At 34.7% G+C, this 72089-nt stretch overlaps 2 pseudogenes; one reads left to right on the top strand and one right to left on the bottom strand.

The window, feature by feature from the left end:
- The first annotated feature begins 19009 nt into the window (after positions 1–19009).
- On the top strand, positions 19010–34411 carry LOC120208922 (annotated as a pseudogene).
- Positions 34412–56338: 21927 nt separating this feature from the next.
- On the bottom strand, positions 56339–59940 carry LOC120208906 (annotated as a pseudogene).
- Positions 59941–72089: the final 12149 nt, after the last annotated feature.

The following is a 72089-nucleotide window of genomic DNA, read 5'->3' as shown; positions in this document are numbered from 1 at the left end:
TCACATTATTAATGATATGATCTTGATTATGAGTTTCAAATCATATATATGATTGCCCAATCGTGATTCTAGCAAGAAATTGAATTGCTTGCTTTGAACGGAAGATGATGGAAGTTGTAGTTTTGATGTAATGAGAGTATGGTGAAGGTATGGGTTGGTAATGGCGTGGAATATGAAAGATGTATTGAAAAGAAAATGGATTGTGACCCTCTAACTATATGGAGTTAGGAACCAACAATATAAATCGATGGAATTGAAGTGGAAGTAGATGGAACGTGACCCACTAGCTATAAATGAGCTAGAAACCAATGCTATAACAAAATGAAAATGAGGAAGGCTTCAAGACTGCCAAGAAAATGATAGAGTTCTAATCCAAGAACTAAAATGAAAGCAACATTTCAAAGAGTTTATTATGAAAAAAGTTCTTGCAATTATGTTTCTTTGGCAAAATTATCAAAAAAACACTTGAAGACTAGCTAGAATTTCTAGATTGAAAGATGCAAAATTCCTTGGCTCACTTCGTGTTGAAGTTTTGACATTGCTTCTTGTTAGAAAATTGGGGTACTCCTTGTAAGATCTTCTGCTGCAATTGGGTGTAGAACTAGAAAAAGATCGATTGTTGTCTCTCCTTTTTAGTTGTATTTTGATCTTCGATGTATGCATTTGTGAACAAGAAGGTCATTCGATCATTCACTCCAATTTCTTTGAGATTGGGTGAGAAGCTTTTAAAACAAACTCCTTATCTCTCGTGTCATGGCTTGCATTTGCAAGTTTGGTGCACCTCCATCATTTCGGTCGTCACATCCTGAAATATGAGAATTGTCTCTCGAAGTACGAGACATTATTAGTAATAAAAAAATGAAAAATAGACCTCACCAATACAAAACCTCATCAATACACTCCAAAGAAAAAATTAATGTCACTCCACTCGTGTTTCACTCGGGATAACTTTTACCCTTGATGTTCACTCTTGCCTTTTACTGCTCTTGTTTTCCTTTAAAGTTCTTGTGGAACTCCCTCAAGGTTTACAAGGCATCTTGTAGACTTCGGCTGAAATAATTTGGGATTGGGTTGAAAAATGATGTGAGTAATGAAAGAATTAGTTACAAGAAAGAACGAAGAAGAGAATAGGAAATGAAATCGTAAAGATAATGAAAGAAACAATGAAACGAATACGAAACATTCTTAATTATTTTTTTTCAAAGATGAAAAGAATTGCTCCCGCCCTCTTTAATTTTTTCTTTTCTTTTTTTCAAATGTTTTTCGAATTTTTTTATTTTTTACTAATCCGGGAGAGAAAAAATGATACGATACGCTTACTGAATCAACTAGCTTTGATACCAAATGATATGATCTCGATTATGTGTTCCGAATCATATATGATGTTGCCCAATCGTGATTCTAGTAAGAACTTCAAAGTGCTTTGATTGAAGACTGCAAATGCACAAACAACATTACAAGAAAGAAATTGATATAAGTAAATTGAAAATGAAAGGTTGTAGGTTATGATAAAGTGGTTTGAAGGTGATGGAAGAGTGATGGTTGTTAGTGTTTAATGAAATGAAGGAAAGTGGAGAAAGTGGAGAAAGTGTAGTGGTAATAATAATTTATAGTATGAAAAGAATGAAAGTATGGTGAAGGTAAAATATGTTATGGTATGGGAGATGAATGATGAAATAAAAAGTATGGATTGTAACCCACTAGCTATATGGAGCTAGGAACGAACAATATACAAAGATGGAATCGAAGTGATAGAGGGTAGAACGTGACCCACTAGCTATAGGTGAGCTAGGAACCAACGTTATAAAAAAATGAAATGGAGGAAGGCTTCAAGACTAACAAGAAACCGATAGAGTTCTAATCCAAGAACTAAAATGAAAGAAACCTTTCAAAGACTTTATTATGCTAAAAGTTCTAAGTACAAATGCCATGGAGGTGCCTATTTATAGTGTTGATAGGTACCATATGAAGAGTTTTTACAATTAAAATAAAACAATAACCTAAATGCAATTGAATTCAATTAAATGACTTGTCATTCTTCTTATCCTTTGATAGTTGGCCATGTAGATTGAAAATGGATGAATTAAGCTTTAATTTGAGATAATTCTAGCCTTAAATTGGTTCAAAAAGGAGGGTTGACTCTAGGACTTCCTTGCTTTGCTTGCAAATGGAAGAAAAGAGGATAAATGAAGTCATAGGATGAATGTGGACATCCTACATGTCCAAATCAGCTTGTCTCTTCAAATTCCTTGTCGATTTTATCACTTAATTTGGCGATTAAATGAAATAAAATCAGCCTTCATTGCTTGTTCCTTTTGTAGAATATGATCAGCCTTCAAAAGATGATAAAGGCCTTGAATGCTAAGTTTTGAATCCTGGTTATTGCATGTCCCCTTGCTTGAACATGAATGGCCTTCAATGGGTGATAACATCAACCTTGAATGCCTTGAATTGGTGAATTAAGATGACCATCAATTGCTTGTCTCTTGGTAGAAGATGAAAGGACTCTTCCTTGCCTCAAACACATCCAAATCATCCTTGTATAAAATTCTCGTAATGAAAATTTCAGTCTGCACTGTCTTCAATAAATCAATCATATCTCAAGCTCCCGATATCGGATTGAGGTGATTCAAAATCCATGGGAAAGATAAGAGATATAGGAATAATTTCCAATTGATTTTTGGACCCAAACACGTCTGTATAGAATACATAAATAGAAGATATTATGACTGATATTCTTACATCTGTTGAGACTGTTCAGCTTCCCTCTTTCACCTAGACACAAAAGTAATAAATGTTTAAGCTTGAATAAAATAAAATAAGAACATGTTATGAAAACATATAAAGAGTTAGTTTAATTAATGAACCAGTATAAATGAATGAACTAGTTTAATTAGTGAACTAGCTTTATTGAATGAAAGAGGATACTTAAATGAAGTAACTTCATAAAAACCTACATGCTTTGATGAACTCATGCTTAAATGAAGTAGAATGATTATTTATTTATGCAACTTAATGTCATGTAAATTTATTAACACTCATGAAAATTCATAAACAAATAAAAGATAAAATCCCCCCTTAAACTTGGTTGTTCCTTCTTCACGTCCCATCCTTGAGTATGATGGTGGAGATTTTTCTTTTGGGTTGTAAAAGGATTCCAAAAATCTAAAATTGGTTTGAAATTTCCAGATTACGCTTGAATAAGCTTTTAGAAGCTTCTCGAATGTAAATAACTTGCCTCGATCAAACGGTCTCAAGGAGATTGCAGAAAATGATGTAAGGAACATAGCCAGGATCACATCATTCCCTCCCTCTTTAAAGTGATTCGTCCTTGAATCAAAAATATAAATAAAAGAACAAATCTCAATGGAAAGTAAGAAAAAATCTTTATCGTAGGTAGAATAATCGAATTGAGTTCCTCTCTCCTAAGAAAGGCTCATCCTCGAATTATAAACATCTTTGGGAAAATGTTCTTCATCACTAAGCAAAAATAAGTCTTTTCCATAGATGGAGAAGTCCTTTTGAACTCCTCGTAGTGGCTTGCCAATTATTTCTTCTATGACTTCTTTTCTCGAATCGACCTTGGTGACAACTATTTTTATTTGAATCATCCCACTGAAAAATGAATCAATATTAAAAGTAGCGAAATTGATAACAAATGAAATGGGAATATCCAACCATGGAGGATGCTTGATGATCTTGATTGGTGGTTGTTGCTTGATGTCTTTGATGATGACAAACTTCATTGTATCTTCTCTTGAAATATAATTTAGGGATGGTTAATGTTTGAATATCCCCATTACTGGTGATGAGTTCGGAATGTCCTTTGAAATGTTCTCAGATTCTGCAATGATGAACCAAGACTATGAGGAAAAGAAAGGTTAATGTAAGATGAAATTTCCTCCTCTTATTTTTGACATTCTTTCTTTTCGCTTCCAAGATTTTAAACTACATTTTCTATCTTTTTAACTCAAATTTCTTTTTCTTCGCTCTCAATGTCATTTTCAACTCTCATTTTTTTTGCAAACACTTTCTTTTTGTAGTTGTTCTTGCAATTGTGTTTCTTTGACAAAATTATCAAAACACACTTGAAGATGAGCTAGACTTTCTGGATTGAAAGATGCAAAATTCCTTGGGTCACTTCGCTTTGAACTTTTTACATTGCTTCTTGTTAGAAAATTGGGGTCCTCTTTGTAAGATCTGTTGCAATTGGGTGTAGAACAAGAAAAAAATCAATTGTCGTCTCTCATTTTTTAGTTGTGTTTTGATCTTCGATGTATGCATTTGTGAACAAGAAGGTCGTTCAATAATTCGCTCCAATTTCTTTGAAATTGGGTCGAGATACTTTTGAAACAATCTCCTTACCTCTCGTGTCATGGCTTGCATTTGTAATTTTGGTGCACTGCTATCATTTTAGTCGTCACCTCCTGAAATATGAGAATTGTCTCTAGAAGTACGAGACATTATTAGTAATAAAAAAATGAAAAATAAACCTCACTAATACACTCCAAAGAACAAAATTAATGTCACTCCACTTGTGTTTCACTAGGGATGGCTTTTACCCTTGATGTTCACTCTTACCTGCTCTTGCTTTCTTTTAAAGTTCTTGTGGAACTCCCTCGAGGCTTACAAGGTGTCTTCTAGACTTCAGTTGAAATAATTGTGGCATGGTTTAAGAATAATGTGAGTAAAGAAAGAAATGGCTACAATAAATAACGAAGATGAGAATATATAATGAAATGGTAAAGATAATGAAATACATTATGAAAAGAATATGAAACCTTCTTAATTATTTTTTTTAAATATAAAAAAGATTGTTCTCGCCCTCTTTAAATTTTTCTTTTTTTTCTTTTCTTTTTTCCAATTTTTCTTCTTTTTTTCTGCTTTTTTACTAACCGTGAGAGAAAAAATGAAACACTTACTGAATATGTTCGCTCTGATACAAAATGATATGATCTCGATTATGAGTTTCGAATCATATATATGATTGCCCGGTCGTGATTCTAGTAAGAAATTGAATTGCTTGCTTTAAACAGAAGATGACAGAAGTTCTAGTTTGGAGTAATAAAAGTATGGCGAAGGTATAGGTTGATAATAGTGTGGAATATGAATGTTGGATTGAAAAGAAAATGGATTGTGACCCTCTAATAATATGGAGTTAGTAACCAGAAATATAATAGATGGAATCGAAGTGGAAGTAGATGAAACGTGACCTACTAGTTATAGATGAGCTTGGAACCAACGCTATAACAAAATGAAATGGAGGAAGGCTTCAAGACTGACAAGAAACCGATAATTTTCTAATCCAGTAACTAAAATGAAAGCAACCTTTCAAAGAGTTTATTATGCAAAAAGTTCTAACTACAAATGCCATAGAGGTGCCTATTTATAGTGTTGATTTGCACCATATGAAGAGTTTTTACAATTAAAATAAAACAATCGTCTAAATGCAATTGAATTCAATTAAATGACTTGTCATTCTTCTTATCCTTTGATGGTTGGCCATGTAGATTGAAAATGAATGGATTAAGCTTTAATTTGAGATAATTCTAGCCTTAAATTTGTCCAAAAAGGAGGAGTGACTCTTGGGTTGCCTTTCTTTACTTGCAAATGGAAGAAAAGAGGATAAATGAAGTCATAGGATGAATGTGGACATCTACATGTCCAAATCAGCTTGTCTCTTCAATTTCCTTGCTTATTTTATCACTTTATTTGGTGGTTAAATGAAATAAAATCAGCCTTCGTTGCTTGTTCCCTTGTAGAATATGATCAGTCTTTAAAAGATGATAAAGACCTTGAATGCTAAGTTTTGAATGTTTGTTATTGCATGCCCCCTTGCTTGAACAAAATAAAATAAGAACATGTTATGAAAACATATAAAGAGCTAGTTTAATTAATGAACTAGTTTAATTAAGGAACTAGCTTTATTGAATGAAAGATGGTACTTACATGAAGTAGCTTCATAAAATCCTACATGCTTTGATGAACTCATGCTTAAATGAAGTAGAATGCTTATTTATTTATGCAGCTTAATATCATGCAAATTCATGAACACTCATGTAAATTCATGAACAAGTAAAAGATAAAATCCCCCCTTAAACTTGGTTGTTCCTTATTCACGTCCCAGCCTTGAGTATGATGGTGGAGGTTCTTCTTTTGGGTTGAAAAAGGATTCCAAAAATATAAACATGGTTTGTGTTGAAAACATTTTGATATTTCGATATAACAAATTAAGATAAATGAATTTTAAGATTTTCCAATAAGGTTTTCTAAGTATATTCGATACAATTATTCGAATAACAAAATAATATTACTCCAAATCTTTTAAAAGTCATTTTTAATCCTTACTCAAGTGTAAAATTAAGTTTTAATCTTAAAATAATTTCAAAACAATTTTACAAAGTATTTCGAACCGTTTCAAAGCCAAAAATTCCAGAATGTCCAGAGGGAACCGATTTCCCCTAAATGGTTTGGCTCCGAGAATTCCAGTTTGCTCGGAGGGAACCGATTCCCCCCAGGGGGTACCGATTCCCTCCACTGTTCAACGGTCAAAATATTTGAATTTTACACTTAGGGAACCGATTCCCCATGAGGGGTACCGATTCCCCCACGCTCCAAGCTGTTGTATTAATGGTTTTCACACTTAAACGGCTCCATTGACTCCACTAATCATCCCCAACATTCAGAATCAATTGAGGGAGTATTTAAACAAGTTCTGAAGCCTTTGATCAACAAGAAATTATAGATAAACAAGAGAGAAAGCATCAAACACCAAGTTTGTGCAAATCAAGCCAATTTTCCTTTCAATATTCATTTTGCTTTCAAGAACTCCATTTGTGCTCATTTGTAATTATTTTGGAGTGTTCTTTTCTTGTTATAGAATTGTGCAAACAATGTACCTTGTGAGGATTTCCTTGTAAGTTTGCAAATTTGTAATCTTCTCTTTGGGAAAGAGTGTTCTCAAGAATTGGGGTATATGGTGTTTTAAGGTTATCTCTTTGGCCTCAAAAGAAAGAACAAAATTAGTGAATTTGTTGAAAAATCCTTAGTGTGGATAGCTAAGGTAGTGGACGTAGACTTTGTTGAGAAAGTCGAACCACTCTAAATCGATGTGCAATTACTTTTAATTTTCTGCAAAAGCTTCCACCAAATTTTTAATTGCCAATTCACCCCCCTATTGGCCAATTCCGTCAATCGATTAACTCAACAATTGGTACCATAGCCTAACTCATTTGAAGGTTTAATCGCCTCTTGAGTCGATCCGGGAAGAGTTAAATCGATAAAGATGGCGTCTACTTCCGGTTCATTCTCCATGGAAGAATCCAGACCTATTGACATGACTCCACACATCAATGGAACAAATTATCGTCATTGGAAGAGGTGTATGATGATATTCATCAAAGCATTTGATATGGAAGCTTAGATGATAATCAAGAAAGGATATTCCTCTCCTATTAAGAAGGCAAAGAAGTGGAGTGTTCAAGAACGGAAGGAAGCTCAACAAAACTCAAAGGCTATGCACATAATGTGTTGTGCAATTGATCCTATTGTATATAAAGGAGTTTCTTCTTGTTCAGGTGCCAAGGAAATGTGGGATAAGCTTGAGGAGATCCATAGAGACAAGTAAGAAGAAGAACCAATAAAAGTGATGTCTCTATTAGCTATCACAGAGCCAAAGGTATCTTCTAACTCAAATATATCAAATTCAAAATCTTTTAATAAGTTACAAGAAGATGCTTATGATAAATTATTTTCGGAGTTTGAGAACATGAACTCCAAATACAATAAATTGATTTCTAAATTTATTTCTAAAAATGATCTTCTTTTGAAAGCTAAAACAGACTTGGAAATGTTGAGAAAGAAGTTAGAGCTTTCAAAAATAAAATCTGAAAACTTTGAAAAAGAAATTTTCAAATTAAACAAACTTGTTATAGAAATGAAAGTGGATTTTGAAAATCAAAATGAAATCTTGAAGAAGGATTTAGAACTCTCAAAAATGAAATTTGAAAGTATTGAAAAAGAAAATTTCAATTTGAAAGATAAGCTTGAATGTTTAACAAGAGAAAAAGAGATCATTCTAAATAATTCATCTAGTTCAATAATGACAATATGTTCACATTGTCATTATCATGGTCATAAGGAACATACTTGTCCTTTAAAGAAAGGAAAATGATTTAAAATTAGAAAAGTATGGGTTCCAAAAGAAACAAGAGGGATTAAAACTAATTTTCAAGGATCCAAAGCAATTTGGATACCAAAATCTACTTAAATGTCTCTTGTAGGTGTGTGAGAGCAATGGTGATAAAGATGCTCTAGCCACACATAAAAAGGGAATGGGTAACCTCTAAACTTAATGATTTTATTATTTGGTTCTCATTTAGTTTATGCATGCATGAGGTTTTAAAATGTTGAATTATGTTTTATCTCATGTATGTTGAAAAATATTGTATGATGAACATGGTAATTTTTGGTAATGTTTTATAAACTCTAGTTCATCATATTAATATTTGGTCAAAATTGTTTTTAAAATGTAATTCATATCTCTTTAACAATTGATATCGATTTTTTTTTCAAGAACTTTGGTTTTGCAAAATTTTGACCTGAAATTTTTCTTAATGTTTATGCATAGATTTTTTGTTTAAATATTATAAAGTTTTAATGCATAACATTTTAAAAAACTTTATGCGTGTGCTCTTAATCTCTATAATCAACATTGCATAATGTTTTATATGTGAATGGGTTAAAAGCATAATCTTTTGAAAAATAAATTTGATAAAAGATACAATGTTTTATTTTAAATGATTGCAAAATTGATTGACATTGCAACTATTTTTTATTATGTTTATTGGTCATAAAATAGGGATATATGCATGATGCATTTAGATTTTATTAATATGACTATTTTGTGCCTAGTTGCTAAGGATGAACATGATAGTTGGTTATGGCATAGGAGACTAGGACATGCTAGTATGAGTGTTTTGCAACGGCTAATTCAAGGTGATTTAGTTCGAGGGTTGCCTAAGCTTAAATTTATAATGATAAAATCTGTGATGCTTGTGCTAAAGGAAACCAAAAGCGAGTTTCTTTTAAATTCATTAATGACGTATCAACTAGTAGAGTATTACAATTGATCCATATATATCTTTTTGGGCCAACTAGGACTACTAGCTTAGGTGGAAAACAATATGCATTTGTCTTGGTAGATGACTATTCTAGATATACTTAGGGTCTATTCTAGATATACTTGGGGTCTATTCTTAAGTACTAAAGATGAAGCATTAGAAAAATTCATCACATTTTCAAAAGTAATCCAAAACGATAAAGGTTACTCTATAACTAGTGTTAAGAGTGATCATGGCACTGAATTTAAAAATCTTGGATTTACTGAATTTTGTAATTCTAATGGTATTAGTCACAAATTTTCAGCACCTAGAACATTTTTCAGCACCTATAACCCCTCAACAAGAAATGGCTAGAACCATGCTTTGTGAAACTAATTTGCCAAAATATTTTAAGGGGAAGCCACAAATACGCTTGTTATGTTGTAATCGAGTAATGATTAGGCCTATTTTAAAGAAAACTCCATATGAAATTTTCAAAAAAAAAGCCTAACATTAGCTATTTCATCCTTTTGGATGTAAATGTTTTGTTTTAAACAACTATAAAGAAAACTTTGGCAAATTTGATGCTAAAAATGATGAAGGAATTGTTCTGGGTTATTTCTTAAATTCTAAAGCTTATCAAGTATTTAATAAAAGAACTTTAGTTGTAGAAGAGTCTATACATGTTGTTTTCGATGATAATACCTTTCCGAGGAAGGATTCTTGTGTGAATAATGATGTAGGTATTATAAATACAAATGAAGTTAAACACGACGTTGAAGAACCATCATCAAAGGAAGAAACAAAAGATGAGGTAACTCATGATCCTCTTGAGAATCCAACCATTGAAGAAAGGGAAGTATCTTATCCAAGAGAGTCACTATGTCAAGGATGGTGAGATTATAGGTGATCCATCCAAAGGGATAACAACTCGATCTTCTCTTAGAAATATTTGTAATTATGTTGCATTTATTTAATGCATAGAGCCTAAGAATATTAAAGAAACATTAAAAGATGAACATTGGATTATGGCTATGCAAGAAGAATTAAATCAATTTGAGAGAAGTAAGTATGGACATTATTGAAAGGCCTAGTAATAATCTACTGTAGGTACTAGATGAGTATTTAGGAATAAGCTTGATGAGAGTGGTAATATAGTGAGAAACAAGGCTATACTTGTTGCTCAAGGGTATACTCAAGAATAGGGCATATACTATGATGAAACATATGCTCCCGTAGGTAGGATGGAAGCAATTAGAATGTTACTAGCATTTGCATGTTTTCATGAATTTAAATTATATCAAATGGATGTTAAAGTGCATTTTTTAAATGGTTTTATAAAAGAAGAAGTGTATGTGGAACAACCCCCAGGTTTTGAAGATTCAAAATTTTTGGATCATGTTCTTAAATTGACAAAAGCACTTTATGGTTGAAAACAAGCTCCAAGAGCTTGGTATGAAAGATTGTCAAATTTTTTAATTGAAAAAGAGTTTTCAAAAGGGAAGGTTGACACTACATTGTTTTTAAAGCATAAAGGTAAATATTTATTAGTAGTTCAAATTTATGTTGATGATATAATATTTGGTTCTACTAATGATGTTCTTTGCCAAGAATTTTCCAAGCTAATGCAAAGTGAATTTGAAATGAGCATGATAGGGGAGCTCTCATTTTTCTTGGGACTCCAAATCAAGCAAAGAAAAGATGGCATCTTCATCAATCAAGCTAAGTACGACAAAGATATGCTCAAGAAGTTTGGACTGGAAAATGGCAAACCTCATGACACTCCAATGAGCTCTTCAACAAAGCTTGACTTAGATGAAGGAGGTAAATGTGTAGATGTTAAATTATATAGGTCAATGATTGGATCTCTACTTTATCTAACTGCAAGTAGACCGGACATTATGTTTAGTGTTTGCTTATGTGCTAGATTTCAATCATGCCCTAAGGAATCACATTTACTAGTTGTTAAGAGAATCTTTAGATACCTTAAAGACACTCCTAGTTTAGGACTTTGGTATCCTAGAGACTTTAGCTTTAGCTTGCATGCTTTTTCTGATGCAGATTATGGAGGATGCAAATTAGATAGGAAAAGCACCTCCGGTACTTGCCAATTCCTTGGAAATATATTGATTTCTTGGTTTTCAAAGAAACAAAATTGTGTTGCATTATCTACCACTGAAGCCAAATACATTTCAGCTAGTAGTTGTTGTGCACAAGTTTTATGGATGAAACAAAAACTTTTTGATTATGGAATTGAAGTTGGTACCATTCCTATCAAGTGTTACAATACTAGTGCTATTTGTCTCACTAAAAATCCCATCCAACACTCTAGAACTAAGCACATTGAAATAAGACATCACTTCATTAGAGACCATGTCACTAAGGAAGATGTAGTTCAATTTGTTGATACTTTGCACCAATTAGCGGATATCTTTACAAAACCTTTAGACAAGGAAAGATTTTGGAACTTAGGAGGAGAATTAGGTTTAACCAACCTATCTTCACTTAGTGTTTAAAATAATTTTAGCACTTTTAAGACTAAATGAAAAATGCTAATTTTTAATTGCATTCATTGCTATTAGTTAGGGGGAGTTTATGATTCTTGATGAAAAATTAACTTTATGTTCAAATGTAGTTTAAGGATTAATTTGATTGATTGAACATAATTAATTTTTGATATATAAGTTGCCAATACCACTAGAGAAGATTAATTTAGCATTTTGAGTGTTTAAAATACAGATTCTTAAATTATAGGGCAGAGGGAATCAATACCCTTAAAGGGGAACCGATTCTCCCTTTGAATGGGAACCGATTCCCTCCTTGAGGGAATCGATACCCCCAATGGGTTCTGGATACATCGCGACCAGAAAACTCATTCTCTCAAAACCTCTCTTCTTTCTTAAACGTCGTTCATCCTCTCTCTAAATCTCCATTTTTGCCAAAATCGTCAAATACAAGTCGGAATTAGATCGTTCTTCAACTTCTAATCCTTGCAAACAACATCACATTCTCATAAAATCCAAATTTTCAAGGTAATATTTCAAAATCCTCTATTTCATTGATTTTTGAACTTAGGACTAGTTTTGATTAGTTCTAAGATGAACTTTACATCGGGCATTGGTTATATGATGATCTTACAACCAATTTCGTCAAAAACACTCAATTTTTTAAAATAATCTTTTAATTTCGAAATAAAAAAATCGAGAATTGTTGTTTTAATTGATGTTTTTGATTCAATTATATTGTTTTCATAAAAACTAGAGAACCTTGAAATATTGAGGACTCATTTGAGTTTTGGGTTTTGATTATATTGCATACATGTGTTTAAATTTGCAGGTTGCATATTCTATTTCGATTCTTAAACCATGTTAAATCCTAAACGACCTAGGACATTGTCTAATCGCTCAACTCAAAACCGACCTCTTATTCCTCCACCCAATCCAAATAACCCAAATATGACCATTCTGAACTCTTGTTTCACCTACCTGGTCGTAGAAAAAATCTATATCATAGGTACCATACTTGTTTTGAGTCATACAAAATGGTGGTTTATTATTTGATCTCTTGGTGGTTTAGACCATCCGGAGGTAGGTACTCCTCCCTTAGGAACATAGATAAATGGTGGATATACTGTATCCAACATAAAAAGAAGATTAATCTGCCACAGATCATCTTCAGTGAGTTTCCATAAACACTATTTCTTCCAAGAATATAGAAACCTTGGTTTATGGTTGTCTCCTTAGTAATTTATTTATCAAACGTGATCTTAGGGTCTCTTCTGATATTCCTATTCCTCTTCAAAACCAAATCAATCTTACTTCCTTGAAGAAAGCAAGATGGAAAAAGGATAAGGAAACGGGCCAATGGATTTATCATCCTGAACTCAAAACTTTGAATTGTGAAACATTTTGATGTTCATGGATTGTTTTATTTTGGATGTTTGAATTTGATGGATAATTGGATATTTGAACTTACGTGCTTATATATTTGGTTTGGTTTTAACTTTCATTTTGAGCTTAATGTTTATTTTTGCATCATTTACATATTAGTTGCATTATGACCAATTTTGACATGTCACATTGTTTATGAATATTGATTATGAAACTAATGGCTAATATTTCTCTTGATTGTGATCTTAGCAGCTTAAACTATATATAATCAATTGGCTAAATGATTTGAAAACCTTGTTTAACTTCTTTTAAAATGTCTTTTTTATTTAAAAAAAAGGGGAAGAAGTGTTAAATGTTTTAAAGAGGAGAAGTGTTAAAGTAAGGGGGAGTAATTTTTCAAAATCTTAAAATTACTAAAATGTTTTGTTATATCAAAAAGGGGGAGATTGTTGAAAACATTTTGATATTTCGATATAACAAATTAAGATAAATGAATTTTAAGATTTTCCAATAAGGTTTTCAAAGTATATTCGATACAATTATTCGAATAACAAAATATTGCTCCAAATCTTTTAAAAGTCAATTTTAATCCTTACTCAAGTGTAAAATTAAGTTTTAATCTTAAAATAATTTCAAAACAATTTTACAAAGTATTTCGAACCGTTTCAAAGCAAAAAATTCCATAATGTCCAGAGGGAACCGATTCCCCCCCAAGGGGGTACCGATTCCCCCTGAATAGTTTGGCTCAGAGAATTCCAGTTTGCTCGGAGGGAACCGATTCCCCCCACTGTTCAACGGTCGAAATATTTGAATTTTACACTTAGGGAACCAATTCCCCATGAGGGGTACCGATTCCCCCCACGCTCCAAGCTGTTGTATTAATGGTTTTCACACTTAAACGGCTCCATTGACTCCACTAATCATCCCCAACGTTCAGAATCAATTGAGGGAGTATTTAAACAAGTTCTAAAGCCTTTGATCAACAAGAAATTATAGAGAAACAAGCGAGAAAGCATCAAGCACCAAGTTTGTGCAAATCAAGCCAATTTTCCTTTCAATATTCATTTTGCTTTAAAGAACACCATTTGTGCTCATTTGTAATTATTTTGAAGTGTTATTTTCTTGTTCTAAAATTGTGCAAATAATCTACCTTGTGAGGATTTCCTTTTAAGTTTGCAAATTTGTAATCTTCTCTTTGGGAAAGAGTGTTCTCAGGAATTGGGGTATATTCTTGAGGGTGTTGTAAGGTTATCTCTTTGGCCTCAAAAGAAAGAACAAATTAGTGAATTTGTTGGAAAATCCTTAGTGTGGATAGCTAAGGTAGTGGACGTAGACTTTGATTGAGAAAGTCAAACCACTCTAAATCGCTATGCAATTACTTTCAATTTTCTGCAAAAGCTTCCACCAAATTTTTAATTGCCAATTCACCCCCCTCTTGGCCAATTCCGTCAATCGATTAACTCAACAGTTTGAAATTCCCAGATTAAGCTCGAATAAGCTTCTAAAAGCTTCTCGAATGTAAACAACTTACCTCAATCAAACAGTCTCAAGGAGATTACAGAAAATGATGTAAGGCACATAGCCAGGATCACATCATTCCCTCCCTCTTTAAAGCGATTCATCCTCGAATCAAAAATATCATTAAAAGAACGAATATCAATGGCAAGTAAGTAAAAATCTTTATCGTAGGTAGAATAATCGAATTGAGTTCCTCTCCCTTTAGAAAGGCTCATACCCGAATTACAAACATCTTTGGGAAAATGATCTTCACTACCAAGCAAAAAGAAGTCTTTTCCATAGATGGAGAAGTCCTTTTGAACTCCTCGTAGTGGCTTGCCAATTATTTCTTCTATGATGTCTTTTCTTGAATCGGCCTTGGTGACAAGTCTTTGTATTTGAATCATCCTACTGAAAAATGAATCAATATTAGAAGTACCGAAATTGATAACAAATGAAATGGGAATATCAAACCATAGAGGATGCTTGATGATCTTGATCGGGGGTTACTTCTTGATGTCTTTGATGATGAAAAACTTCATTGTATCTTCTTTTGAAATATAATCTAGGGAGGTTGATGTTTGATTATCTCCTTAACTGGTGATTAGTTCGGAATGTCATTTGAAGTGTTCTCATGATTCTGTAATGATAAACCAACAGTATAAGGAAAATAAAGGTTAGTGTATGATGAAATTTCCTTCTCCTATTCTTTTCGACATTCTTTCTTTTCGCTTCCAAGATTTTCAACTACATTTTCAATCTTTTTAGCTCTAATTTCTTTTTCTTTGCTCTCAATGTCATTTTCAACTATTGTTTTTTTTTGCAAACACCTTCATTTTTTAGTTGTTCTTTAAATTGTGTTTTGTTGACAAAATTATCAAAACTCACTTGAAAATGAGCTAGACTTTCTGGATTGAAAGATGCAAAATTCCTTGGCTAACTTCTCGTTGAACTTTTGACATTGCTTCTTGTTAGAAGATTAGGGTCCTCCTTGTAAGATCTTTTGTTGCAATTGGGTGTAGAACTAGAAAAAGATCTATTGTCATCTCTCCTTTTTAGTGTTGTTTTTATCTTCAATTTATGCATTTGTGAACAAGAAGGTCGTTCGATCATTCGCTCCAATTTCTTTGAGATTGGGTCGAGATTCTTTTGAAACAAACTCCTTATCTCTCATGTCATGACTTGCATTTTCAAGTTTGGTGTACCACCATCATTTTGGTCATCACCTCCTGAAATATACGAATTGTCTCTAGAAGTACGAGACATTATTAGTAATAAAAAATTAAAAATATACATCACCAACACAAAACCTCACCAATACACTCCAAAGAAAAAAATTAATGTCACTCTACTTGTGTTTCACTCGGGATGGCTTTTACCCTTGATGTTCACTACTGCCTTTTACCTCTCTTGCTTTCCTTTGAAGTTCTTGTGAAACTCCCTCGAGGTTTACAAGGCGTCTTGTACACTTCAGCTGAAACAATTTAGGCTTGGTTGGAAAAATGATGTGAGTTAAGAAAGAATTGGCTACAATAAAGAACGAATATGAGAATAGGCAATGAAATCGTAAAGATAATGAGAGAAACAATGAAAAAAATATGAAACCTTATTATTTAATTTTTTCAAAGATGAAAATAATTGCTCTCACCCTCTTTAAATTTTTCTTTTCTTTTTTTTTTATTTTTTCTGATTTTATTAATTTTTTACTAACCCGGGAGAGAAAAAATGATACGATACGCTTACTGAATTGGCTAGTTCTAACACCAAATGATATGATCTCGATTATGAGTTTCAAATCATATATATGATTTCTCGATCATGATTCTAGTAAGAAATTGAATTACTTGCTTTGAACAGAAGATGACAGAAGTTGTAGTTTGGGTGTAATGAAAGTATGGCGAATGTATGGGTTGCTAATGGCGTGGAATATGAAAGATGTATTGAAAAGAAAATGGATTGTGACCCTCTAACTATATGGATTTAGGAACCAACAATATAAATAGATTGAATCGAAGTGGATGTAGATGGAATGTGGCCCATTAGATATAGATGAGTTAGGAACCAACGCAATAATAAAATTAAATGGAGGAAGGCTTCAAGACGGACAAGAAACCGATAGAGTTCTAATCCAATAACTAAAATGAAAGAAACCTTCCAAAGAGTTTATTATGCAAAAAGTATTAAGTACAAATACAATGGAGTTACCTATTTATAGTGTTGATAGGCACCATATGAAGAGTTTTTACAATTAAAATAAAACAATCACCTAAATGCAATTGAATTCAATTAAATGACTTGTCATTCTTCTTATCCTTTGATGGCTGGCCATGTATATCGAAAATGGATGAATTAAGCTTTAATTTGAGATAATTCTAGCCTTAAATTCTTCTAAAAAGGAGGGTGACTCTTGGGTGTCCTTGCTTTACTTGCAAATGGAAGAAAAAAGGATAAACGAAGTCGTAGGATGAATGTGGACATCCTACATGTCCAAATCAGCTTGCCTTTTGAAATTCCTTGCTGATTTTATCACTTAATTTGGTGGTTAATTGAAATAAAATCATCCTTCATTGCTTGTTCCCTTGCAGAATATGACCAGCCTTCAAAAGATGATGAATGCTAAGTTTTGAAAGTTGGTTATTGCATGCCCCCTTGCTTGAACAAAATAAAATAAGAACATGTTATGAAAACATATAAAGAGATAGTTTAATTAATGAACTAATTTAATTAGTGAACTAGCTTTAATGAATGAAAGAGGATACTTAAATGAAGTAGCTTTATAAAAAGCTACATGTTTTGATGAACTCATGCTTAAATGAAGTACCATTCTTATTTATTTATTCAACTTAATGTCATGCAAATTTATTAACACTCATGCAAATTCATGAACAAGTAAAAGATAAAATCCTCCCTTAAACTTGGTTGTTCCTTCTTCACGTCCCAGCATTGAATATGATGGTGGAGGTTTTCTTTTGGTTTGAAAAAGGATTTCGAAAATCTAAACTTGGTTTGAAATTCCCAGATTAAGCTCGAATAAGCTTCTAGAAGCTTCTCGAATGTAAACAACTTGCCTCGATCAAACGATCTCATGGAGATTACAGAAAATGATGTAAGGCACATAGCCAATATCACATCATAATGTGTCAATTTAATATCAATACTGTGAAAGAATCTCGATACCCTGTAGAGAGTATCAATATTCTTGAAAAACTATTGATACTAAAGAGTATCGATTGACTAATAATTTAAAATGATTAACTTGTTTAGACATGTTATACCCTGATTAAGTGAGCACAAATTGAGAATAAAACTTTAATGAATAATGTAAATAATGATGAGTTGATTATTGATAATTTTTAATCGATCTCGAGAGATTTTATTATCGATTTGTAACCATGAATGCTAATCGAGATACCTTATAAAGGTCTAATTTTGCATATTACCTTGAATTTTGATCATGAGTGGTGTTGAATGATAATCACAACAATGTGTGACAAATGGTGAGTATATACTAATTTTATGTGCACTATAACAAAAATGTTCTGCAGCGCCATTTTTATCTACGTTTTGAGAGTAAACGCCACTAACTTTAAACATATAGCAGCATTTACATTTTAAACGCCACAAAATGGTAACTTTAGCATCATTTTTTAAACAAAACGCTACGACATAGTAGTACTTTAGCAGCGTTTTTATACAAACATCGCAATACACTACAACAAAATGGGTTTATAGCGGCATTTTTATCAGTTTTTTTTTAAACACTGTAAAATACTCTTACTTTAGTGGCGATTGTATACAAAGCCGCTATAGAATCAGACTTTCGTGGCAATTGTATACAAAAGCCGCTAAAAATCATGTTGTAGTGGCATTTTTATATAAGCGCCGCTATAAACTAGTACTTTAGTGGCGTTTTTATACAAATGTCACTATATACTCGTACTTTTGTGGTGTTTTTATACAAACGCTTCTATAGACTCGTACTTTAGTGGTAATTTTACACAAACGTCGCTATAGACTCATACTTTTGTGGTGTTTTTACACAAACACCGCTATAGACTCGTACTTTAGTGGTGTTTTGTTACAAACGCCGATATAGACTCATACTTTAGTGGAATTTTAATAACAAACATCGTTATAGAAGTGTACTTTATTGGAAATTTAATACCAAACACCGCAATTGCATTATAACCTAGTGGCCTTTAAGTAAAAAATGCCGCTACTGAACACTACTTTAACATATCGAAACAAAACCCTAATTCCATATATTCAGTTTGGGCCTCGAAATACATCTTACCTCCCTTTTATCTCTTCGCATCCAACTTTCTCATCCTTTGATCATTCGACCTCCATTGTTCGATCCATCTTCCCCTTCCATTCAACCCAGGTATCTCCATTCTTCTCATTCCCCTCTTTCATTTCTGCCTTTTCGTTCTGTCTTTTTCAAAACTTTTTTTTATTTCAGTAATTCTTTTTAGGATTTTTTTTGTGTGATTGATCATTTCATTGGATCCTTATCTTTGTATGTTTAAATTTCTATCGAATCTGCATTGTTCCATCGAAAGAATCGTGTTTTTCTTCCGCCCCAAAATTGATCTTTCCAAGGTTGAATCAGGTTCGGATTTCAGCCCCAAAATTGAATGAAAAACTCATGCTCCTGTTATTTTTCAATTTTAAACTCTGAATGTTAATTTCTTATAGCTGATTTGAAGTTGAATAGAGTAATAGTATCATACATATCAACAAGTACAAGAGATCTGCTCTTAAAATGATCTCGTAATGCATGTCTAGAAAGTTGTATTTCTGTTTTAGATTCACAATTGCGTCATACTTATTTTTCTCTGAAAATTTGATGCTCTCACTCATGACAGGTTATCATTATCAGATGTCAAATTTTCTAAATTCATCTTCTTTTCTTTGTTTCATTAGGCGTCATGAAGTTGGAATCTACAAAATTCCGACCAAGAGAGGTGGTAAAGCATGTTCTCCAAATAGCTGAAGCATCATTCAAAAGATTCTTACCTTGGAAGGAAATGTTGCAGATGATGTTCCGATTGAGGTGAGTGTCTTGTTTCGCATTTCCATTGATCATTATATTTAAAAATTGAAGTCCCTTTTTTCATCATCCTCATATTTTGGAGCTAAATGCACCGATCAGGTCATAGGAGATGTTCTAAGAATTCGACAAATTCTCGCCAACTTGATCAGGTATTAAACAGCTGGTCAGTGCCAATCATGCCCGAAAGTATGGTGGGTCAGGACTGGGCCTCGCAATATGTAAACAGCTGGTGAATCTTTCCTTCCATAAACAATAATGTTTTGTTTGGTTTCGTTTTTCTCCCCTACAATTTCTATAGTTTCCTCCCCTATATAGCTTAGGCTTAAAGAACCATTTTAGCAGATCAGATAATTATGTTATAAGTCTCAGTAGGTCTTGTTCAAACCAAGGACTTAGTGGACAGAAAAGTATACAATTTGATATTAGAATCTAAACAGTTTGTTTCAGAGCTTTTAGTATCTCCCAGTTCCTTTTTAATACATTGTTGCCTTGCGCATGCCAAATTATCTGAAGTATTGATGCAGGGGGATCCGAGACAGATGATGCTGAGCTGTCAGATTGCACGTTGATGGCGCTGAGATACCATGAGTTGGCAGATCAGCGCAAAGGCGGGAATTGATTGTGACATGTTCCTCATTGGGGTCGTTTTGAGTATGTTTCAGTCTTTTGGCCATAACTTTGGCTACAGGTGTCAGAATCGCGCATAAGACCCCAATCCGGAAAGCTCTTTTCGACGCGCACGCTCTCCACATAGAGCGCATGTGGCCTTTTTTCAACCTCAAATTCTGCCGTTTTCCCCTCCGAATCACTAGATTTAGTTATTTTTTTTCTATTTATGCTAATATTTCGATTGTTAATTAGGAAGTCAATTTAAATCCGATTTAGGCCGGATTTTTGGGAGATTGCTTATTTTATTTCGAATTTCAATTTAGAGTAATTTTCGGGATTTTGCTATTTTTGGCAAAATTCGAACAAAGACGATTTTTTTGCTATAACAGTCCGGCTTGTGGACTGCTTTTTGGAGTTTATTGATTTTATAATATTTTATTAAACCCTAGAGACTTTTTTTCTCTGGTTTTTGGGCGAATTTTCTCTTGTGAATCGTCTGTCGGAGCTAGCCTACAGGATAATCACTATTCTGTCTGGCGTCAGTTGGTATCAGAGCTTCAACATCTTCTTGGGAAATTTCACCAGTTTCAATGGCTGGAGGTCGTGGTCGTGGTCGTCGTGAGCAGGTTCCGAATGAGGAAGCCCAACGCCGTGATCGCAGCGTTCAGGATGTGATGATTGCGGATTTGCAGAGGCAAGTCGCAGAATTAACCCAGCGCCTGGCGGCGCAGGATTTCGAGGATCGTGAGGCCTCTGATCACGATACCAATTCCACTTTCGAAAACCCATATCACAATCGCGCAGGATTCCAGGGCGCAGAATTCCGGGAGCACCGTGGTCGGGAGGAGCGTCATGGAGACCTCGGCTTTCGGGTCGATCTCCCTGAGTTTTCTGGTACGTTACAGGCCGAGGGATTCGTGGATTGGATTAATGAAGTGGAGCGTATTTTTGAATATAAGGAAGTCCCCGATCGTGTGAAAGTGAAACTGATCGACATCAAACTCCAGGGCAGAGCATCTGCGTGGTGGGAACAGTTACGACGTTCACGAGAAAGACAGGGCAAAGCCAAGATCACTGATTGGGAGAAGATGAAAAAGAAGATGAAGGGCCACTTCCTTCCCTTCGGCTACACGCAAACCTTATTTCAGCGACTTCATGCGTTGAGGCAGGGCGCGCGATCAGTCGATGATTACACGGAGGAGTTTTACCAATTGGTCGCCCGGAACGATTTATCTGAGACGGAGGAGCAGATGGTGGCGCGATATTTGGGGGGTTTACGCCAGCCCTTGCAAGATTTCCTCAGCCTTCATTCATTGTGGAGTGTTTCGGAAGCATACCAGCGTGCACTTGCTGTTGAAAAACAGCAAAACAGGAGACCAGTGATCAGGAGCGATCACAACAGTCGACCAGTTCGCCCTCAAGAGTCCCGTCCTGCTCAGCAGCCACCGCAGGGTAATTCTAACCCTACTATTAGATGTTTTCGTTGTGGTGAACAAGGGCATAGGGCGACTGATTGCAGGAAGCCTGTTAGTCAAAAGGGCAAAAATTTGTTGATTGAGGAAAACGTGGAAGATGAGACTGAGGAGATTGGCGAACCCGTGTATGACGATGATGAGACCGATGATGTGCTGTATGGAGATGGTCATGAGACTCTGGTCGTTCGCAAGAGTCTACTTACCCCCAAGGGCGATTCAGGGGACGATTGGTTGAGAACCAATATTTTCTACACGACTTGCACAGTTGCAGATAAAGTCTGCAAAATGATCATTGACAGCGGCAGTTGTGAGAATGTAGTGTCCGAGGAGGTTATCCAGAAATTGCAGTTGAAGACGGACCGTCATCCTAAGCCATACAAGTTGTCATGGCTAAATAAAGATAGTGAGGTAACAGTTGATAGGCGATGCCTCGTGTCTTTTTCAATTGGTAGAAAATATTTTGATAATGCCTGGTGTGATGTTGTGTATATGGATGCGTGTCATATATTGTTGGGTCGACCTTGGCAGTATGATCGCAGTGTCATTTATGATGGACGGAAGAATAGATATTCCCTTAGCATCAAGGGAAAAAAGATTGTGTTGGCACCCCGGCGGGAAGGACTTACTCCTACCCCAGTAACCCATAATACTAATCTGCTTTCTATGTCCAGGTTTTTAGATGAGATTGAGCATGGCGGCGTGGTCTATGCCTTGCTACCTTGCGAGAACAATGCAGTAGACGTGGATACATATTTACCAGTAGAGGTGCAGCGGCTGCTAGCAGAATTCTCTAACTTGATGCCAGAGGATCTTCCTCCTGGACTACCACCTATGAGGGATATTCAGCATCAAATTGACCTTGTTCCTGGGTCAAGTTTGCCAAATCGACGAGTATATCGCCTCAGTCCCAAGGAGGCCGAAGAGTTGCAGCGACAGGTGGAAGAGTTATTGGAGAGGGGCTATATCCGAGAGAGTATGAGCCCATGTGCAGTCCCTGCTCTGTTAGTGCCAAAGAAAGATGGTTCTTGGCGTATGTCTGTTGACAGTCGAGCGATCAACAGAATTACAGTGAAGTACCGGTTTCCAATTCCCCGTCTAGATGATATGTTGGATCAGCTATCTGGTTCTAAGATCTTCTCAAAAATTGACCTTAAGAGCGGTTACCACCAAATCAGAATAAGGCCTGGAGATGAGTGGAAGACGGCGTTTAAAACGCCACAAGGTTTGTATGAGTGGATGGTCATGCCTTTTGGGTTATCCAATGCGCCCAGTACATTCATGAGATTTATGCATCAGGTCTTGCGGCCTTTTATGGGGAAATTTGTTGTAGTTTACTTCGATGATATCCTCGTTTATAGTCCGACATGGACTTCACACTTCGATCACCTCCGTGCTGTTTTTGAGATGCTGAAAACGGAGTGCTTGTTTGTCAATCAAAAGAAGTGTTCTTTCTTCACTACTTCTGTGACTTTTCTTGGTTTTGTTGTGTCTACTGATGGTGTTCATGCAGATCAGTCAAAGATAGATGCAGTCTTGGAGTGGCCCAGACCAAGAACCTTACATGACATCCGAAGTTTCCATGGCTTGGCGTCTTTTTACCGTCGATTCATTAGAAATTTCAGTACCTTGATCGCCCCTATCACAGAGTGCCTCAAGGGGCGTGATTTCCAGTGGTCTGAGGAGGCAGAGGCCAATTTTCAACTGGTCAAGCAGAAGATGACCGAGGCTCCAGTTTTGGCACTTCCAGATTTTGACAAAGTGTTCGAGGTAAATTGTGATGCATCTGGCGTTGGCATTGGTGGTGTTCTGAGTCAGGCAGGTCGTCCGGTTGCTTTTTTCAGTGAGAAGCTATCGGGATCAAAGAAAAATTATTCCACTTATGATCTGGAGTTCTATGCCATATTTCAGTCCCTGAAGCATTGGCGTCACTACCTAGTACAGAAGGAGTTTATTCTGTTTACCGATCATGAGGCCTTGAAGTACATCAATGGCCAACACAAACTGAGTAGACGTCATGCCAAGTGGGTAGCATACTTGCAAGAATTCACTTTTACGCTGAGGCACCAAGCAGGGAGTTTGAACCGCGTCGCAGATGCCCTGAGCCGTCGTACCTTACTTCTCACCACCATGAGTACTAAAGTTGCAGGATTTGAGACGTTCACAGATATGTATGCAGCTGATCCTTCCTTTGGAAGGATATTTCAGGAGGTAACTGAGGGTCACCGTCATGATTTTGTTTTGCATAATGGGTATCTGTTTCGTGGATTACAATTATGCATTCCAGATTGTTCATTGAGGCAGCAAATTATAAGTGAACTCTATAATGAGGGACACTTTGGCCGAGATAAGACATTGGCCCTTATCTCTTCTGAATTTTATTGGCCCAAGTTGACTAGTGATGTGGCCCATTATGTGGACCGTTGTTATGTGTGCCAGCGGTCTAAGGGAGTTCTCACCAATGCGAGATTGTACACTCCCTTACCTGTTCCTGAAGCTCCTTGGTTCGATGTCAGCATGGATTTTGTACTAGGCTTACCCCGCACCCAAAGGGCCTCTGATTCTATCTTTGTTGTGGTTGACAGGTTTTCCAAGATGGCTCATTTTGTAGCTTGCATAAAGACTATGGATGCTGACCGGATTGCCCATCTCTATTTCAAGGAGATTGTGCGTTTACATGGTGTTCCTCGATCCATCACTTCAGATCGTGATACTAAGTTCATCAGTCATTTCTGGAAGAGCCTGTGGGGGAAACTGGGAACACAGTTGAATTTCAGTAGCGCCTACCACCCCCAGACGGATGGCCAGACTGAGGTGGTGAACCAAAGTTTGGGAAACCTTTTAAGGTGTTTGGCAGGAACGAAGCCGAAGCAGTGGGATTTGGCATTGCCTCAGGCAGAATTTGCCTACAACAGATCAAAAAACAGGACCACAGGTTTAAGCCCATTTGAGATTGTCTATGGTCAGAACCCATCCGGGGTGTTGACTTAGCCCCTATTCCACGTATAGGACGTTTCAGTCCTAAAGCAGATGAGATGGCAAAGTATCTTCGGGGTATCCATGAGCAGGTGAAACAGACCATTCATGAGAGCAATACCAAGTACAAGACTCGGGTCGACAATCATCGTCGTCAGGTACTTTTTGATGTTGGTGATTTTGTTTGGGCTGTATTAACTCGTGATCGTTTTCCTGTTGGTGAGTATAATAAGCTTAAGGATCGGAAGATTGGACCTTGTGAGGTCGTGCAGAAGATCAATGATAATGCTTACAGGTTGCGACTTCCCAGTCACTTGAAGACTTCTGATGTCTTTAATGTGAAGCACCTGAGTCATTGTTTTGTGGATCCTACTCTGAACTCGAGGACGAGTTCTTTCCAACCCGGGGCGACTGATGCAGGTGGATCCGAGACAGATGATGCTGAGCTGTCAGATTGCACGTTGATGGCGTTGAGATACCATGAGTTGGAAGATCAGCGCAAAGGCGGGAATTGATTGTGACATGTTCCTCATTGGGGTCGTTTTGAGTATGTTTCAGTCTTTTGGCAATAACTTTGGCTACAGGTGTCAGAATCGCGCATAAGACCCCAATCCGGAAAGCTCTTTTCAACGCGCACGCTCTCCAGATTGAGCTACGCTCCATGTGGCCTTTTTTCAACCTCAAATTCTGCCGTTTTCCCCTCCGAATCACTAGATTTAGTTATTTTTTTCTATTTATGCTAATATTTCGATTGTTAATTAGGAAGTCAATTTAAATCCGATTTAGGCCGGATTTTTGGGAGATTGCTTATTTTATTTCGAATTTCAATTTAGAGTAATTTTCGGGATTTTGCTATTTTTGGCAAAATTCGAATAAAGACGATTTTTTTGCTATAACAGTCCGGCTTGTGGACTGCTTTTTGGAGTTTATTGATTTTATAATATTTTATTAAACCCTAGAGACTTTTTTTCTCTGGTTTTTGGGCGAATTTTCTCTTGTGAATCGTCTGTCGGAGCTAGCCTACAGGATAATCACTATTCTGTCTGGCGTCAAGTATTTACTTGCAGCTTGTTTACAGGCGTCAAGTATTTACTTGCAGCTTGTTTACACTTAGTATGGTAAACTCTAAATAATTGAGAAGTTGAGAAATTTGTGATGCTGTATATTTTGAGTTGGTATTACTTACAGAGATTTTAATGATACTCGTGTTGGTACAAAACCTAAGTACTAACATTTCATGCCTTTGCTACAGGTTGAGCTAATGGGTGGCCGTCTTACAGTGTCCATCCGAGTGCAATGTGGTTCTACATTTACGTTTATCCTACCTTACAAGGTTTCTCTATCAATTGATAATTCTGATGATCCGGATGACCTCTCATATATGGATGACCATGGTGCTACAAATGATGATGCAAGTGCCAGCTTTCTCCAATTCCAGCCACGTACTTTGGGTTCTCTATTTTCTTCTAATGGATCTAGCAGAACCCAAAGGTTATTACCTCATAATATTGGCTATTGCTATGCAAATTCGGATAAATTTAATGGGTTCTCAGAGACGAAGGAAATGGATTTCGTTGAAGACGCTTGTTCTATGGCTGAAGCTGAAAATTAATTTAGGCACAACTCAGACCCCCATAATGAAAGTATAATTTGCAGAGACAAGCATCATCGGAACGATGAAAACGCCGAGGCCAGAGCTTCTACAAGAGACGTGTCAAGTTGCTCAGAGACAAGCAGAGATGTCGACGTGAAAATGAAGATACGTGGGCCCTAGCTACCTCCCAAGAGGAAGGAGATATCTGACAACTGTTTTCAGCCCACATTAAACAGCAGTCAAGAAGTATCAAATTCCATCTCAAAGCCTAAGATCCTGCTGGTGGAAGATAACAAGATTAATGTAATGGTGACACAGAACATGATGAAGCAATTAGGTCACACAATAGATGTCGTGAACAATAGCATCAAAGCCGTCCGTGCAGTCCAGTGCCATAGTTATGATCTCATCCTGATGGTAAATCCTTCACTCCTGTAAACAAGAGTTGCTTCCTACTTGTTTCAAGCGACCATTTTACGAGTTTATCCTTCCGTCTTGTATACATGAGTTGCTTCCAACTGGTTTCAAGCAACTATTTTTCGAGTTTATCTTGCAGGATGTGTGCATGCTATTTGTGGATGGCCTTCAAGCAACAATATTGATCAGTTCCTTCGAAGAAACTGGTAATTGGGATGCCGCAGTGAAGGCAGGGATAGAGTAACCGTTGCCTTCTGATTCATTACAACCAGATTGTACGCGTCCAAAGCGTACCACCATAATTGCAGTAAGTTCATCACTTTATCTTCCCTTTAATAATCAAGTTTGACTCTTATTATCCAAGAAAGACAAGTCTTGAATGTATCATACACACAGAAAAATGTTTGTGTGAATGCAGCTGACTACAAATGCATTTCAGAAAAAATATGAATAACTTCAAAATCAAATTGAAGCTATGAAGCAAATGATGCAGCAGAATCAAACGAAGAATTCATCATCCTAGGTATTTTCTTAGGTTAATATTGAAAAAATGTTGAACTACATTATATTTAACTTGGATGTTTGTAAACTTTGATTTATTTATGTTTTTTATGTATTATTATTTAATTCGAATCGTAATTAAATTTAAAATGGTTAGTGGATATTGTTAAATGTTAAATTTGGGTAATACAAAATAGGAAGAAGATATGTTGAAAATTAGTTTCGATTAGTGGCATTTTAGGGGCAAAACGCCCAAAAAACGCAGATATATGGTGAACTTGTTGCGGAGTTTGTATACTAAAACACCGCTATACAACCTGACCTTTAGCGGAGTTTTAGTATACAAAAGCCTATATATAACCTGAGTTTTAGCGACGTTTATTAGTAGAAAACGCCACTAACAGTTGCAGTGTTTATATTAGCGGCACTTTTTTTTTGCGCATACAACATTTTTAGTAGCGCTTTTAAATGCCGCTATAGACCAGTTCTGCCGGTAGTGGTGTCCATATATGAAGTAAGTTAGGTGGACCTGATAATATTATTTGATTGTATGTTCGTTCGTGGCATAACATATATATATATGAGTTAGGATCCACATACACTGCGTAAAACTCTTTTAGTTTTACATATTTTTAGGATCATTAAATTGAGGGAAATCAAAGGTTAAGATTAACTTCTTATTTTTTAGTGAATATCTTCTCATTTTTTATATCTCAGCCTTTAGTTTCTGCCATCTAATAATCTTAAAATGCTGTAAAACTAAACGAATTTTCCACAAAATAATTTTATATATATTATTGAGCTCATGTGCAATATTGATGAATCACTAATTATGCATACAATATATGTAGTTTTCGTATTTCGATAGAATGGTTCTCAGCTTCTAATAAAGAAAATGTCCGGTGGGATTGAATTGCCTAAGGCTCCATTTGTTTGGAGTAATTCACTTTCAGGAAAGCATTTTCTCTCTCTTTTTTTTTTTAAGGAAAATCAATTACAGTGAAAGTAAACACTGAATTGAAACACAGTAAAACAACTTACCGAAAATTATTTGATAAGCCATTTAACCAAAACTTCTCATGTGTTCTTTCTTTTTCCAAAAATGTTTTTCCTTAGACCTACGCAGCTCACCATCGTCACCTTCTCATCACTAGCTCTTTTCAAGACTCTTCTCATCGGCTATCTTCCCCTTTCTGATTCTCTTCCTCTTATTAGTTTTTTTACTGTCACTGTTACTCCAACATCTTCAACAGAGGTAAGCTTTGCGTTTTTATAGTTCTTGATTTTTTACTGTACTTGGATTTGAGAGTTGTCTATGATTTTGATAACTGGATAATTATTTTGCAATTCATTCACTCAGTTCCTCTCCTTTCCCCTCTATATATTGCATGTGTTTGTGAAATTACCTTAATGAAAAAATTTGGATAGAACTTTTAATGAAAAATTTTGGATAGAACTTTTAAAAGAATTGGTTAATCTGTTGAAATGTTAAGTGAAGATGCTAAGATGTTGTGAAAATGTGGTATATCAAAATATCTCTATATGCATTCTAAATTAAATTGTAAGTTTTTGTTTGACTTTTTGATTTTAAGTTGGGTTAGTAATTTGATTGGTTATTGACGGCTCTTATGCTACAAATTGAACCACATTTTTGTCATCTTTCATATTCAAAACTTTAGAACTTTTATAGATTTAATCATTTCACACCTTAATTTAGGGACCAATTTTTTTTTAAATAATTCTAGGGATTAAATTGAAATTTTAACTAAATTCAAAACAAATTCGTAAAGCAACAACAGTTTAGGGACCCAAGTGTAATTCCACCAATTTCCAAGTGACTTTGGTTTAAAACCCCGAACCTGAAAGTTTCCTCATTTGGAAACCCCAAGTTTATTCCATTTTCTCCCTCTATCCTTTTTTTATCCATCTTCTTCAAGAAACTTTAAACTACATTTTGTCGTTGATTGTAGCTCCGTTCAGTGCATCGCCCATAACATTGGAATCCTTGTGTTATCATGAGTCTACCGGTGTTAGCTTTATCATCATTGTCACCGTCATGTGAAGGGGTAAGGTGAAACAAGTTCCCGACATTGTGAAATCGAGCTCTCCACCATTTACCGTTGTGAACCGAGCTTGGTAAGTGACTTAAAACCCCTTAAAATGAATTTTAGAATTTTTTGCAAAATTTTCCAACGCCCAAAGCTGCCGCACATGCCCCCACGTGTCATTGCTACGCATGGAGCTTGTCCACCGCTTGGTGGATCTTTTGTAACTAGGTCAACCTAACCCGTCGACCCGCCTAACCCTACTCATTTACCCGTCTTTCCCAATACTCGTCTGCCCCAACAAAATCGGCCTAAGTGAACAGGTTCAACCGAACCGGTCTACAAAGTCAAGCCGAGCCGAGTCGATCTGTTGAACATTGACCCCGTTAACCGACATTGAGTTTTTTTGAAAACCTCCCTCTTGATGTTTTTCGATGTCTTAAGTCTGATTTTTGGTCTGTTTCGCCAAACGAAAGCCCCGAAATAAGCTAGTTAAGCCAAAATTGCTTAGTATTTTTAGCTCTTCACATGATTATTTGGGTATTGAATATGGAATTAATTTGAGAATATTTTTTCAAGAATGTACTTTTGTTTCCCCTGACCGAGGGTCGACTAAATCTAAACGCTTCTCATCCTACAGATCCGTAAGGTTCATGTTCTTTGAGAGCTTCTCGTAAGTTTTTGTAAATTGTTTAATTAAAGTACATTACCTATTATATTAAGATTTTGATACAGTTTTACCTATTCATAGGATATAACACTACTGTTGATCGTGCTAGGCAGAACCAGTAGTAGGCTACCCTACAAGACTTCTCAAACAAATATAGGTGTGCTCCTAATGGTGTTACAGTATTGTTTTTAATTACCATCTTAATTGTTTTGGAATTCTAATGATATTAAAAATTTTGATTGCATGATATCTTATTTACCATATATATTGAGTTTTGATATCTAATTTACTATATACTCTTAACATGATCCCTGATTATCGTATTTCTATATCTATATTTTTTTCAAGTTTTAATGAATTAAATTACTTTTTTTCACTCAAATACATTAATAATTACTGTCATTGGGATTATTAATAGAGGAAATATTTCAGGATTAGTCTATTACTTGTAAGACCTTACCGCAAGCTCCTCTAATTTGTTCACGGGGTAAGTCCTTACCTTAGATTCTTATGCTATAAATATAAGGTCCTTTTGAGTGTATATATGGATGTATGGTTCAGGGGAACCTACACATTTTGGTTTTCATATGGGGTAGTTTTCATGTTTTGAAAGCATTAACAGGTGTCGTTTTACTGTCAAAATAATTTTGAAAGCATTAACAGGTGTCGTTTTACTGTCAAAATAATTTTGGCTTCTTAAAAATAAATAAATAAAGAGAGAGAGAGAGAGTAGAGTAGGGAAGCTGGGTCGGTCCATAGGGACTCTAGTGTTTCTGATGAAGTGAACGCTTTTTATTTAGAAAAGGATGAGATAAAGTATAATTTTGGATGAGATTAAATAGGGGGTTTTAAAAGTTGTTTTTAAAAGAAAAGATAAGAATTAAATAAAAAATGATAATTAAATAAACAATTTAAAGAGATTGAGATAAAGAGAAACTTATAGTTAAATTAGCCTCGGACTTCAGCTTTGCCTCAAATTCATATTGATCCTCAGAATAGATTTTTGGTTTCAGATATTTTCCGATTACAGTCTAGGATATCAATCCTTTACGGAGACTAACTACGACTATCATCGTTAGCATCAACCTGTTTTATAGATCTGGAAAAATATGACTCGAAATTTGTCGCCTCAATGAGAATCTAGCCAGATCTCAATTTCTCTTAGCGGACCGCTGCTAAGTGTGTTCACAGGAAGTCGAACTTGCTACCAGTCGATTCTCCCTGCACTATAATCAAAACAACTTTCGAACCAACGTCGACTTTTTGATTAAAAAGAATTTTGATTTTAAAAAGATAGGTCGATTACCAATCTTATTCCTTCAGAAAATTGAGAAGATAACTCGAAGTTATTTTAGTGCTTTTCAATCTTCATAATAGGGATTGAGTTATCGCTTCAGCCCTTGGCTATGGAGAAATTAGCTAAGTATGACAATCATACTTACCATCTTTGAAAATAAAAATAAAATAAAACAAAGAAGAAATTTGAAAAAGAAAAGAAAAACTTTTATTAAAAACTAGAGAAAGAAGAAGAATGATTTCTTAATGTGTTTCTAGGCGTACCATGAGAGGGTATTTATAGCCTTCAAAATCCTAAAAATAAGAAAAATATAATTCCTAAAATAAATAGATAATTCATAATGAAAATACTTAGACTATTTAAACTAAAATACTAAAAACAAAGATAAGATAAAATATAACTCTTAAAATATTTAAATTAAAATACTGAATATAAATAATCCTAAATATAATTCCAAATGTTTTATTCAAATTTAAACTTTAAATCTCATAAGATATCTCTGTCCGTTCACTTTCCAGAAGGTGTTGACTAGATTTTCTAGAAAACTGAACTGCTGCTAACTGGACCTTTTACAAACTACCACGTCAGACCGTGTCATGACTAAAGTGGTTCCCATGTCTCGAGTCATGACAAAATAATAAAAAATGCAGAATGCACCCTTTTTACTGCTAATTCTGGAAAGTAAGATCTTTCATGAAAATAAGAAAAATACAACCAATTCAGCAGTAATAAATCCACAAGATCAAAGAATTAACAAGCAAATATTATCGATTTAGAGCACTCATCAAATTCACCCTCAGTTATCTCATGCTTGTCCTCAAGTATGATATAGTCAAATCATCCAAAACTTCCATTTGCCTTTCTTTTTCAAGTCTCGCATTACTTTCTTTTACACATGACATTCTTTCTAACACCACAAAAATTATTCTGTTTATGGAGCATGATCATACACCGGATAAATTGTTCACTTGTCCTGAAAAGGGTAGAAAAGAGGGATAAAATAAAAAGGTTTGGTTTATAGATGTGGTGAAAACAAAGAATGGGAATAGGCTCGAGAGAGGTTAACTAGGGGAAAATGCATGGGTAGGCAATTTAGTGGGGAAAACGGAATGGCTAATCCTAAGGTGCCCAAATCATTTTTAAGCATCATTTTCGTGTGTAATCTTGATAGTATTTAAAATGCATGTCCTAGAATACCAATGTCAAATTCGACACACTCAATCCAAAAAAATAAGAGCAAAATGATATGCTCATAAAGGCTCAAATCTCACCAAAATATTTTCATGCATTGAGATAAGCACATTTCAATCAACAAAATCATGGAATACAAGAATACCCACTTGATCACAACTCATGCTATCTTCTATCAAGAATATCTTAACCTAAACAATTATGTGTTTCCAAACAAGCATGTCATGTCATACCAAAAAAACATTCACAAGATAGAGATTCAATGTAACTTTCCGCAAATCCAACCAACACATACTAGCATCAAAACGTGGAGATAAGTAAAGGAAAATTCAACCTAGGCTCTACTCCCCCTAACTTAAGGCATTTCTTCCCAAAACATAAAATTAAAGTATGAGAAAAGGAATATAATTATCCTTAGATTTACTGTTGAACGATCTTCACTACTCGAGGGGTCTGATTTTTACATTGTTCGAATGAAGATTTCAAAATCATTCTCTAAGCTTGATTTAAAACATTGGTACCTAAAAATTAAAAGGAAAAATTAGAGGAAATAAATTAAAAGAAAATGATAAAATTAAATTAAAGACGTAGAATTGAAAATAGGTTGCCTCCCATAAAGCGTTATTTTTAACGTCATTAGCTCTACGACCTGATTCAGACTATAAGTTTCGAGAGAAATACTTTATCCACTTCATACGCTCTTTCCAGCAAAGAACTTTCTTATGAGAAATTCTATTATCATATAATTATTTTTTTCTTGTAAATTTTGGCTTTCTCATAGGCTTTTCTTCAAATCTTTTTAGCTTTGAAATTTTATCCGAAATAATAACCAGTGAAGTAGAATTTTCTCCTAAAAATGCATTCTTTAAGTGTTTTAGCATTTATTTCAATTCTATCTCAGGTGCCTGCAAAATATAAAGCAGAACTTTAGACTTAGAAAAAATCAAACAAAAATTAGAACGAACAAACAAATAAATTTTTCAACTCCCTGATTTCCTCATTGTAGTCTTCTAACTCACTGCATATATCAAAATATACATTAGTTACTACAAACTCGTTTGCCAAAGGATCAATAATATCAACATAATTTATGCTTGCCACTTTGTCAGGGTGTTTCATTTTCTTATACACATCAAATTTAACGATCTAGCCATCAAACACCATGATTAAAGTCTTGCTTCATACATCGTTTTTTGTATTTGTTGTGCTAAGGAAGGGACAACCCAAAAGTATCTCGGAACAAGTATTCGTTCGGTCGTTTTCCATGTCAATGAAATATAAATATGTTGGAAATATAAGCTCATTACCTTAACCAAGACATCTTCCTAGAGTCATTCGGGATATATTATCGATCGATCCGCCACTTGTATTGTTACTTTTGTATCATTCAAAGGATCATTAGAAATAAGTTGTACACAAGTAAAGGTATAATATTAATATAAGCTCCTAAATCACACATTGCATGTTTAATTCCAACTTTACCAATTTTTCAAGGTATAGCAAACATACCTTGATTTGTTAACTTTGGTGGAAGCTTTTGTTGGAAAACAACTGAAACATGCTCTCCCAAATTCACCTTTTCTGTTCCTGTAAGCTTTCTTTTTGTAGTACAAAGGTCTTTAAGAAATCTAGCATACCTTGGTATTTTTCGGATTACGTCAAGGATGGGTATGTTGATTTCAACCTTTCGAAATACCTCCAGAATTTCCTTATCTTTAGCTTATTTGTCTCTTTTTACTAACCTTGAAGGAAACAATGAAGGAGTTTAATAGGGAGATGGTGTTGTATCAGGCTTTTGAAACTTCTTTTTTCTTTCTCTGGGGATTTGCGTCAATCCCCTTTTCCTTAGGAGGTTATGCTCCAACCTTCTTTTTCTATTTGGGATTTTAGATCTTCTTTATTCCTTTGTGGGTTTGCGTCAACATCCTCTGGGACTGGTTCTTTGTCAACTATACCACTTCGGAGAGTGATGGCCTTTAATTCTCTCTTGGATTTGACTCCATTTGAGAAGGTAACTTCCCTTGTGATTCTAATCTTCCCACAGTTTGAGCCAGTTGGCTCATTTGTTTATCCAATTCTTCTAGATGGGCCTTAGTTTGATTTTGGAATTTTTCCTATTACAAGGCCAAACGTTCAACAATGGATTTGAGAGAGGACTTTTTTGGTTGATACGTTTGTGGAGGAAGATGATTCTTCCTAGTGTATCTTCGGTTATCGATTTTTCATTTGTATTTAAGGAAGATGATTCTTCCTAATTTAATTATAGATCTGAATGCTCCAATTGTTCTTGTTGTTGTTTCCTTTTTTTTCTTGAAACATTTGTGCGTGAATTCGCCTGGCTCGAGCTTCGATTTCTGGATCAAATTCTACCAAATCACTTGGATTACTTCTAGTTATAAATAAAAAAGAAACAACTTTATCAATTATTGTTTCCGAAGTCTCCGACAATGGCACCAATTTTAACATGTGTCGTTTTACTGTCAAAATAATTACATCTTCTTAAAAATAAATGAAGAAAGAAAGAAATAGACTATAGTAGGGAAGCAGGGTCGGCCCATAGGGACTCCGGTGTTTCTGATGAAGTCAACTTTTTGATTTAGAAAAGAATGAGATAAGATAGAGTTTTGGAAGAGATTAAATAGGGGTTTTTAAAAGTTATTTTTAAAATAAAAGATAAGAATTAAATAAAAGAAAATAATTAAATAAATAATTTAAGAAGATTGAGATAAAGAGAAACTTATAGTGAAATTAGTCTCGGACTTAAGCTTTGCCTCAAATTCCTGTTGATCATCGAAATAGATTCTTGGCTTCGGTTATTTGCCAGTTACAGTCTACAAGGTCCAACCCCTGTAACTTGTTTTTCTCTATTTTGATCTGATAAACCAAAATCTATTTTTGGATATCAATCCTTTACGGATACTAACGACGACTATCGGTGTTAGCATCAACCTATTTTATAGATCTGGAAACCCTGACTCAAACAATATCGCCTCAATGAGAATCTAGCCCAATCTCAATTTCCCTTAGCGGACCGCCGCTAAGTGTGTTCAATGGAAGTCAAACTTGCTACCAGCCGATTCTTCCTCCCAACTGTAAATCGGAACAACTTTTAAACCAGTGTGATCTTTTTTATTAAAAAGAGTTTTGCTTTTAAAAAGATAGGTCAATTACAAATATTATTCCTCCTGAAAATTGAGAAAATAATTCGAAGTTATTTTAGTGCTTTTCAACCCTCACAATAGGTATTGAGTCATCACTTTAGCCCTTGGCTATGGAGAAATTAGCTAAGTATGACAATCATACTTAGCATCTTTGAAAATAAAAATAAAAATAAAAACAAAGAAGAAATTTGAAAAAGAAAAGAAAAACTTTTATTAAAAACTAGAGAAAGAAGAAGAATGATTTCTTAATGTGTTTCTAGGCGTGCCCTGAGAGGGTATTTATAGCCTTCAAAATCCTAAAAATAAGGAAAATACAAATCCTAAAATAAAGAGATAATTCCTAATGAAAATACTTAAACTATTTAAACTAAAATACTAAAAACAAAAATAAGATAAATATAACTCTTAAAATATTTAAACTAAAATCCTAGAGATAAACATTGAATAAAAATAATCCTAAATATAATTCCAAATGTTTTATTCAAATTCAAACTTTAAATCTCCTAATATATCTCTACCCGTCCACCTTCCAGAAGGTGCTGACTAAATCTTCTAGAAAACTACTGCTGACTGGACCTTCTAGAAATTGCCACGTCAGACCTTGTCATGCCCAGAGTCATGCTCATGTCTCTAACCGTGACCAAATAATAAAAAAATGCAGAATGTGTCCTTTTTACTGCTAATTCTGGAAAGTAAGATCCTACATGAAAATAAGCATAATACAACCAAATCAACAACAATAAATTTACAAGATCGAACAATTAACAAGCAAATATTATCGATTTAGAACACTCATCAAGCATTTTTATAAATTATATTTTATTTAAGTATTTATCTGAATGTTTTTATACATCGCAAAGAAGAAACTGGGCCTTTTTAGCTTACTCTTTAATTTTTAGCTTTTCAGATATTGCCAAATAATAGGCTAGTAGACTTGGCATTAGGAGGATTGACCTTTCTCGTTTGTGTACCCATTGTATTTTTCTATATACCTTTTTTTATATTTTGGCGACACATGTTTTTAATATTGTATTTATGTATCTGTATTACCGATATTTTGTTCTGAACATGTTTTATATGAATTTTTGATGTTGGATATTTCTATATTTTTTATCGTTATATGTATTTTATTCACTAAAATGAATTTCAATTATGTTTTGGATATTCAAAGGATTTCTAAATACGACATGTGACTTCTTAGATTCGATCGTAACTTCTAGGCCAGGTCTAGGGGTTACAAATCACATAGCTTTCAATATGTTTATGTAAAATTATAGGGGTCAAAACTATATAATCCATAAGAAATGATTTAGTTTAAGCTAATTTAGCCAAATATTTTTGTGCAAAGTCAATTAATTTGAATGATAATATTGTGTCCAAAAAGGTGAAAGATTGAATACAAAATTAAATATACAATTACAAGCACATATCATTTTGAAATCTAGATTTAAAAATAAAGAAAAAAGTATAAACAAACTATGTTTCAGTTTAAAAACATGCGAACAAATTGGTTACTGTGCAAATCAAATAAACTTTATAATAGCTTTTGTTTTTAGTCTTTTAACTAATGATTTTTTATTGTTGATAGCGGGTGTAATACCCAATTTTTATTCGTCCTACCATTTACAAGACCCAAACATTTTTATTAAAGTATATTTTGAAACTTAACGCATTAGCTGAGTTACAATAAATTTTCAAACAAGATTTAGACGTTTTCAAAGCATGATGTCTTCTTCAGATAGAACCATCTTTCATTTAGCTTTCTAACGTCTTTTGAAATATTTCAATCGGATGTCGGGAACTCAATATATGAGTATTTTAGCAAAGAAAGCGCGTGCAGAAAATTTGATACGCGCCCTATACAAGAATTTTAATTTATTACGATTTTTCAATTATTTTATTAAGTATTTATAATTAAATTCAATTTTAGACTTTCCTTTATTTAGTTAGATTGATTTAGGATTTATTATTATTATGGTAAGATTTATTTTCTTTTTAATTAATGTATTTATCATTAGTGAAAATATGCTAGTTTTTTTTTCTTTTAGAGTTTTTGTAGAGCCTATAAATAGGCACTCTTATTATTATTATTTTTTTGAAAGAAGAATTTCATTACATTCCATTAGCATACATGATTACAAAAAAATGTAACACATTCAGGTTTGTCATAGTAAAACCATTATTGTAACACCCTAATTTAGGGGCTAAATTTTAGAATTATATAGTGGTGGATTTAATTGGTATTTTGGAAAAATATTGAGGATTAAATTATAAAATTTCAAAGTTGACAGACCATTTTAAGAAGTACAGAAAATTCAGTGGCTAAACTCATGGTTTACCTATTTTTATTTTGGAGAGAATTATAAACTCTCTCCCCCGATCAGTTTCCAAATTATTTCCCATTTTCCCTCTTCCCCTCAACCCTCCTTTAAACTCCGATCTACTCACCGTCCGGCCTCCGTTCGACGAACCGAAACCACCATCGTATTCATTTTCGACCCATGAACAAAACCCCTCAAAGCTTTTGCCGTGTCTCCGTCGTCGGTGGCGCATGGAGGGGTGAGAAAGTCAAAGTTTACAACGTTTCAGAATCGAGCTATTCACCGTTCAAAATTTTGAACCGAGCTTGGTAAGTGTCACAAAATGCCATAAAATAATTTTTAGAAATATTTTTAAAAAATTGGGAAAGTAAATTCAACGTGGAAAAATATTAAGGTGGAGATTTGCTAAAGTTTGACTTAAATTCAACGTTGCAAAATATAATTGGGAAAGTAATAAACCTAGTTTGACTAAAAGTAAATAACCTTATTAAAGTAGTTTTTTATAAAGTAACTTTTTACTTTATTTAGTTTCCTTTGTAATCAAGTATCTATCCCTATAAATTAATACTAAGGGTAAGGGTTAGACATCAGGTTTTTTCTTTCTCTCCTCTTTTATTTTCTTCCTCTATATTAGTGAAACTTTTCTCCTCTGTTTGTGTTTTTTCCCTTTTAGGTTTTCCACTTAACTCTTGGTGTTCTTTGTTTTTGTTGTATATTTCAACTGTATTTATTTGTTTGTTGCTAAACATTTTGAAATTATAACAATATTTTCAAGTCAATGTTAATGCCTCCTTTTGCAGCAGTCTATTTGTTAACAGTTATTGTATCATCGAATAAGGGTACCATATGTTGTCATAGTAAATGTCTTTCTTTGTATGCTTTAAGGTCTAGTGGAATGTATATTTAATAGATAAGTTTAGTTGCTAATTGTTGAAAAATGGGTGAATTTCATTGATGGATTAAAAATTTATATTAAATACACATTCCTTTTTAATATTACAAATTAAAAAACATTCTTTAATTTGAATATTAGTAGGATAATTACTCTTTGAATATGCCAAATTAAAAGGTATTTATTGTCTATTTAATTTTGAATATAAAGATAATTATATGCTTTTGAATATTTCAAATTAAAATAATATCTAAGTTTGAATAGTAAAATGAGTTTATATTTTTTTGAATATTTCAAATTAAAAAAGTTATTAACTATTTAAATTTGGATATTAAAATATATCTGGTTGGAGTAAAACTATCTTGAAAATCCCCTATAAATACTGAGCTAACCAGCTAGTTTATTCATATCTTAAGACTAGTTTGTGATCTCTATTATTGTGCTACTGTATCTAATCATCTAGTTGTTGTATCCAAGGAGATATATGATGAAAAGATCTCGAGCACAAAGGAGCGGTCGAAAATCTATCTTAAGGAAACTGTGTAGTGACAAGCCTCAAATGTTTCTCATCACAATATCAAAATAAATGATTATTTCCCTTTCTATCTATTTATTTTATTTTATTCTTTAAACAAATTTAATTTCTTCTATTTTACTTTTCTCAAGATCAATTTTTTCGCGGATTGTTATTTTGAATAACAATCTTTAGACAAATTATATCATTCTTTAACATTTCTTAATCCAAGATGATTTAGAAATTGTGAGAAAAATGAGATAGCAATCAAAAAAATTTTGGGATTTATTTTTCATCTTAACGGGCTTGCTAAAATCTCAAAGTGGACAAATCTGTATAACAAAAATTGTTGTGAAAGTCAATTTGGTCAAATTTTGTTTCATAATATTGATTTTGTCTGATAACAAAATCTAAAATAAAAAAATAATTAATTTTCTTATTTAAATTATTTCTAATTCCAGTTTCATTTTTATAGAAAATTGAGATAGGAAACTTTGTTGGTTTATCCAAATTAGATGCTAAAATAGTGGTACCAGTTTAGAATCCAAATATGAATTTGAGTCAATCGGCAGTGTTCATTAATCACAATGAGAATCCAATGAAATTCTACGAAAAGAATTTCAAAATGTGGCAGCAGAAGATATTTTTCTATTTGACCACAAAGAACCTCTCAAAGTTATTGAAGAAAGATCCTCTTATTCATAAAGAATGAGAAGAAGAGGTAGACAATGTTATTTCTTTCAATGTTGTTAAAGCTTGGAAGCACATTGAATATATATGTCGAAATGTAGTTCTAAAATAGTCTACAAGATTCCTTATATCTAGTATATGTTGGTTATGAAACGACTAAGAAATTGTGGGAGGTAATAAACCACAAATACAAAGTTGAAGATGATGGAACTAAAAAGTTTTAATTTGTCAAGTTCTTGAATTTTACAATGGTTGACTCTAAACTAGTACTAAAACAAGTGGAGGAACTTCAACTACATATTAATTGAATTCTTACCGAAATAATAGTCATAGGTGAATCCTTTCAGGTAGCTGCCATTATTGAGAATTAAAATCCTGGATGGAGTGACTTCAAGAATTATCAGAAGCACAAAAGAAGGAAATGACCGTGAAAAAACTGGTTGTCAGACTTTGAATAAGAGAGGACGATAGAGTTAATACTATAAAGCTAAACAAAGAAACCTTTAAAGAGGCTAAGGCAATTGTGATGGAAGTTCAGGACTTCAAGAACGGAAAATAACTCAAAAATATGTCAAAGTTGAGACCTAAAGGTAGAATTTCCAAGAATGAGAAATTCCAAGGGAAGTACTTTAATTGTGGAAATATGGGGTACAAATCTTCTGAGTGCAAACATCCAAAGAAAGTCAAAGCTCACGAGGCTAATATTGTGGAAAGAATAACTAAGGATGTGGGATCTATGTGTTGTAATCTCTGAAGTCAACCTAGTTGACTCTAATCCAAGAGAATGGTGCTTGATACTAAAGCCACACATCATATTTGTTGTAACAATGACTCTTTTTCAGAATTGAATCCTTGCAAAAATAAGGAGAAGCTCTACATGGGCAATGTCATGAATTTCGAAATCGAAGGGAAGGGTACTATAGTCTTGAAGATGACTTCTGGCAAATAACTCAAGTTGTAGAATGTGTTTGAACCAATTGATTTCTGGAACACTCCTAAGTGTTCACGAATTTAGAATGATGTTTGAATTCCAAAAGCTGATTTTTTTCTAAATGGGGAATGTTTGTGAGTAGAGGAATGTTTATTGTTCCGTTTATATGCTTGAGTCATTTAATTTATGGCTTAGTTGGCTTGGACATGTTAATTATGATGCTCTGGGGAGATTAATTAACTTAGAACACATTCTTTCGTTTCATATAAATTATAATCATAAATGTGAAACATGTGTTGAGGCAAAATTAACAATGTTGTATTTTGAAATTGTTGAAAGAAATATTGAACAACTTGATTTAATTCACAATGATGTTTGTGACTTGCAATTTGTTCAAACGAGAGGAGGGAATAAATATTTTATTGCCTTCACTAACAATAGTACAAAATATTGCTATGTATATTTTCTTAAGAGCGAAGATAAAGCTATGGAGAAATTTACACTCAATAAGCAGGAAGTCAAAAACCAACTTAATAAAAATATTAAGATGGTAAGAAGTGATTGTGGTGGTGAGTATGTTGAACCATTTGGTGAATTTTGTTCTCAACGTGGTATTATTCACGAAGTAATAACACCATATTCTCCTCTATCAAATGGAGTAGTAGAGTAGAAAAATCGAACTCTAAAAGAAATGATGAATGCCTTGTTAGGTAGTTTTGGGTTATCACATAACATTAGGGGAGAACTGTCCTTTCAACTAATTACCTTTTAAATAAGGTATCCCGAAAGGAAAAAGACAAGACACCATACGAATTATGGAAAGGTCAGAAACCTTCCTATAAATATTTGAAAATGCGAGGGTTGTCTTGCTAAGGTAATGACCCCATTACCAAAGCAAATAAAAATAGGTCCTAAAATTATGGATTACATTTTCATTGGCTATGCAGAACATAGCAATGCATATCGATTTCTTGTGCATGAATAAAAGAATCAAGAGATTCACAAGAACACTATAATAGAATCAAATAATGCATCATTATTTGAACATATTTTTCCTTATAAATATAAGGAGGTTGATCAAAGGTCAATAAAATGAACTTTAGAGACTACCAATGAAGATAGTCTAGATGACCAACGAGAGGTTGAAACTAAAATAGAGCCAAGAATGAGAAAATGAGCAAGAGTGAAAAATCCTTTCGACCAAACTTCCTAACCTTTATGTTGGAGGTTGAACCTAAAAAAAAAGTGGTGTTATGCGATCCTCTGAAGGCACCTTATAGAAGGAAGTCTTTAAGAGTGAAATAGATTCCATCATGCATAACCATAGATGGGAGTTGGTGGATCATCCTCTGAAGATTAAACCACTAAATTCTAAATGGATTTTCGAATAGAAAATGAAAGTATATGGAATAATTGATAAGTACAAGGCTAGATTGGTAATAAAATGACACCGAAAAAAAAACAAGTTTTGGTTACTTTGATACATACTCTCATGTATCAAAAATAAAAATCATAAGAATAATACTCGTAATTGATGCTTTATGAAATTTTGAAGTACATCAAATAGATGTTAAAATAGCTTTCCTAAATGGAGACCTTGACGAAGAAATTTACATGCAATATCCTAAGGGTCGTGTAGTTTTAGGTCAAGAAAGGAAAGTCTGTAGGCTGGTGAAGTCTTTGTATAGACTTAAACAAACGCCAAAATAATGGCATGAGAAGTTTGATAGTGTCATGATGACAAAATAATTCAAGATAAATGAGTGTGAAAAGTGTGTATATGTCTAAACTACAAACATTGGATATGTTAATATATGCTTGTATGTTAATGGAATACTCATTGTTGGAAGTAACAATGAAATTGTAAAACGTAACAAAGACATGTTAAATTCAAGATTTAACATGAAACATACAGGATTGGCCGATATGATTCTAAGCATCCAAATTAAAAGGTTATTTGAAGGCCTCATACTAACTAAGACACACTATGTAGATAAGATTCTTGAGAAATTTAACAAAGATGATTCTAGTATAACCATAACTCTAATAGACTCTTGTTTACATTTATCTAAAAATCAAGGTAAAAGTGTTCACCAAGTGGAATATACAAGGGTCATAGATAGCCTAATGTATCTCATGAGTTGTACGAGACCAAACATCACTTTTACTCTAAGCAATCTAAGCAGATTCACGAGCAATCCAAGTGAAAACCACTGGAAAATTGTAACAAGGATACTGAGATATCTTATATATATTCGAAATAATGGGTTGCATTATTCCAAAGATCATGTTTTCTTAGAATGATACTCGGATGGTAGTTGGATATCTTATATTCAAGATACCAAATGTACAAGTGGATATGTATTCACTTTAGGAGGAGGAGTTGTGTCTTGGAAATCCTCAAGACAAATGATTATAACTAGATCCACAATGGAATCTAAGTTTGTAGCTCTAGACAAATCTATAGAAGAAGAATAATGGCTTCATAACTTTCTTGAGGATGTTCCAGAATGGCTGAAACATGTACCCACAGTATGCATATACTATGACAACCAAGCAACAATTGCTAGAGCACAAATTTTCATGTATAATGGTAAATCAAGACATATGTGTTGTCGATATAATACCATTAAAAAATTAGTCTCATATGGAGTTATCTCTATTAATTTTGTAAGATCAAAGGAAAACATGATGGGCCTGCTAAACAAAGGGTTAAATCGAGATCAAGCTGAGAAAACATGCATATACTATGACAACCAAGCAACAATTGCTAGAGCACAAATTTTCATGTATATGGTAAATCAAGACTATGTGTTGTCGATATAATACCATTAAAAATTAGTCTCATATGGAGTTATCTCTATTAATTTTGTAAGATCAAAGGAAAACATGATGGGCCTGCTAAACAAAGGGTTAAATCGAGATCAAGCTGAGAAAACATCTTAAGGAATAGGACTAAATCCCATGAAGTTTAAAGGCTTTATGTGAAGGAAACCCCTACCTTGTTGACTGGAGATCCCAAGATCTAGGTTCAAAGGACAACTTATGAGAACTAAATTCTTGTCGGAGGGGTAGTTGCGTGAAGTATGTCATCGTTTACACAAACGGTAGAATAGTTCAAGGACATCGCATGTACTGTTTAGCCAGTAAAGTAAGTACATTGTCACAAGGGAAGGTTCAAAGGAGGAAACCTACTTGTCATATGCAACTATCGATCGTAGAGGCTATCACTGCATCGTGTCAAAATATTTTGATAAAATCATCAATTTCAATCACGGGGAGATTGTTGGGAAAAATGGTGAATTTCATTGATGTATTTAATATTTATTTTAAATTCATTATTCCTTTTTAACATTACAAATTAGAAAACATTTTTTAATTTGAATATTAGTAGGATAATTACTCTTTGAATATGTCAAATTAAAATATATTTATTATCTATTTACTTTGAATATTAAAGATAATTATATACTTTTGAATATTTCAAATTAAAATAATATCTATTTAAGTTTGAATAGTAAAAGGAGTTTATATCTTTTAAATATTTTAAATTAAAAGATATTATTATATGTTTAAATTTAGATATTAAAAGATATCTAGATGGACTAAAATTCTCTTAAATCCCTTATAAATACTGAGCTAACCTGTTAGATTTTTCATATCTCATAATTCAAGAACTTCTATTTTATTGAAAAATATTCTCTCCTTATTTTCCCAGTAATAGAAAAAGGCAATGATAGTTCATATTCTCTACAATTAAAAGATCTCGAGCACAAATGAGTACTCGAATGTCTTAAAGAAACTATGTAGCGGCATGCCTCAATTGTTTCTGATCACAAGATAAAAAAAGAGTATTTTTTCTTTCTATTTATTTTCTTTTATTTTTAAAGATATATAATTTCTTCTATTTTGTTTTTCTCATGTTTGATTTTGTCTCGGATGGTTATTTTGAATAACATTAACCATTCTTTTGTGAAGTACATAAGTTTGTTATGTTCCATACGAAGTACAAACTGACCATTATTTTGGTTGGTTGATACTTGATGATGATTGGCCTACTAGCTTGTTTTGCATGTTAGTAATTTGGTATGTTTGCAATGACCTTGAAAGTTATAAATGCTTATAGAGTATTATGAATTTATTAGGCACTTTGCATGATTTTTAGCCTTAATTATCGGTTGTGATGGAATGATGTTTTAATATGTTTAAAAGTGTCCAAGAATTTCTTTCATGTCGTAAAATGTGTTGGTGTAGGCTTCATTTCACGTTCATTAGTTGATACGTGTGACCTATAGACACCACTGTGTGAGACTAGATCTTATAAACTAATTAAGAGGATTATTATTGATATTATGTGAGATTAAATTTGCTTCTAAAATATGTCATATGCGTATGTGAGATCAGATAAACATATAATATATTATGTGATGAAATTGTTACGGATAGTTTGTAAAAATCAAAATTCTCCTATTATGGCTACATGATTGTTGTGTGACATTATATGCTAATATTCTTCGTATATATCTGTGTGTTTAATGTGTGAATTAAATGATAATTGAAGCTAGGTGAAACTAGTAATAGAAGGAAAACTCTATCATGTAGATCATATATAGATAATGATTAGTACGATATATTTTAATGATAACATTGTATATTTGGACTTTTTCTTCTCTGCTTATATCGTCTATCATGCTTATATTTATAAATTTCACGAAGTAAGTGTATTATTGAGCTTTGTAACGCTCAGGGTTCAGATGTTTCTGTTCAAATGTTAGTAGTATAGACTTGTTCAATAAGCATTGTCGCATTAAGATTTCTAGAGTTTTCGAATCATAAAACAATATTATTTACTTTAGAGAACATGTGTACACCTACGATCCTTATTTATGTATTTGGCATGTAAATTCTATTAGTATTTGTATTATTTTGATTAAAATCAAACTATTGAAATTTCGATTTTGTATAAATATTCTATAAGTGACTTGTATGTCATTATTTTAGTATATTACCTTATGAGTTCATTGGTAATAAAGAGAAGAATTTTAAGTTTGAATATTTTTTGACAGTTCACTGCGACTTAAGTCTATCTTATTACATATCGAATTTGAAATGTTATATTTTAAATACTATAAAAATATCTTCTAAGACTTAAAGTTTTTATTTAGAGAAAATAACCGCAGTGACAAAAAATGCCTTATAATATACGATTTTAACCAACTTTTTTTGGATTTGCCAAAATGACCAACTAAATCGCAATGCGATCGATAATTCGCAACGCGATCTCCGGTATCGCAAATCAGTTTCCAGATTCGCAACGCGATTCTGACTATCACATTGCGATTTTCCAAATTTGCGTTGCAATTTTCCGACTATCGCAATGCGAATATGTAAATCGCAATGAGAATATGTAAATCGCAATGCGATTATGACTATCGCAATGCGATTCTGACTATCGCAACTCGATTCTGACTGTCGCAACACCGAATTTCAAATTCGCAACAGGTTTTAGTTTCGCAACAAAAATGTTTTGGGTATATAACTACGCAGAAGAAGCAACTCATAACCTAAATCCCTAAATCGCAACTCATTCCATCTCCATCTATCACTCTCTCTCTCCGGCGACATCCGTTCTAATCCAACGACATCCTTCCCCATCCGGCAACAGGTTTTAGTTTCGTAGCTTGTTTGTTTAGTAAATTAATTTACAATAATGAAATCATCTAATGTTGATCATGTTTGGATAGATTTGTGTTTTGGAGGGTCATGGGAGAATGTTCATGGTGTTTTACAATATATGCCTTTACCCATGAATCTTCAACTAAAATTGTCATTAAAAAAGTTAACTTATGAAACTCTAATGTTACATGTTGCAAATAAATTGAATTTAGAGCCCTTAAGTGGATTTAGGCTATCTATCAGAAAAGGTAGTTTTATTTGTTAACCGAAAATGAAGATGTTGAACGATTCATTGCTTACATTAGTTTTCGCAAGATGATGTTACATTGTATGTTTGAACCTAGAAGTAGTGAAGTTGGGTCACGTACGGGTAGTAATCAACTAATTTTTCAACCCCAGTTTATGGTGCTCAAATTAATGGTTCCACCACAATTTCATCACCAAGCAAATTTGTTTTCACCACATTTCCAATACCAAACACAATCTCAAAACCCACAACCTTTCCCTAATCCAATCCCAATCAACTTTCAGCACCAAATTTCGGTTTCGTATTACCAGTTAGACGATGATGAGCCAACAAAAATTGTGAGTACTAGTCGGTATTCTAATTTGATCTTGGTCAATACCCGGACTTTGATCTTGGTCAATACTCGATTTTGATGATGTTTCAGAAGAAGAAACAGACCCTGCGTGTAATGATTTTGATATGATCAATACCCGAATTTTGATGATGAAACAGTCGCTGTCTAGGAAGATGTTGTTGATGATAATGAGGAGGAAGTTACGACGGAATGAATGACATGTTGAACATCCATTCTATAATTCATATAACCCTAAAGAAAAAGAAGAAGAAGAAATCCCCGAAGAAAAGTCCCCGAAGAAAATGCCACGGGAGTATAACTAGAATATGCCAGAATTTCTTCAGATACCGGAAGAAGAGTTGGTAAAAATAGCAGTTGATTGTTCACAAAATTATTCGTATCAAGAAGATGATTGTTTTGATACAAAGGAAGACTTGAAGATAGCTTTGTATACGAAATGTGTGGACGATGGCTATCAACTAAAAGTTAACAATCAAGCAAAGATCGTTTCGAAACAAGGTGTATGATTGACAAAAACTATACGTGGCGTATAATTGCAAAGAGGATAAAAGATTACGAAATGTTTCTAGTTAGGACTTTTATTGATAAACATACATGTTCAAGAAACCAAGTTTTTCCTCACCATAAACAGGAAAACAAAAAGGTGTTGGGTGGTTTTCTGGCTGAGTTAATGTTTTTGAATGGCAAGGTATATTGGGGACATGAAATTATGACTGACATGAATGCTCGATTCAAGATTAGTATCTCATATTCTCAAGCTTGGAGAGCCAAATGTTATGCCTTGGAATTGTTGAGGGGGTCGCCAGAAGCATCGTTTGCCCAACTGCCGGCTTATTGTCACAATTTAAAGCTGAAAAATCCTGGGTCGGTAACTCATATCAAAACAGATAGAGATGGACGCTTTGAGTTGCTGTTTATCGCCATTGGTGCTGCGGTTAGTAAATCAATATAATTTTGTTGACTCATTTTTGTTAGTTACATGCATTTCACATTTAAATGATTATATTTCTTGTGTATATGATTTTGTAGATTCGTTCGTTCATTACTTGCATCCGCCCAGTTATTATAGTTGACGGAGCACATTTAAAAGGTCGATACCTTGGAGTAAACTTATTAGCAGTAGCCATGGATGCTAACAATGGGATACTGCCAATAGCTTACGGGGTTGGCAAATCTAAAACCTCTGATTCATGGACATGGTTTATGGGGCATCTTAGGGATTGCATAGGTCCTATTAGGAATCTGAAAATCATATCCGATTGGGCAAACTCAATTGGCAACACTGTTAGAAGGTGTTTCCCAGATGCTTTTCATGGACTTTGTGGTGTTCATTTGTATAGAAATCAAAAATCAAGGTCTGCTGGTATATAAAAAATCACAAATGGACATACTAAAAGGCTGTAAAAGCTTATCGGGAAGTGGATTTTAATAAGCATATAAATTGTTTAAGATGTGTTTTGTCTCAGTGTGCTCAAACACTAGAAGATGTCGGGTTTGAAAGATGGTCAAGAGTACATCAACTTGGAGCAAGATATGGTTTCATGACGTCTAATAGTGCAGAATCAATCAACGCTTTAAGTCGTCATTCCCGGAAATTACCCATTACTATGTTAATGGAGTTTTTTCGAGCCTCTATTCAACAGTGGTACTACAAGAAAAGAAACCATGCAGGTATTATTTATTTAAATTTGTAACTTATCATATATTTTACTAAGTATTATTTATTTAAATTTACAGGAACATTGGAACATCGTGTTACACCATGGACTGAAAAAAAGATAACGAAACGTATTGTGAAGTCAACGTCATGGAGAGTTGAACCATGTTCAAACACTTTGTTTAAAATACTGGATAATAACTTAAATGGGCTTGTCGATCTAAATGCAAAGACGTGTAGTTGTATGAAATGGAAAACATCTGGTTATCCGTGTAGGTATGTTATAAAAATTGTTCTTCATCTAAACCAAGATGATTCAAGCGCATACACTATGGATTGCTACACTACAGAAGTATATCGACAGACTTATGCCGAGATTATCTACCCTATTCCACATCCTTCTGAGTGGGACATACCAGATGACTTACAAACAGTTTTTCCACCAGCCATGGACAGAAGGCTACCTGGCCGACCAAAAAGTCACGATCATATACCGTCTAAGGGTGAAGAGAAGAAGAGATCGACATGTAGTCGGTGCAAGGAAACTGGTCATACAAGGTTGACATGTGGATCACCAGTGCCATCACAATCATCTTTTCCTCTACCAAAATATGGATCCTCATCAAAATCCAAAGCTCATATGGTGTCAAGAAAAAAGGCAATCAAAATCGCAATCAAAATCAAAATTCCAATCACAACCGGCTTCACCTTTTGGGACTATTAACTTAGGTGCTTTTTAAATGCAAACGTTGTATTATGTGTAAACTTTTAACATTTTCAGTTAGGCATGTATTAGTAACTTGAGTTTGAACATCACTATGATCTGTTCAGTTGTTATCACTTATTACACATTCATTTGAATATTACAACGCGAATTTGACTGTTATGTGTATTTTATGTGTAAACTTTTAATATTTTCAGTTAGGCATGTATTAGTAACTTGAGTTTGAACATTGCTATGATATATTCAGTTGTTATCACTTATTACACATTCATTTGAATATCGCAACGCGAATTTGACTATCGCAACACGAATTTGATTATCGCAACTCAAAAATTGCAACGCGTATTTGACTATCGCAACACGAATATGACTATCGCAACGCAAAAATCGCAATGACTATTTGACTATCGCAACGAGAAAATCGCAACGGCTATTTGACTATTGCAACGAGAAAATCGCAACGCGAATTTAAGTATCGTAACGCGAATTTGATTATCGCAACGGGTATTTGACTATCCCAACGAGAAAATCGCAAAGCATATTAGACTATCGCAATGCGAATTGACTTTCGCGTTGCGAATTTTTCTTTCGCATTGCGATTTTGAGTTTAGCGTTGTGAAAGTGTACCTCCAACAGGTCTTTTGCCTTCAATATGATGCAGATTGAAATCAACAAATCAACTTTTACATTTCAATCAATTAAACAAGCACAAATAAGAATTATTTACACATCAATATTAAACAAATCAACTTTTACAAATCAGTTTTTATAAATCAATTAAACAAGCAAAAAATGATAATAATTCTTATTTTCCTCATCAATTAAACAAATCAGACTTTTAAGAATCAATTAAACAATCAAAAAAATTGTACCCCAGACAGTTGTTTATGCACCCATACATCAATTTCACGCAGCTCACTTCAGGATTAACCTGCAGAAACCAAACATTTGCTCAAATAACACTTTCTACACATCTAAAACCAACAAACAACAAATTATTATTGAATTCTAGGTACTTAACAACACTTGCATTTGACTTACAAATTGTTTATGGACACTTCATAACATGGATGCAGGTAGGCAGCGTCTCGAATATATCTCTCTAGGCATAAAATGCCGAAACCACAAGCCTACTGTACCTCTATCTCTATCGGTGGGAGGTAGAAACTGTGTACTTCCTGTCGTCAAACGCTCCAAGCACATGCATACGAGAGGACCACAATCCCCTCTGGCTTCCGGCGTTTGTTGTGGCGCGGTCTCATCTCTGATAACTGTAACATTGAACATCTTTGGCTTCTTGTTTCCAAAATAAGTCCAATAATTAATCGCATCCAAGAATTTAGCCAAATGAGAGCTCCATCCCTTAATAATATCTCTCAAATTAGACAATGATATATAATTTATCATGCTGTCATATACTATTATCTTCAGGGATGGGAGCTGAAGCTCGACGAGAAGCCAATGAGTAAGTTCCAAAACAGGGATAAACACCTACAATCATAAGTAATAATTCAAATTGTGCACTTATTTATGAACACCTTTAAAATATTTAAAAAAATAAATACTAACCTTATCGACCTCCCACCATGCAGGATAAAGTTTAGCTTGTCCATTAGCCAACACATATGATTCCTGTCGTTGATTCTTCAAGTGAACTACGTGAAAAGACGTCAGCATAATTGTATATCGCGTATTTTTTTATTTTTATTTTTCTTCAAAGACCTTACTATTAGAAGACGTGACACCCATGCATCAATATGCTGTTTTACAAAAAAAGACATATATTAGTGAATTACATAAATTAAAAAAAAATTAATCAAAATAAAATATAAGAAGAAATATAAGACTTACCCCCCCATCGAAATAGCCATTGTCTTCAACCCCTAATAACACACCCCACCAAGACCGTTCAATCAACAAATGCATATCATCGTTGAGTTTGTATATGTCAGCGTAACACCCTTGGCTCCGCTCATGTAGATAAAAATCAACTGCGGTCTTAGCCCAATGGGTATTATCCAGAATTGTTTCCGGTAGTTGTTTCCTCTCCAATTCATCTACCGGAATGGTACTGGCCGGTAACTTATACGAAAGCCAACAGTCATCCATCATGTCCGGCACGTGAGGGGGTTTCTCAATAATTCGATATATTATGCCGTGTGAATTGGGCTCTAGAATGTTGGGAGGGACCTCTTCAACGATGACAATGGCCTCTTAAACGGTGGGAGGGGACTCTTGAGGGATGATAGGGGCCTCTTAAACAATAGGGGAGGCCTCTTGAATGATGACAGGTGAGTCGGGCTTTTTCTTACGGATTCTTCGCACTATTGGGGTGAACGGAGAATTAATGGCACGTGCACGCCGTCTGATGCGTGAACTCCGTCTTGCAAGAAAAACCCAACGTAGAGCATCCACCTTAGCGGGCCGCTAAAAATAAATTAATACATAAATAAGTAAATAAACAGACATGATATTAAACAGTGAAATCAAAGACAAATATATTTCAAACTTGCACGGTATTCACCCAAGTCATTATTCTATCATTGTTCACAAAGACATAAATTAGTGCAGGTTCAATGACAACATAAAGAGTAGTAGTTTATTCTTGAAACTTAAATTTTCAACACTGTGAAGTTAGTATTTGTCTTTGTCTTTTGGTTGAAGTAATGCAATTCATTCAAGTTTCAATTTGCAGAAGAAGAATAGAATCTGAAACTTAAAATCGAACACGAATGACTAACGCAACGCGAAAATGACTATCGCAACGCGAAAGTAAACTATTCTTCTTCTGCAAATTGAAACTTGAATGGATTGCATTACTTCAACCAAAAGATAACCAAAAACAAATACTAACTTCACATGGATAAAGAATAAATAGTTTAGCAGTATTGACAGCAACCGAATGAATTTACTAAGCAATCTAAGTGAAATGGTTAATCTAAGTGAAATGGTTAATCTAAGTGAAATTACGAGTAAATTTATCATCAAGTTAAATATGAAAAATATTAACTCACCTCATTGCGTAGAGTATGAACCTCATTCTGCAACGATGCTACCATCTCACGTAGAGCATATACCTTACAACGTAAAGTAGACACCTCAACACGCCATGCACCATTGTCATCGCGTAAAGTACCGACCTCCTCACGCAAGGCATTGACCTCATCACGTAACTCCCTTAACTCATCCCGTGGAGGTGGAGAACAGGGATATAAACGTCGTGGCATCTTTTCTGGTCGCTTATCATGAGGTGATGGTGGAGAAGAGGCTCGATTATGTGACAGAATAGGTGATGGCTCTCGTTGTGGAGGTGTATAGTCGGGTCGATCAGGTGATGGCTCTGAGTGAGGTGATGGCTCTCGAAGTGGAGGCTGCTCATCATCCGTGCCATCAAAAAAATGCTTACTAGCTTGCCACCAATCAGTGGCAAGCTCAGCTTCCGTGGGTGTCAGCCTCTGTAATGGAGTGTTGGACTCCTAACAATATAAAAGCTCAAACAAAGTTAAATGTGTACTAGTAATAACTTGTTTATAAACATATGGTAGTATTTGTGTTGACTTACATTATTTATTGTCGTATACGGTAATAAATCTTCCCATTGCTGCAAGGTCCGTTTCCTCTTCCAGGAAATAGCCCTAGGAATATCATTAGAAGTTTTTAATGCATATGTCTACATGGCGGGAAAGGCCTCAAATATCCAAATCTACAAACAATATATTAACAAACATTAGTAATTGTTAAATAATAATTAATTATAATTTTGGAAACATTATATAAAAATTCTTACCTTAAAGGCCCAAATAAAGCCTGACAAAGTGTATTTGGAACCATCGCCACGCAAACTTTTTCGATCATAAAAGGCAGACGACAACTTATTCCATGTAGCTTTCCATAGATACGAACCCCACGGAAACAGGTTCCATGCATTTAGGTCCTCTACCAATTTAATTAGATCATTAGGAATACGTTGTCTGGTCTCTTTGCCTAAAAAGCCGGCATGCAAAAGTATTAGAAGGCATACTCGGACAACATCGGCGTCATCCATCCGAGTAAAACCATCTTTCTTATTCAATAATCTCGTCAAGTCTTCCACGTGTAAATTCGGCTTCTCCATTGACAGCTTGGGAAAAACCCGAGATAACCATGATAGGTGGGTAATATGTCTAGTGTACCGACCTACATCATCGTGTCCGAAGCGTAGACCGGTGATTAAGCTAAACTCCTCCCGCCCAAAACACGTATACGCCGGTGGAAAATCAAACCATATCTCTTCATCACGACGTTGTATAGTCTCTGGTAGATCGCTAGTCATGGTTTGAAGAAACAGATGGGTCAACATAGCATCTCCACCCGGATGTTGTACTTTCAGCCATGGCCCGAAGCATGTATCCTCAAATATTTTTCTTTGTGCAGGTGAAAGCTTCGACGCAATTGTTTTGGCCAGGCTTAATTTATTTCTTAAGGTCAATTGAGCCGAATAAAAGTTCTACAAAAAAAATAAACATACCAAGTTAGATATACCAAAAACTACACTGTGAAGATATACCAAGAACAATAAACATAAAGAGTAGTAGTTTATTCTTCAAACTTAAATTTGCAATAATGTGAATTTAGTATTTGTCTTTGTTTTTTTGTTGAAGTAATGCAATTCATTCAAGTTTCAATTTGCAGAAGAAGAATAGTTTCTGAAACTTAAAATCGCAACACGAAAATGACTATCGCAACGCGAATTTGACTATCGCAACGTGAAATAAAAATTGCAACGCGAAACTAAAATCGCATTGCGATTCTATCATTGTGATTTTCATTTTGCGTTGCGATTCTCGATTTCAAATACTAAAATTGAAACTTGAATGGATTGCATTACTTCAACCAAAGGACAAAACAAAGACAAATACTAAATTCACAGGGTTTAAAGACTAAACAGTTTAGCAGTATTGGCAGCAATCGAATGAATTTAATAAGCAATCTAATTAAATGGTTAATCTATTATTGAAATTACAAATAAACATATCATCAATTTCAATATGAAAAACCTAATAATAATGCAAAAATTTCAAAATAAAAATAATTAAAAAAACTAACCCTCGGTGGTTGATTTGGTTGATTTTCCAATTCTGACCGTGAATGATTGTGAAGGTGGCTCTGAGAGATGGAGATAGACGGATTTTGCCGGAGATGGGGACTGATTTCGTCGGAGATGGGGATGGATGTCGCCTTAGAGAATGAGAGATGGAGATGGGACTGCGTTGTGATTTAGGGTTTTAGGTTATGAGTTGCGATTACGTGATATACTGTGGACGGTTCAGTGTTCCGATATATTAATATTCGTGTTTGAAATTTGAAAAAAAATATGCGTTGCGATAATAATGGCGCTTTGAAAATCGCATTGCGATAGTCAGCATCGCGTTGCGACAGTCAGAATCGCGTTGCGATAGTCAGAATCTCGTTGCGATAGTCATACTCGCATTGTGATTTACATATTCGCATTGCGATAGTCGGAAAATCACAATGCGAATTTGGAAAATTGCAATGCGATAGTCAGGATCGCGTTGCGAATTTGGAAACTGATTTGCGATACCGGAGATTGCGTTGCGAATTATCGATCGCATTGCGATTTAGTTGGTCATTTTGGCAAATCCAAAAAAAATTGGTTAAAATCGTATATTATAAGGCATTTTTGGTCACTAAGGTTATTTTCTCTTTTATTTATCACTTAAAATTGTTGAAACTGTGTCATGATCAATATTGTGGCATTTATCATTTGTGTTCGATTTCCGAATTGAATAAGGGATGTTATACGTCCACCATCTCTCCAATATTCAACCATCACACTATCATTTATCACCTCCATTCAAATTTTCAACCTTGTTCATTTTTTTTAATTTCATTTAACTCTTATGGTATTGTTAAAAATCATATGACAATAATAAGGAGCACCAAAAGTGCATGGAAAACCCAAGGACACGTTCCTCCAAGCGGTAGCAACTTTAAAAAAAAAAACAAGAAAAAGAGCGAAAACGTCCCATGAAAATGACATTCCTCGAAAAAAAAGTTCTATTATAATAAAAGTATGAACGGTAGGAAAATAAATGAAAACACATATTTTATCTTTGAAAATATACCAAAAATTGTCTATGTAAGAACCCCATATCAAATGGCCATGCAAGTACCAATCAAGCCGATCCATGTAACAATCTTTGCAATATTTTTTCTCCAAAGTTGATTTCAAACATGGACCCAAAAGATTTGATGTTATCTCATATTTTTAATAATTTTCGTATGCAAACTTAAAATTTACGTAACAATTCGTAAATCTCGTTTAATTCAACTAAGATATAAAATAACTCCAAAGTCACAATTAAAAAAATTAAATAATGATAAAATTAATATTTAAAATAAGAGATAAACTTAAAATCGAGATATTCTATAAAATGTTGAATTTACCCATAAAATGATTGGGCAAACCCACATTGTAAGTATTTACTTGACAAAAAAACTAAATTGTTGTTAGGAAGCACAATGATGAACGATGAACCAACAACCATTTAATTTAGTAGATGAGACACTAGATCGGAAGGATCATTTTCGTCTCTTCGATTCGAATTAATCAATTTGATATCGATGATTATGGAAAAAACGATGATAAATGATGACTATTATAAATACCACCTTATTTAAATTACAAGATATAACACTCACGAAGCAGTTATGGTAAACCAGTTAAAACCAAAAGTAAAATCACCATTACCAGCATCATATGTATAGCGAAAGCAAAATACTTGAAAAACAATACTATTTAAAACCATCAATGGAAAGGTGCATGGCAAAGTGTGATTGGACGATATGCTTGTTTAATCCGTCCTAGGCTGTTTCGAATCCGGCAATGTGCCCATCCACGATGGAGGGAAATGCCAAAATTCGAATGTGTCCATCAATAGAGCAAACTGTTTTGGGAGGATGTGTGGTATGGAGAGAATGCTCTAAGGTCAAGATACCCACGAATATACAGGCTAGTGTCAAGAAAATATAAAACGGTGTGTGAAATGCTTAGTGCAGGCGAGTGGAAAAGTTTAGATACGACAGCCTTGCTCGAGAGACAATTGTTGGATAGGGAACAAACCATTGTCCAAATTATAAAAGGAGAAGTGGACAAAGTAAAGTTAAATCAGGGTGTGGCTGATCGGATCATATGGGTTCATGAAAATGATGGAATGTTTAAGGTCAAGAAAATGACAGAATTACTGCTCAGTAATGGGAATTTTGAAGATGATGGTTCGTTCAACTTCGATAAAATATGGAGTCTAAAGGTTCCTCCGAAGGTGAAATATTTTCTATGGATGCTAAAATTGAATAGAGCACCAACAAAGATTTTCCTTAAAAACAGAGGGATTAAGCTATCAGACACTCAATGTTTATGTCCTTGGTGTGGAGATGCTGAAGAGGATGCAAACCATTTGTTTGTGTCATGTATTTTTATGGGGTGTTTCTGGAATGCTTTTTGCAGGTGGTGGCATATTACAGGATTCAATATGCAGACAGTTGATGAATTATTTGAGTTTTGTTATCAGTTTCGATGGCCAGGTTCTGTAGTATTGACTTGGTATGTAAGTTTTGCAGCGGCGCTTTGGAGTCTGTGGCTGGCCAGGAATAATTTTGTTTTTAGGAATAAAGGAACTAAACTTAAAGACCTTCTTGTATATGTGAAGATGAGAGCGTATGCTTGGTGCAAGGCGTTGAGGGAATTTTTTACCCTAGATGAGAAATGCTAGTGGGATTGGCCTGGGGATTCAGCTGGATCAAGTGTAGATCTAAGTCTGAAGAAAGTCTGCCAACAGCATGTGATGGGTCAAATGAAGTTCAACGTGAATGGTTCAGCAACAAAGTAGTTAGCATGTTGTGGGGGAGTGTTAAGGACAGCAGAGGGACATGTAGTAGCAATGTTTTTTGGGCCGGTAACAGAGGTTAATTCTGACTATGCAGGGCTGGTAGCAATAAAAAATGCATTAGTGGTGTTCGTTGAATCTAATTGGTATGGTAAGGCTATCTTGATTGTAGAATCTGATTCTACAGCAGTGTTGAATTGGGTTCAAAATTCTTCTATTCGACCATGGAGGTGGGGAGCAACTTTTCAGGAAATTGATGTTTATGTATTGAAGATAAATGATGTTAAGTTTTTGTTCATGCCAAGGATAAGAAATAATATGGCAGATTACTTGGCCAAGATGGGTTCGAGGAGAAAAATTATGTTCAAGGCAAGTTGGTAACACGATAGCAGGGAAGTTTTATTTTTTAATAGTGTTATCATTATTTAGCAAGATTGGATAGATTTTGATTAGATGCAGGAAAATGGGTCTTTCTTTATTCACCTAGATACTGTGATGGCTTTTTGAAGAACCTGCAATTTTTTATCTTGTCAAGGCGGGGTAGTTCGGTATAAGGAGTGCTCTTACTTTGATTTTGTGTAAATTATTTTGTGTTTTGTGAGCTGTTCCCCAACTGTGGAGTACTCTTTTCCCCCATTTAGGATTAGGGGTTTTTTAATGAGGCTCTTAGTTGGGGGTATGTAAATATCTAAATGAAAATTACTAGTTGCTGAGCAAAAAAAAAAACGATGGAGGGAGCATTCCAATTTGCTCGTGAACTATCTTAAACAACGGCGGCAGCATCCAATAAACACCAGCAACCTCCTTCATTGCAATGCTACCATTACCATCAATTGCCTCTCCACTTCTGTTAGTCCAAATGCTAATCCTAGGCTGAAGTCCACGCACAGCTTCAGCGTTGATCTTAGCAATCTCTTGAAACATTCCACCGTTGATCATTTAGTAATCCCTCAGGGCAGCATAATTGCCTCCCAATGCGTCTAAAAGTGTTCGCATGTAAACACCTTGGGCTTGTGCCAGTGCCATCAGCCCTTCATCTTCTTTCTGCTTCTCGTACAGTTCTACATCAGCAACCCTCTAACGACCATAAAATATTACATCCACAATGGTCTTTTGCGTCGCCGCTTCTTTTTCCTTCTAATACAATATTGTGTTTTTCGTACAACTCCCAATTTGCTTCTTGCACCTGAAATTTCAATGGATCAAAAGCAAATGGTATATATTAGATTAAAACACCTCAATAGTTAAAAAATATATTAGGTTCTGAGTTTAAATAGTTGCAGTGTATGTATGTTGTCAGTATATATACCTTAATAGTTAAAAGGAGAATTATTCTTTTTATAGTCTCTAGAGCAAGGTGTATACACATTATCAGTATATATGTTTCAATAGTTAAAAAGAGTATTATTTTTTCTAAATGTTTTAGACTTAAGTAGTTGCATATGTAAAGTTTATGCGCGCAGTCAGTTAAAATTATATACGCCTCAATAGATAAATATGAATTGTTCTTCTTAGAATTTTGGATTTAAGTAGCTGCATCTGCAGTCTAATGTTGATATATATTCTTTAATAGTTAAAAGGAATGTTGTTATCTATAAAACTTATTAATTCGGACAGCTACATCTATAGTTTCTTGTTGTGAGTATATATATGTTGTTTACCTTGGTATCGTACTCAACACTTACTTGGCTAAGAAACTCATCCTTGAGCTTCTCTGCCCTGGTCAAAGCGTTCATCCTCTCGACCTCCCTTTGCAACTTAGCTTCCCTCAGTGCAACAGCTTTGGACACTTTCACCTCTGCCACTTGCGCTTCCCTAGACCAGCCGGCTTTCTTCTTTGCCAAATCTGCATTTCCCTAATCTAACTCAGCTTCCCTTTGGTTCTTATAAACTTTCACCTCAGTCTTCACCCTTATCTCCTCCTTCTTCCCCTCTCCTTGTCGCTGAGTGGATATAATCTTCGTGTCCACATCGATCTTCCAAATGTTTTGAAGCGTTTGCCGCCTCATTCTCTTTGACCAAATCTCCCCCTTCATCTTGGCCTCCGCCACATCCACTTTGGCCTGATTAGTAGCTTCCATTTGAGTCTTTTGACCCAAGTAAAAAAAAATACTCATGTCCAGGCACATCCACAAGCTGCTTAACATTAGCGTTATAAATCAATAGCCTGAACTGGTTGAGCTCAAGCTGGACTTTCTCGAGAACCTCGAGTTTGAACTCTTTGGTTCCTTTAAAAATCTCTTCCATGGTCATGGAAGCAGCAAGGACCCTTGTTTCACCTTCAATGATACCTTGTACAAGCTCTTTAACATGGTTAGAGAGCTTGTCATTAGGTGATATAAGCTTGACATACTTGAGGAGGCTGGCCTCATCGACTCGAGGACCGATAGTGACGAAAGGGAGCTTCTCAGCGCTCATGGCTTGGACTTCGAAGGTTTAGTTTACCCACGAGAGGTCAAGACGGTGCAAGACTGACCGGGAGGTATTCATGCCTTCTTGGCAAGCTTTATGTCTGGGATGCCTATGTCTGTTATGAACAGATATTCTGACACATTTGCTATCTTATACATGCTGCTTTTTTCTTTCTTGTTTCATTCAGAACTAGTAATTAGAGAAGGGAAATTGTTAGGCATCTGGAATTTGCAGCAAAGAAACTAAACAAGCTTGAACAAGAAAAGCATTCTATTATTGGAATTGTATCCCTCATTGCTTGATTGCACTTACATTTATAGCTCTCTAATAACATACTCTAACAACCTAACAACCTGAAACAGATTCCTAACAACTTCACATGATGATTAACCAATCCATCACCATTTATTAGCTCACATACATGAGTACATTGATTCACATGCATTAGTATATCTCAACATTCTCTCCACTTTTTTTTCTCCTCCTCTTTAACACGATAAAACCCTCAACTTCCTATGAAACTGCTCAAACGCAGGTTTAGTCAATGGCTTGGTGAGCCCATCTGCAATTTGGAATTCAGCAGGAAAGTAGCTAACCCGAAGTGCACCGGCTGCAATCTTCTCGCGAATGAAGTGAACATCAAGTTCAACATGTTTGGACCGAGGATGACAAATCGGGTTCACACTCAAAGCCACAACAATTATGTTATCGCACCAGATAACAAGTGCTTATTGTAGCGATAATCCAATATCACACAGCAACGCAATAAGCCAGGTCACCTCTGCTGCGGACTCAGCAACACTTCTATATTATGCCTCCATCGTTGACCGAGAAACAGTCTTCTACTTTTTTGAGTTCCACACAACCAAACACTCTCCGAGGAACACGCAATACCCAGTCATGGACCTGCGATCACTGGCATCACATGCCTAGTCAGCATCCGAGAATGCTTTGACACATAATCGAGCATCACCCTTTGAAAACATTAAGCCATGATCAAGCGAACCCGCCAGATATCGTAGGATACATTTAACAGCTGCAAAATGACTCATTCGGGGAGACTGCATGAATTGAGCAGCTTTATTGACTGCAAACGTGATGTCCGACCGTGTATAGTAGACATATAAAAGTGCACCCACAATACTTCTATATTATCATGCATTTGTCATCAGATCACTTTGTTGATTGGTAAGTTTTGCTGCAACCATCAGAGTACATACAGGCGTAGCTTGACTCATGCTTGTTTTCTTCAGCAGATCACATATATAAGCACGCTGATTTAACAGCAGGCCATCACCAACCTTCTTAACTTCTATACCTAGAAAGTAGGATAGTTCACCAAGATCTTTAAGCAAGAACCGAGAGCTGAGTAAATGGACAACCTGATCAACAACAGAGAATGAAGTTCCTGTGATGATGATATCATCAACATACACCAAAGCATATGTACTACAATCATCAACATACTCCAGATGCGTGGAGCCTGTCGAAGACCATATAGAGCTTTATGTAACGTACACACCAGTGGAGTACCATCTTTAGCACAATGTACAAACTCGGGTGGCTGTTGCATGTACACTGCCTCGCTCAAATCACCATTCAAGAATGCATTATTGACATCGACTTGTTTAAAGATCTAGCCTCTCACAACAGCCATGGCTAGAAGAACATAGACAGTCGAAAATTTTACTATTAGGCTGAACGTGTTTGTAAAATCGAATCCAGGGACTTGAGTGAACCCTTTTGCTACCAACCGCGCCTTGTACCTGAGTACAGAACCATATGGATTTCGATTAATCTTAAATAGTCAATTACACCCTACGGCACTCCTTTCAGCAGGTAGAGAGACAAGACTCCACGTTTCATTTTGAATCAATGCCGAATATTCAGCATGCATCACATCTGACCATTGAGTAGACTGAAGAGCTTCTTCAACAGTTGTTGGAACAATATCATCAAACAATATGGTGTACATTTTTGGTATGAACACTCTACATTTACTCTTAGTTAGCATAGGATGAGTATTGCTAGTTACCGTTTCTGTTCTGGCAGCAAGTGGTGGTTGTGCTTCTATAACAGTTTCAACTGTTTCAGTCACCTCAGGTACTGCATCAGTTTCATTGTATGTACTAGGCCACGTAGGACTATGCACATGAGTGTTTTTAGGTGAGTCAACGGGCTCTGGTTGAGAAACAGTAGCAGCACCCAGTTTATTAGTATCAATTTCTATGTCAAGAGTTTGGCTCAGCTGCGGATGAACTCACGTTTGTTCAGCATGACTAGTTTGAGAAAATGGAAAGCACCACTCATCAAACTTAACATGTCGTGACACCACAACACGTTTGTCAGACATGAGACATAAGAAGCCTTTGTGTTGAGGACTTGTACCCAAAAATGTACAGGGTTGAGACCAGAAATCAAGTTAGTGATTGTTGAATGGTCGTAGGTGAGGGAAGCACTTACACCCAAACACTTTAAGCGAGCCATAGTCAGGTTTCTTGTTAAACATACACTCGAAGGGTGATTTTCCAGCTAATACCTTCGAGGATAATCTGTTAATTCAGTGAACAACATAACCACAACATAGGACCAGTAGTTTGTAGGCATGGATGCTTGTGCTAGTAGAACTAGGGCCATCTCAATCACATGACGATGTTTGTGCTCTACAACACCATTTTGATCGGGCGTGTGTGGGTAGGTAACGCGATGAGATATACCCGCTTCAGTAAGTATGCGAGACAATCAACGATATTCACCGCCCCAATCGCTTTGAACATCTAAGACCATGGACTCAAACTGTGTTGCTACAAGATTTCAAAATAATTAAAATGCCTGAATGGCTTGAGACTTATCCTTAAGAAGGTATAGCCACGTATGTCGAGTGCAAGCATCAACGAAGCTAACATAGTACTTAAACCCATTCGAGACAAACATGCGATGATCCCCATAAGTCAGTAAACACAAGCTGGAAACGAGATTCATATAATGTGGTTGAATTCGAGAAGGGAAGTTTATGACTCTTTCCCATGTAACAAGCAGTGCAACTTTCATTACTTTGTTCAACGTTTACATCAAGAGATTTTCATATTCATTCGAGGATACCATGAGCAGGGTGCCCAAGGTGCCTATGCCACAAACTATACAAATGACTCGAGGCGACAGTTTTATTAGCTACAAAACAAGTACTTCTAGTAGAACTATCATCAACTTGGAACAGGTACAAGCCATCCTTCTCCTGTCCCTACAGCAGAACCTCGCCAGTGGCTTTATCACGTACACAACACCGTGAAGCATGAAACTTGAAGTACCGCTCATTATCCTTAGCAAGCTTAGAGACTGAAAGAAGATTTTTAGTAACCTTGGGTACATGAAGAAGGTTAGTTAATACTAAAGCTCGAGAAGGAGAGGACAAGACTGATTTACCAATGGCTTGAATAGGAAGTAAACCACCATTACAAACTATTAATTTACCTGGTCCAGAACACTCCTTTTGGCTATGAACCTTGGTCGAGTCAGCAGTAGCATGATGCGTGGCCCCAGAGTCCAGCACCCAGTGATCCCTCGTACTTGTGGTGACATGACTCTGTGGTTGAATCGAATAGCACTCATGTGCTTCATCCACATCAAGATGAGACAATTGCACGCCAAAACAGTTCACAGAACCCGAACCACCACGACTAACAACATGCTCAGTTGATCGGCCAATGAACAACTAGTCGAACCTATACCAACAGTCAATAACGAGGTGACCACTTTTGCCACATAACTGACATTGAACTCGTGGTCGACCACGGCCTCGTCCTCCAGCTCGGCCACCGGTACTAGTTCCAGATCGTCCTGACGATCGATTATGAAATGCTTGAGTAGTGTTCTTCGAGGTGGAACCAGACTGAGCAAAATTGGCACTCATCGGCAGAAACTCCTCTTGAGAATCAAATCCAGCGAGTTGTGTTTCTGCATCAATCAATATCGAGCAGACCTGATCAAGTGACAGGGCATCTTTCATGGTGGTTATAAACGCTATGTAAGGTTGATACTCCCGGGGAAGTCCCTTTAGAATGCTTGTAACATGCTCAGCCTGAGGTATGGCACTATCACAGGAATCTAACGCATCACACACTTATTTGATGCGAGTGAGATATGTTCGCATACTATCACTCCCTTTCTTTAGTGATTGAAGTTTATAGTGAAGGCTGATAAGCGCTCTGGTTGAGCGACTTGCAAAGGACTACAGCACCTTGCTCCAAACCGCCACCGCCGTCTCCACTCTAACGAGCTGGGACAACAAGTGCAGGCTGATCGTAGAGAGAAGCCAAGAGGCTAGTGCACTGTCTTGTGCAAAAAACTCCTCATGCAGATCATTTGCCACCATATTGCCATTCTCATCTTCGATTGTTGCAGGAGGAGGATGCATGGCTCCTGTTAGTAACCGTTCCAATCGGTGACTGCGAACTGTTAAAAGAATATGTTGCTTCCACAGCAGGAAGTTGGCTTCATCAAGGATGATGTTAACCTTCTTGTTTGTGAAGGTCTTGCCAGCAGAAACTTCCATGAGCAAGAGATGAGCACAGCACGTATAAAGACCTCAAGAACGTCCGGCGAATGATACCATGTTAGGCATCTGGAATTTGCAGCAAAGAAACTAAACAAGCTTGAATAAGAAAAGCATTCTATTATTGGAATTGTATCCCTCATTCCTTGATTGCACTTACATTTATAGCTCTCTAATAACAGACTCTAACAGCCTAACAACCTGAAACAGATTCCTAACAACGTCACGTGATGATTAACCAATCCATCACCATTTATTAGCTCACATGCATGACATGCACGAGTACATTGATTCACTTGCATTAGCATATCTCAACAGAAATTATTGGTATAATTGGACCAGAAGAACATATATATATTGGGGAAAAAGTAATGATTAAAATATAATTCAAACGTGTAGATATTAAAATGTATAGTGTCGATAACATTAATGTTAAAGGTTGACCAATGAATATGAAGTTGATTGGGAATTTTAACATGGAATTTTCCACTATTTCCAGGAAAGTGTAGTGGATATTCACAATAGAGACACACATTACTCTACTTTGCTCGGTTTTCCGTTGGTATATGGCATCAGTCCATCACCCAAAGAAATTTCATTGATATTATCATCAATTACAATATAAAAAATATATAATGCTAAAAATGTTTCTAATTTTGAATTAAATAATTTTTTGGCTTGTTCACGAAATATAAGATTATTTTTGGGATTAAGAATGTAATATCACCTAACATATTATCATAAATGTTAAGTTACCTTATTTAACTTATTTGACAAGACTATAAGATTACAATGTTTGGTTGAGGAAATATAAAATTACCTTTGAGAATATGATTCATGAAGTGTAATATTATGTGACATAGAGAACATCACATTATCTTATTTGATTTGTTTGATATAATTATAAGATTACAGGGTTTAGGTGAGGAGTATATAATTACTTAAGTACATATTTTACTAAATTGTCCTTGTAGTACATTTTATTTATAACGAGTCAAACTTTCAATTAAAATAAAATACTTACATAAAAATTCATAAAATTATTTTTATCATATTATTTAAGTTAAAAAAAATCACATTTAACATATTATCAATATAATTAATATATTAAATGATCTTCAAATACCATCATATTTATATAACGGAAAATGACATCACAATATATATTAATTTAAATATATGTACAAAAATATAGCACTTGGTAGTTTGTTTTGTTTATGCAAAATTTATGTATTCAAATATGCTTCAATCTTTTGGTTTTTATCCGGTCGAATGAGTAGAGGATCACTGAGAGCAAACATAATTCTAAACAGATAACCTAAAATAAATCAACACAAAAAACAGGGTAACTATTAGATAATATATTTAAATTATTAATATTATATATATCATAAAAATATATACATTAAATATTAAAACACTATGAAATATTTTAATATATGTAACACCATTTAAATATTAAATTAATTTGAAATAAAGATATTTAACAGATTTATACAGCAAATAATTAGCAATTTAATTAAAAAAATATGATGCAAAGGATTTAAATAAAGAAAAATTAATATTTGAAGGATAATATTATCTAAAGAAATTGACAAATAGGTAAGGAAATGTTAGGAATCATATTTCCATCATTTTTCAAAAATGGCTACTGTGGGTAACAATCTTACCTATCTTTAGTTTATTTGGGTGAAAACAATTTTCGTTTTCCCTGGTTTGGTTGATGTAAAAGTGGTTAATCAAAGGAAAAAAATTTATGGGGAAAGGATAGTGCCCCCCTTATCCCGTAAAATAACTTACCGTCTGCAAAAAGGTAAGGGGTTGTTTGTTTACTTCAGAACGATTAAGCGTTGAATATTTCAAATACTGAATGATTTAGAGGCTCTGAATGGTTTGGCTCTGAATGTGACTTGATGTTTGATAACTGCCTCTGAATGATTCAGAATGTACTTTTGTGCTGAATCATTCAGCACTGTTTTGCTTAATCAATCAGCATTGTTTTGCTGAATCAGTCAGCACTGAATCATTCAGAGGTATCCTTCAACATTCAGCGCTGAATGATTCCATTAAGAGACAAACAAACCCCTAAGTCATTTTCCAGCTTCACACTCAAACCATCTTCAGTATCAACCCTTCATATCCAAAATCATCAAAATGAATCCATCACCTAGGCCCCTAATCCCACATACCCAAGCCTTTCTTAGGTGGTGTTTGTTTTTACTGTGTAAGGTCTGCAAATCTCTTATGTCTGCACCGCGCAGACCACACGCAGACATTGGGCTTCGTAGACCGTTTGTTTTTTAGAAGACAGAAGCTCTTCTAACGTCTGCGCGTGGTCTGCGCGGCGCAGACGTGGTCTTATGTCTGCAGACGTCTTCTAACCTCTTCAAAGAGGTTTTATATTTAATTTTATATTATATTTGATTTTAATTTTAAAATTAATTTTTTAAATAAATTAAATATTATTTTGTTAATATTATATTATAGATATTTAATTTTATATCATATAAATTATTTTATATATTATTAAAATTTTATATTTATTTTAATTATTTTGATTTAAGTTTAAATATAATATTTTTTTGGATTTGTTATTTTTAAATTATATTTAAACTTTTTATACAAAATGTAAGTATTTAAATCACATTGCTTAATAAAAAATGATTTCATTGTTTGATAATTAAGATTTTAAAATATAAAATATAAAAAATTATAAATTATGTTTTCAAAATTTTAAAATATAATCACAATTAAATAAAAAATAATCATAAAATAATTTGATAAATTAAAAAATATTATCTAAAAATATCATATAATTATAAAAATAAATTATGAATATATATTTAAAAAATTAAAAATATTACATAATTGCATATTTAAAAAAATCATATAATTTAACGATGATATATAAATTTTATTCTATAAAACTTATAAAACTAATAATACATGTAATTATGTGAGACTTATAATAGAATTAATAAGGTCTAAAACATTTATTATTGTAGTTGTATGAATTATTTAAATTTCAGTATTGTAAAACTAAAATTATTTAAATCTCAGTATTTCAAAACTCTTTTAAGTTTCAAAAATCAGTTTATTTATATTTCAGTTTATTTAGCAGTCTGCAGACGTTAAAAACAAACAGTCTTCTTCTTGCAGACTACAGACTGCAAACTTTTGGTCAACTTCTTCTACTATATATGCCTACAGATGTGATCCGCAGACTACAAACATTTTACCTCTGCAAAAACAAACAACACATTCTCTAAAATCGACCGCGACCCGTCATCAGCTGTCGTTCCCATTTTCTCATTAATCAAATTCACTAAAGTCAGTTAATTAAGTTTGCTGATTATTAGAGAAAACCCAATCTTTTGGATTTGCCAAAATGACCAACTAAATCGCAATGCGATCGATAATTCACAACGCGATCTCCGGTATCGCAAATCAGTTTCCAGATTCGCAACGCGATTCTGACTATCGCATTGCGATTTTCCAAATTCGCGTTGCAATTTTCCTAATTCACAATTCGAATAAGTAAATCGCAATGCGAATACGTAAATCGCAATGCGAATCTGACTATCGCAATGCGAATCTGACTATCGCAATGCGATTTACATAGCGCCATTTGTATCCAACGCGTATTTTTTTTTCAAATTCCAAACATGAATATATTAATATATCGGAACACTGAACCGTCCATATATCCCGTAATCGCAACTCATAACCTAAAACCCTAAATCACAACTCAGTCTCATCTCCATCTCTCACTCTCTAAGGTGACATCCGTCCCCATCTCTGACGAAATCAGTCCCCATCTCCGACGATATCAGTCTCCATCTCCGGCGAAATCATTCACGGACATAAATGGAAAATCAACCAAATCAACCACCAAGGGTTAGTTTTTTTTTAATTATTTTTATTTTGAAATTTTTGCATTATTATTAGGTTTTTCATATTGAAATTGATGATAAGTTTACTGGTGCTTTCAATAATAGATTAACCATTTCACTTAGATTGCTTATTAAATTCATTCGATTGCTGCCAATACTGCTAAACTGTTTAGTCTTTAACCCTGTGATGTTAGTATTTGTCTTTGTTTTGTCTTTTGGTTGAAGTAATGCAATCCATTCAAGTTTCTTTCAATTTTAGTATTTGAAACCGAGAATGACTATCGCAATGCGATTCTGTCGTTGCGATTTTCATTTCGCGTTGCGATTCTTGCGTTACGATAGTCAAATTCGCGTTGCGATTGTCATTTTCGTGTTGCGATTTTCATTTCGCGTTGTGATTCTTGCGTTGCGATAATCAAATTCACGTTGCGATAGTCATTTTCGTGTTGCGATTTTCATTTTCGTGTTGCGATTTTAAGTTTCAGAAACTATTCTTCTTCTGCAAATTGAAACTTGAATGAATTGCATTACTTCAACCAAAAAACAAAGACAAATACTAAATTCACAGTGTTGCAAATTTAAGTTTGAAGAATAAACTACTACTCTTTATGTTTATTGTTCTTGTTATATCTTCACAGTGTAGTTTTTGGTATATCTAACTTGGTATGTTTATTGTTTTTGCAGAACTTTTATTCGGCTCAATTGACCTTAAGAAAAGATGGCTCAATTAGGATTTTGATGAGGATCCATATTTTGGTAGAGGAAAAGATGATTGTGATAGCACTGGTGATCCACATGTCAACCTTGTATGACCACTTTCCTTGCACCGACTACATGTCGATCTCTTCTTCTCTTCACCCTTAGACAGTATACGATCGTGACTTTTTGGTCGGCCAGGTAGCCTTCTGTCCATGGCTGGTGGCAAAACTGTTTGTAAGTCATCTGGTATGTCCCACTCAGAAGGATGTGGAATAGGGTAGACAATCTCGACATATGTATGTCGATATACTTCTGTAGTGTAGCAATCCATAGCGTATGCGCTTGAATCATCTTGGTTTAGATGAAGAGCAACTTTTATAACATGGCCACACGGATAACCAGATATTTGCCATTTCATACAACTACACGTCTTTGCATTTAGATCGACAAGCCCATTTAAGTTATTATCCAGTACTTCAAACAAAGTGTTTGAACATGGTTCAACTCTCCATGACGTTGACTTCACAACACGTTTCGTTATCTTTTTTTCAGTCCATGGTGTAACACGATGTTCCAAAGTTCATGTAAATTTAAATAAATAATACTTAGTAAAATATATGATAAGTTACGAATTTAAACAAATAATACCTGCATGGTTTCTTTTCTTGTAGTACCACTGTTGAATAGAGGCTCGAAAAAACTCCATTAACATAGTAATGGGTCATTTTCGGGAATGACGACTTAGAGCGTTGATTGATTATGCACTATTAGACGTCATGAAATCATATCTTTCTCTAAGTTGATGTACTCTTGACCATCTTTCAAACCCGACATCTTCTAGTGTTTGAGCACACTGAGGCAAAATACGTCTTAAACAGTTTATATGCTTATTAAAATCCACTTCCCGATAAGCTTTTACAGCCTTCCAGTTTGTCCATTTGTGATTTTTTATACCAGCACACCTTGATTTTAGATTTCTATACAAATGAACACCACAAAGTCCATGAAAAGCATCTGGGAAACACCTTCTAACAGCGTTGTCAATTGAGTTTGCCCTATCGGATATGATTGTCATATTGCTAATAGGACCTATGCAATCCCTAAGATGCCCCATAAACCATATCCATGAATCAGAGGTTTCAGATTTGCCAACCCCGTAAGCTATTGGCAGTATCCCATTGTTAGCATCCATGGCTACTGCTAATAAGTTTACTCCAAGGTATCGACCTTTTAAATGTGCTCGTCAACTATAATAACTGGGCGCAGGCAAGTAATAAACGAACGAATCTACAAAATCATATACACAAGAAATATAATCATTTAAATGTGAAATGCATGTAACTAACAAAAATGATTCAACAAAATTATATTGATTTACTAACCGCAACACCAATGGTGATAAACAGCAACTCAAAGCGTCCATCTCTATCTGTTTTGATATGAGTTACTGACCCAGGATTTTTCAGCTTTAAATTGTGATAAAAGCCGGCAGTTGGGCAAACGATGCTTCTGGCGACCCCCTCAACAATTCCAAGGCATAACATTTGGCTCTCCAAGCTTGAGAATATGAGATACTAATCTTGAACCGAGCATTCATGTCAGTCATAATTTTATGTCCCCGATATACCCTGCCATTCAAAAACATTAACTCAGCCAGAAAACCACCCAACACCTTTTTGTTTGCCTGTCTATGATGAGGAAAAATTTGGGTTCTTGAACATGTATGTTTATCAATAAAAGTCCTAACTTGAAAAATTTCGCAATCTTTTATCCTCTTTGCAATCATACGCCACGTACAGTTTTTGTCAATCATACACCTTGTTTCGAAACGATCTTTGCTTGATTTGTTAACTTTTAGTTGATAGCCATCTTCCACACATTTCGTATACAAAGCTATCTTCAAGTCTTCCTTTGTATCAAAACAATCATCTTTCTTGATACGAATAATTTTTGTGTAACAATCAACTGCTATCTTTACCAACTATTCTTCCGGTATCTGAAGTAATTCTGGCATATTCCAATTATACTCCCGTGGCATTTTCTTCGTGGACTTTTCTTTGGGGATTTCTTCTTCTTCTTTTTCTTCTTCAGGGTTATATGAATTATAGAATGGATGTTCAACATGTTCATTTACAGTCGTAACTTCCTCCTCATTATCATCAACGACATCTTCCTCGGTAACGGCTGTTTCATCATCAAAATTCGGGTATTGACCAATATCAAAATCATTACACGCAAGGTCTGTTTCTTTTTCTGAAAAATCATCAAAATCCGAGTATTGACCAAGATCAAAGTCCGGGTATTGACCAAGATCAAATTTTGAATACTGACTAGTACTCACAATTTTTTCTGTTGGCTCATCATCGTCTAACTGGTTAATACGAAAATCGAAATTTGGTGCTGAAAGTTGATTAGGATTTGGATTAGGAAAAGGTTGTGGGTTTTGAGATTGTGTTTGGTATTGGAAATGTGGTGAAATAATATTTGCTTGGTGATGAAATTGTGGTGGAACCATTAAATTTTGAGCACCATAAACTGGGGTTGAAAAACTTAGTTGATTACTACCCGTACTGACCCAACTTGACTACTTCTAGGTTCAACAACATACAATGTAACATCATCACTTGAAACACTAATGTAAGCAATGAAGCGTTCAACATCTTCATTGTCAGTTAACAAATAAACTTTACCATTTCTCTGATAAGATAGCCTAAATCCACTTAGGGGCTCTAAATTCAATTTATTTGCAACACGTAACATTAGAGTTTCATAAGTTAACTTTTTTAATGACAGTTTTAGTTGAAGTTTCATGGGTAAAGGCATATATTGTAAAACACCATGAACATTCTCCCATGACCCTCCAAAATACAAATCTATCCAAACATGATTAACATTAGATGATTTCATTATTGTAAATTAATTTACTAAACAAACGAGCTGCGAAACTAAAACCTGTTGCCAGATGGGGAAGGATGTCGTTGGATATAGGAACGGATGTCGCCGGAAAGAGTGATAGATGGAGATGGAATGAGTTACGATTTAGGGATTTAGGTTATGAGTTGCTGCTGCTGCGTAGTTATATACCCAAAACATTTGTGTTGCGAAACTAAAACCTGTTGCGAATTCATAAATCGAGTTGCGAATTTGAAATTCAGTATTGCGA

The sequence above is a fragment of the Hibiscus syriacus genome, unplaced genomic scaffold, assembly GCF_006381635.1.
Source record: "Hibiscus syriacus cultivar Baekdansim isolate YM2019G1 unplaced genomic scaffold, ASM638163v2 tig00017808_pilon, whole genome shotgun sequence".
In the NCBI taxonomy this organism is placed as follows: domain Eukaryota; kingdom Viridiplantae; phylum Streptophyta; class Magnoliopsida; order Malvales; family Malvaceae; genus Hibiscus; species Hibiscus syriacus.
Note: the sequence above shows the minus strand (reverse complement) of the source record. Positions and strands in the feature narration are given on the sequence as shown.